This window comes from Molossus molossus, unplaced genomic scaffold (assembly GCF_014108415.1).
Source record: "Molossus molossus isolate mMolMol1 unplaced genomic scaffold, mMolMol1.p scaffold_m16_p_4, whole genome shotgun sequence".
NCBI classification, from domain to species: Eukaryota; Metazoa; Chordata; class Mammalia; order Chiroptera; family Molossidae; genus Molossus; species Molossus molossus.
This window is the reverse complement of record NW_023425377.1, coordinates 18,113,344-18,185,432: the sequence shown is the minus strand read 5'-3', so window position 1 is coordinate 18,185,432 and position 72,089 is coordinate 18,113,344.

Genomic DNA, 72,089 nt, shown 5'->3' with positions numbered 1-72,089 from the left:
CTGGAAAAGGCTACATACTGTATGATTCCAAGTCTCTGATGTTCTGGAAAAGACACAAAGATGGGAAAAGATTAGTGGTTGCTAGGAAGCGGGCAGGGAGGGATGAATAGATGACATACAGGATTTCTAGGGCAGTGAAAGTATTCTTTGTGATGCTGTTACAGTGGATACATTTGTCAGAACCCATGGAATGTACACCAACAGTGCATCCTAGGGTAAACTCTGGTCTTCAGGTGATTGTTTTGTAACAAACATACCGGTCTGGTGCAGTATGTTGGTGGTGGTTGCATACATAGTGGCAGAGAGTATATGGGAACTTCCTGTACTTGGTGTTCAATTTTCCTGTCAACCTAAAACTGCTGTCATAATTAGTCTATATAAAAATAACCCCCTCCTTCCCCAAACCACAGCTCATCTTATGTCTTACATATTCTTACCAGTTTTCTGATCATAAATATAATACTGGTTTGTAGTTTGGCCAAGATCATAGAAGTGTTTGGGTAAGATGCCTTATGGTGTGGCTGGATCATGAAAGATGGGAACTGGGCATGAGAGACCTCGGTCTTGTCATTCGGTGGACCCCGACCACTTCTGAGCCTTTAGACAAAGCACCATCCTCTCATCTGTGAACACAGTCGGATTAAATGGATGATCCCTCGTCCATTTCTCTTTGACTGGATGGCCTCGTCCAGTTCTCTTTGAGATATTTTTAACTGTGTAATTAAGACTTTTCCCTAATTATTTAACAACGTTAGAGTAAAATCCATTCAGTGTAATGAATTACAAGTCACATTTTTTTTTTTCAATCCTCACCCAAGGATATTTTTCTATTTATCTTCAGATAGAGTGGAAGGGAGGGAGAGAGAGAAACATCGACTGGTTCCTCCTGCATGACTCTGACCAGGGCCGGGGACGAACTGCAACCAAGGTATGTGCCCTTGACTGGAATCGAACCCAAGACTCTTTGGTCCATGGGCCAATGCTCTAGCCACTAAGCCAAACCAGCCAGGGCCACATTTTTGTTCTTTAAAAATAAAAATATTTTAAAATGCGTAGATTCACTACTATCCTACAGGCTTCCCCATAGGGCAGATTTCTAGAATCTTCTATCCAATTCTTTGGAAATTGTTGCAAAGGTCTCTCTTACATTTATGGTTAGAGTACAAATAATTTACATTGTGTGACACACTTTACTTGTAGAGATTATTTTGGAGAAAAAGTGTTCAGTGTGACCTAATAGAGGTAACAAGACATCCATTTTATTTTCAATTTTTATAATGTTATAATATATAATGTTACATGTTAAACATTAAGGAAAATGCTACATTGAATGGTTGTGTGTCTACCACCCAGATTTAGCAAATCCCAAGATTTTACAGTATTTGCTTTTTAATTGCTTAAGCAATGAAATATTGATGGTTATAGCCTCATGTGGAGAAACTTGTTTTGAAATTACAATTTTCACGTGTTAATATGTCACACACTCATAAAGAAAAAACCAGAAAATTAATGAGGTCAAATTATACATAACCCTACCACACAGAGAAAACTAGTATCACTTTTGTAAACTTGCTTTATCTTACAGATGCAATATGGGCTTGTATCTGGCAAATAGTTCTTTTCATTTCATTATGGAAAAGCTTAAAAACATATTAACACAGAAGGAGCAGGGTAATGGAATCTGTAACCCCCTAAGCCAGCTGCTAGTCCTCTTCCCTACATCGCCCAGCCCCCACAGATGCTGCTTTCCACCCACAACACCATGTCTTTCTTAAGTATTTCAGTATTCCTCTCTAATTATTTAATAATTATCTTTATCAAATTTCTAGTCACTTTTCAAGTTACTGGTTATAATTTTTTTCATCTTGTTTGTAAGTCAAGATCCAAATAAGTTCCGTCCTTTAGAATTGACTTGCATGTCTCCTCGGTCTCTCTTAGATCATAGTTCCTCATCACTCTCCATTATTTTCCTCAGACTCTATTGAGGACAGGGGGGTTGTTTGTCCTGTAGACAGTCCACCGTCTGGAAGCCGTGGTTCCGTCCCAGAGGTGCAGGTAGCAAATTCCTCAGTCACTCAGCTTCCTGGAAGCTAGCAGATGGAATCATGTTGCCTTTTTTGGCTACTTCAGAGATGGAGCTGTGTGCTTCCCACAGGAGGCACAAGGAATCTCTCTTTTTGTGTGTGTGGTCTTAGTAGCCATTGATCATTTTTACCTCGATCTACTACTTCATTAGGGTTCACAAAATATTGATATTCAAATTTTGTTAATTTGTTTTTATTTTTGGTGATAAACTCCTACAAATTGAAACTGTCTTTCATCAGTACTGGAGTATAAATCACCTGAAAAAGCAGGGCAAAAGCTTGATTTTCTTTTCTTTTTTTTTAATCCTCACCCAAGGATATTTTTTTCCATTTATCTTTAGAAAAAGTGGGAGGAATGGAGAGAGAAGGGGAGAGAGAAACATCGATGTGAGGGAGACACAGCGACTGGCTGCCTACTGCAAGACACCAACCAGGGTCAGGGACGAACTGCAACCGAGGTTTGTGCCCTTGGCTGGAATCGAACCAGCAACTCTTTGGTCTGTGGGCCAACGCTCTAACCACTGAGAAAACCGCCCAGGGCTTGATTTTCTTTTATTTACCATTTTCAAAATAATAATTTGGCTTTCCAGCATCTTCCAAAGGGGACCAATGGGTTTTTTCCTTCTTCTTAGTATCAGTATAAACTCCTAAATTTAAATACATCTGTAGTGTTTTAACCCTTTGCTCTCATTGATGATCTCGTTTTCCCATCCATAATTTTCAATGCTCTTATTATGTGTGCTGTGAAGTTCATTGGCTATTTGCATTTCTTTTCTTTAAGCTTCCTGTTGATATCCCTTGCCATTTTTTTAGACAAGTATTTGTGGTATTTTGTTTCTATCTTTAGAAGATCTTTATATATTAGAAATACTAGCTCTTTACTTTTATGAAATGAAAAGGTTACATCCCACAAAATTACATTAGCACAATGTAAGGAGATAAATAACAAACTAGTAAAACATATTTACAGTTTTTATCACAAAGATGAGTTCTTTTTAAAAGACTTTCATTGAATTTATTGGAGTGACATTGGTTAATAAAATCATATAGGTATCAAGTGTACAATTCTACAACACCTCATCTGTATATTGTATTGTGTGTGCACCACCCCAAATCAAGTCTCCTTCCATCACTGTTTATCCCCCCTTTACCCTCTTCTACCTCCACCCAACCTCTTTCCCTCTGGTGATCTGTCTATGAGTGTTTAAAAATTATATTTTGCTTAATTTCTTTACCTTCACCCAGCTCTCCCCAGCCCCACTCCCCTCTAGCGGGAAAGAGTTTGAGTCTTTGGAAGCTGAGGTGGTGGACACGGGCTCTCCTGGGTTCCAACCAACATTCTATGATGTTGCCCAAGTTACTGTAACACTCTAAGCCTCCACCTTCCCCATCTGCAAAATGGGAACCCTAATAACACCGCTCCGTTAGTGTCCTGGGAGCACTTCATGAGCGAACACAAGGTTAGCACAGAGCTGGCACACACAAGCTCAGTCAGTAGTAGCTTCTAATTGTCATGTTGATTACCAATAACCATGGCAACCAATCCCACTGCGCCTCATGTCTCCATGGCCAGCCTTTCCTGTTGTTCCACCACAGAGTCCTCAAGGAAACAGTGTCACTTTGTCTGGGCATCAATCCGTGAAAGGTGGCATACATACACGACTTATGTATGTCCGTGTACAGTCCTTATGTCTGTGCCTTAGCTCCAGGGTGCATGTTTGCTCTGTGCCTGACACACATTGAATCCGTGAGTCTCTGACTTGGACTAGTAAGCAAGACGTAAATGTATTGTCACACGTGTAACTATCTTTTACCCTCCTCTGTACCCAGCAGACAGTTGAGGTGTTGTTATGCGAATTTAATAGGTAAGAAAATTCATAGCACAATGAAGTAATAACATATGTACAATTATATTAATTCAAACATAGCACCATTGTAGTAAAATTACTCCTCACAAAGAACCCTGTGCGGCAGGTATTATTATGATTTCTGTATTGCAGATGGAGCACTAAGAGGTTAAATAACAGTGATTGTGATCATGGGCTGCTGAGCCAGGAATGAAGCCCAGCATTACCCTTGGATGCTTGGTGCCAAGGCTTTAAAATGATGCCCTTGTTGGCAGTCTCCTAGAATAACAGGTTTCTGCTGAGCACCCTCCCTTTGTGTTCACGGTGTGGTATAATATTGTAGATCGAAATTACATGTGTGACTAAGGAAATTAGGGGTCGATGTTCTTAGGGTGAGGTGATACTTTCTCAACGTTTTATTTTGTTGGTATCAGGAGATATGTGCAAAAGTGCCACTTAAAATAGCCATGGTAAGTTAATCACTGGTTCGCCTAAGCATGTGGTCCAAGTCTGGCCCCATGATAACAGGTAAGGAGGGTGTGGTGAACTCAGCTACAGACTGAGGCAGCACAGAACACCCGCGGCCCCCGTTCGAGGCCCTGCGGGGTAGTGCGGTGCCACTGTGCATGTTGTTGGTGTCTCCGTTGTGTCTTGGTCCCTGGGCATGCATGGGCATTTATGAGGAGTTGTGACTGAATTTCTGAATCATGCAAATAGTGATGTACTTAGGGAACTTATATACATACTTGCTATTAGACTAGGAGCTGCTTTTCTGGTGACAAAGACCGATTTTTTAAAGCTAAGGGTGGGCCTGTATCTCTAGATATCTAAAAATAGCAAATGCCGGAAGAGAGGGATAGTGGGCAGGTGCATAAAGAGATGGTGAGGGTGGGCACCTGTGCTTCCACCAAGACTAAATCTTAGAGGCACATCTTGTAAGCCGCTGATATCACGGCCTACAGATTGTCAGTGTCTTGAGGTTTAAGGAAAGCATTTCATTAACTAGGAAAGAAGAATGCAGATCCACAATTAACCCAGATGTGAGGAACTTCTCTGAAATCCTATTATAATGTTCAGTGACTTTTCTTCTATAGTCCCTTTGATTCCACTTCAATTTGAAAGGCTAACCCGTGAAGGAAATAGGTGCTAATGCATTGGCAAGAGATCTGGTGTCTAAAAGTCATTAGATGTGCCCTGGCCAGGTAGCTCAGTTGGTTGGAGCATCGTCCCAAGATGCCAAGGTTGTGAGTTCGATCCCGGTTAGGGTACATACAACAATCAACCAGTGAATGCATCAATAAGTGGAACATCAAGCTGACGTTTCTCTCTCTCTTGCTCTTTCTTCCTCTCTCTCTCTCTCAAATCAATTTAAAAAAATAAGTCACCAGATGTTTTCTATAATCTTTAAAATCCAGCGGCACAGATTATTATTTTTTGTTGTTACTATTCCCTGGCAGTTCAATTGTTTGGTGTCCAGACTAGGAATAAATAAGCAAGTTTTCCAATATTGTGCCAGAGGGTCATGATTCCAGTTACGGATGAGAGCTTAGATCCCCATTAGTATTTTATATTTCAAGGGCCCAGCATTGTTTTAGTAATGTCAACCGGGAGGAAATGTAATTCATATTTTACAAACCAAGACCCAACACAACCGCAGTGGTGGCTTGGCTACTGTCTCCTCTGCTCAGGAGGCAACTGTTCCACAGATCGGTGTGACCTCCTCTGTGGCTTCGGGAGAAATGTGTCCTCTCCTGTCTGTGCACTTTCTTTCTCCTGGGCTGAGACGGAGCGGGGCCAGCTTTCACAGTTACATTCTTGGAAGACTGAATTCTCCCTTGGAGTTTGGACTGTGGCCTTTCCAAGCGTCAGGACTAGCTTTAATCAGAAACAGAACCCGGGGAAGAATTCACTGTGGTTTTCAGCATGGTTGGGGAGGACCTATTAATAGCTCCAGGGTCAGTTCTGAGTTTGAATCCTGATGGGCACTTTCTGTTTTGTGATTTCAAGCAAATTACTTAATGTCTCCAAACTTCAACGTCCTCATATGCAAGTGGACGTAATATATCCACTTTTAAAGTATTGCTGGCTATGTGGATGCTGTGTGTTGGTATAGGAGGCACAACCTTGTATGCGTGGTATATGTAGTATACCTGTGATCACAGTTCTCCTTGAAGCGTAAGTCTTTATGGCAATGTTTCTCCAATTCCCAGTAGGACCTGACCCTGTTGGCGTACTTAGATTAACTCATAGTTCACCCTGACCCTCTTTCAAAAAAATCTTAATCGAGATCAATTTCAGCATTCCTCATTCCGTCTGACCCTCTCCGATCTCCCTGGTCTTACCCCCCTGCCCCGATGCCTGCCTCTCTTGGGAGTGAGTCTGGGTACAATTGAGGATCAGTGCCTGGGAGCTTCATACTCACAGGAATATTTCTTGATGCAGCCCAGCCATTAGAGAGGTGTGGTTCACACTCTGCCATCAGAGAGACACTAATGCCACCTCTTGAAAAATGACAGTCCCTGCTGCACTCAAGGCTGGCTGACGGGCAGAGATGCCGCCGCCTGTGTGATTGCACTCTGCCCACGCAGGCAGCGTGCGTTCAGGGGAATGGTGTCTCTTCCTGACGCGATTCCCTCTGCAATAGTTCTGGTATACACTTTATTAATTTTATCTTGCCATACAACTGCATTGATCCCATTACACTTTCCAAAGCTTTCCAAACAAAGCCACTTTGTGAAGTTGTCACCTCTGCATCCAAACCCTGTATGTCTTACTGTCCATGTGGCATCTTGTTACTGGAGAGTGTATTTGTGAGTTTGGTGGATACTTTTTGTTTCTTTGCTGAAGGAGGGAAAGAAATCAGGGTCAATTCAGAAGAGCTGTGTGTGGGGAGCAAATTAAGAAAATGAGCATGTCTCCTTAAAAAAACAAGAATTAAAATTTCCCTATATATGAAGCAGAAATTAGGCTATTTATATGGGCACATCCTGTATCACTAGTTGGGTGAATCCACCACTTTGTAGGGGTTGGTCACATCTTCCAAAGTCTGGGAGGAGGTTAGGGAATTGCAAAAGACAAAGAAGTGTTGGAATGAAAGGTTCATGTGAGTACAAATAAAGTCCTAAATATGCCCTACCATATCCCCAGTCCTCAACAAAGTGATGGCAAATATCATGTATTCAAGAAACATTTGTTAATAAATGCTGAGCAAGTCCTTCAGTGACACAGAATGGATTGTAAGTTTTCCCTGATGCATCATAACTTTTTAGTGGGTTGTACTCTAACTAAACCTGAAAGTAGGTGACATATTTTTAGGTTGCTACTACCAAACACAGACAGTTTCTTAAAAAAATAAAGATGCATTTGATAGACTGGAGACTTGACTTCCCAAAGCAGCACAATTTCTTTCACAACTCCATCTATCATTGTCCTGAGTTTCAGCATTGTTTGCTTTCTAAGTTGTGTTTCTTGGCTTTGGGATGTGGGAATCACATCCTTGGCCTTTTGTAATATGATGGCCAAGACTATCGTCAGAATCCTGAGCATCAGCAAGAGGGCAAGGAGTAACTGGAAGACTTCAGTTTCTCAGGCTACAAAATTCTGCCGTCTGCCTGCAGAATGTGGGGGCAGTTAGGGTAATGCTACTTGTCTGAGTCTGCGGATGGTCTGGAGAAAATTGCCCAGAGTCACCAAGGGCCACAAAAGCCATTCCGTATGATGCAAAACAAAATATTTAGACTCTGGCGAGGAGTGAGAAGCGGGTGGATAAAATGATGGAATGCCACGCTGAGTGTAAGCCCGCAGTAATAAAAATAACAATTTAAGAGCGGCAAACATTTGTTGAGTACGTGTGGCATGCATAGTAATGAATGATTTAACTATGATGCCTCGCTTCATTTGCATAGACATCCTAAGGGCATAGCTATTTCTATCATCTCACTTTTATAGAGAAATCGGGTACTTAGAGGGCTAGAGTGTCAGGGTTTTATAGTTGGTGGAACCAGGAAGAGAAGACTGTGATTATCCCCCAACAGCCTTCCCAACCACTGCCTCCTAATCAGTGTGAGACTGCTCCGAATAAGGGAACCTGTTTCACCGAGCAGGTCGCAAAGATGTGAAATAGCGAAGGGAAGATGGCACTGCAGGGGAAGGAGACTGAGTGCTTCAGCCTCAAGCAGAGGTAGCTGAAGGTTAGAGGAAGGGCTAGGCTCGCTGGCTGAAGAGGAATAAGTAGGGGACAGCATTGAAGACAGACAGGGGTAACAGAGCTGCATTACAGGGGACTCTGGGGCCGTGGTAATGACTTGGACCTTGATTCTGAGTGACAGGGGAGGTTTTGAGCAGGGGAGTGTCACTCTCTTACTCGGTGGTCTCGCTGAGAATGCCGGCCATGGCTTGAGCATGCCCGCTGGGCAGCCCTGTAGATGGGCAGTGATGTCTGGGACCGGGTAGCAGTCATGGAGGAGATGAGAGTGATCAGCTGCTGGATTTATCCTAAAGGCAGTGCCACCAGAATTTGTTGATGCCGTGGAGGATGTGGGGTGTTTATGAGAGAGAGGAGTCAAGGTTGACTGGAGGGGTTTGGGCTGCCCCCCGGGCGAACAGAATTCCGTCTACTGAGAAGGAGGAAGCCAGGAAGATGGACAGAGGTAGGCAAGACTGAGTGGCCAGTGTAGAAGGCAAGTTGGGTGTCTCAGAAGCCAAGTGTAGGCATGTTCAAGATGACGGATGCATTGTCCCGTCTCATGTTAGCATGGACCACTGTGTCTAGCTCCTTGTTTGTGTTTGCTAGAGATTCCCGTGAAATCGGCCACAGGTAATGAATCATCATGGGCAAATGACATTTCCTCTCTGATCTTCAGTGTCCTCATAAGTTAAATGAGCGCCTTTGGCTAGTCGTGTCCTAAAGAAGACCTTCCAGTCTTGATACGCTATGGCTTTTTCTGCTTTTGTATAATTCCTTGATTCTCAACAAGACTGCATTCGTTCAGATTTTATGCATTTTTATGCCAACCAGAACTGAATGTATCTTTTGTGCAGTCTCTTCACACCAAATGGTCTTGACTTTAAGATCATGGTTATATTTTAGTTCCGGTTTATCTTTATGAATGTCTCCTTTTCCCTGTGACTTTGTAGACGTGGCGGACGTCTTCCTCCTCTGGGACTTGGAGAAAGCTGTACTGGACCCCGTGTGGAGGTTAAGAAAACTCTCTCTTTGGTGGTGGCCTGAGGAGATCATCTCAGCCCCAATGTTGCCCTGAGTTCTGTGTTCGGGATTCGAGGAGATTAGAACTGCTAAGGTATGGCCGCGTGCTTTTCATATCTTATTTTTAAGGCAAATACACTTAAAGACATTTATCATTTTCACAATCTTTTCTGCTTCTCGTCTCCTTTTCTCTCCCTCTTTTCTTTCTCCTTCATTCCTTTTAAGCAGTGATTTGTTTGTTTTGTTACCAGCTGGTGTGATCGGGTGGGATAAGACCCAGTGGGAGAAATCAAAGGCTGCATTGTCTCAATAATAAAAAGCAAGAGGGCAGGAAGAAAAAGCAAGGGGAAGGGTTTGTGTAGGTACCTCTGATGAAAACAAAAGAGACATCGAGGTCTGTGGCTCTGTGATAAGATGGGGTGGAGAGCTAAGTGAAGGAATGGTGCGGGGGTGCAGTTAATCCCCATCCGCGGAGTCCGCAGGAAAAGGCGGAGCTTAGCATGGGGTCTCACGGCCTTTGGGGGAGCTGTCTTTGTATTGCTTTCGCACATGTGCTCATGCTGGGAGACTCGTCGTTGGAGTCCAAAGGTCCCATTTTGTTTCTCGTTACATGATAAGTGTGGGGGCGTGTGCCCACGCATACCCGTGCAAACATACATGCATATGCATGATTAATATATGCACACATAATTTGAGTGGGTATATCTAATTTCTCTCTCTCTCTCTAGAAAAGGGGGACAAATGGGAGGAGGACAGGGAGCGAATCCTACATCCTACAGAACACACCATTAATGTTGTGCTCTTTGTGAGTCCGGCATTGTACTATAAGCTTTGGAAAGATACCACAAGTGCAGCTGATAGCCCTCTGGATTCGGGATTTCTGTTTTTGGAAATCACGGGAGAGAGAAATAAAAAAGTTATTCTGGCGGGCTCACTCTGGAGCACGTCATGCTTTTCGTCCTTCTCAGACATGCATTTTACTTTTCTCCTAAACTTTGAGGGTCTCCACAACATGTGCAACCCAGGGGCAATGGGCAGCTCATCCCGGGCTCACCCCTGAAGCTGTCCCCAAGGCCCCCTTTTCCCTGGCTCTCCAGTGAGCTGACAGCAGCCCCGCCTGGGCTCACATCTTTCCCACGTTTCTAGAGGCCAGAGCAGAGCACCGCCTGGGCTCTCCTGTTGCTGCTTCTACCCTCAGCCCTTCCTTGTTTCACTGTCCCAGCTCTAATAAATACACACAAATATACTCTCAAAATCTCGCACACGCACACACACACACACATGCACATGCCATGCACAAGCACACACATGCACACAAATACTTTCTAAGGCAGTATAGCAAGGCAGGGGCAGACTCATTCCCAGATCTGTTAGAATGTGAGTCTCTCTGCTCTACCGTACGGCACAGGGAGATTGCACACGTTGCTGGTTAAAAGACAACGTGGTTTAACAGCCTGGGACCTCGCGGCATGTCCAAGAGAAGCTGAATAATGTCTCTGACAATTCCATTGATAACTCGTTTGCTATCATTTTAATTTCCTTCCAGAAAATCCCTTCATAACCCAAGGCTTCTGGGAACTTGGAGAACCAGGAAGCTGAGCTGTTGAGTTGGCTTCCTTGTCATGGCACATAGGTGCCCTGTGTCACTATTTTTACAAGGTAGAGTTCCCGGGCTGATGAAAATCAATTAGTTCTAGCCACAAGCCTGCTTTCATGTTATCTCTGAATTTATCTCTGCTAGAATAAGTGTGGTGTATACTTTCAGCAGATCATGCATAGACCTTCCTTTGAGAATAAAGCACACACACACACACATGCTTTTTATCTAATTTCTGCAAAATCCTCCAAAGCCCATGCAGAAATTATTGAGCTCTGGTATTTGCATTGCTGTAGTACCTCTACATGTAGCATGCGGAGAGATGAGTGAAAATGGGAGAGTATTTGTAATAGACCCCTCTCCCCTTTATTCAGGGGATTGTTTTTTTTAAAGAAGATACATTGTTTTTCCTCTTTGAACCATAGGGCATCTGTAAAGCAGTTTCGGTATACATATTATGTATGAATTCACTTCCCATTAACATGCTTGCAAAGGCTAAACAGGTAATGTAGCCATCAGAAAGAAGGGAATGTACAGGGCACCTTTTCGGAGTCCTTGCGCAGTCTAAACACTATACATAATAGATGTGGAGTGCCATGCTGTCCTCGGCCCACGCCCTGGATCTGTCGGAAGGAAAGCTAAATAGTCTTCTCTGCTTGTCCGAGAAACCTGGAGAGGCCTAGGGGTTTGGGCTGGGATTCTGATGACGGCGTTCTTTGCTTCAAGAGTGTTGATCTTTAATTCAGAAGGCCGGTGTGCTGTCAGGAATATCCACCTAGATGTCAACTACTCAAAACATAATCTGAGCAGAGACAGTTTTAAAGGACTGGGCCATAAGAATGGTCCTGTTTAGAGACCGTCAACCCTTTAGGGGAAAACAGAGCTCCCTCTTGTTGTTGACAGAGGACACAGGGCATGTTTATCGCAGGGTTGGACTCAGCTCTGGTGTGTGGAGTCGTGTGCGTGTCCCTGCTCCCAGCCCAAAGCCCGCTTTCCGGGAAGGAAGAAGGAAGGGGCAGCGTGGGCCCCTCCCTCTGAACGGTGCTCCCCGCCCCCGCGCGGCAGTGCCCTGCGCAGATCTTCAGATGTCCTCCCACGTGAAGACAGCATAACTTAGTGGCCGTGGGCGCAGACTTGAGGAAAGGCAAGCAAGCTTCTTCCGGGACAGTAGCAAAGCCACGTCATGGTTCTGAGCCAAAGCTGTTCGCAGGTGGCCCGTAAAACAGCAGCCTCCATGTCACCTGAGCGTGTTGGGCGTGCAGGTGCACAGGCCCCGTCCCAGACGTACGGAATCAGAATCCGTTTTTTTTTTTTTTTGTAAGTATTATATCTTTATTGATTTGAGAGAGAGAGGAAAGAAGAGAGAGAGAGAGCTAGAAACATCGATGAGAGAGAACATCGACTGGCCACTTCCTGCACGCCCCCCACTGGGGATCAGGCCCACACCCTGGGCATGTGCCCTGACCGGGAATCAAACCGGTGACCTCCTGGTGCATGGGTCGATGCTCAACCACTGAACCACACCAGCCAGGCCAGAATCTGTTTTTAAACAAGCTCTCCAGATAATTCACATGCCTTGCTAACATTTGAAAATCACTGTTAAACCTGTTCCCTGATCTCTGATAAGAAAAGGCATTTAAAAAAAATATATCATTTCTGCACAACAGGAAACTTTAAGAACATTAATGATTGCTACACTTACGTGTGCATAAGTTTTCTTCTAAAGGGCTTGTAAAGCACAAACCACAGAGGGAAAAATATAAATTGAACATCATGAAAATTAAAAGCATCAGTCATCAAAAAAAACAACACCAAAACACTGCTAAGAAAACAGACAGCCTGCAGACCAGGAGAAAATATTTATAACACATATCGCAAGAAGAGGCACTTCATAAAACAAGATATATAGGGTGTCCCAAAAAATGTACACGCACTTTGAATAATTATAAGGCCAGTGTTTATTAAAATACGTTTCATTTTCAAAATGTAACGGAATCTGCAGACATTGTCTAATTGTTTTGTCATCGCCTGTTTTCAAGCTGATCCCCGTTCGGTCCAGGCGCTGCTGATATGAGCAGTGGGACGGCAGACATCAAGCATTATTTCACCCGATATCTGTGCGCATTCTCGCTCACTGGCTACCTCCGATTCATCGACGGTTGTCAGTTTCGTATCGTAAACTTTCTCTTGTATGCATCCCCATGAAAAAGTCTAGTGGATAAATTTTCTTTGTTCAGAGCTTCGTCTGGCTTCACCCATTATTTCAAATCAGTTAAACCTGAAAACGAATGAGCATTGAGTTATCAGCTGTTAAAGTGTGCATACATTTTTGGAACACCCTGTAGAATGGGCGATAAACATAAGCCATGGTGTTTCACATAATTCGTTGTCAGGGAAATGCACATGAAAAGCACAGTGAGATACCACTTGCACCCCGATCGGAATGGCTAACATGAAAAGGACCCCGTGTACCAAAAGTTAAAAGGAAACTTGGCACCTGGAAATCTCATCTAGTACTGGCCAGACTGTAAAATGCTCCAACCACTTTGAAAAATGATGTGGCCGTTTCTTATGAAGTTATACTACTGTCTGTGCTACAGTCCAGCAATTCCAGTCCTAGCTATCTGTCCAAGAGGACTGAAAACTCTTATCCATGCATATTTATAGTAGCTTTATTTATAAATATCCAATGCTGAAAACAACTCAGATGCCCAACTCAGGAAAATGGATGAACTCTGATTTATTCATAAAATGGAACACTAGTCAGCCATAAAATAAAACATTTTGATAAACATTGTAACATGAATTCATCTCAAAAATAGTGTGATGAGTAAAAGAAACCAAACACCTCCAAAAAGTAAGATTTTCATGAAATTATAGAATAGCCGTAACTAACCTGCAATGACAGAAGTCAGACCAGTGCTTGCAGATCACTGGGGAAGGTACAAGAGTGGTTTCTGGGTGGTGGGACTGTCCCGTGCCATGATAGGCATTCATCAGAACTCATTAGATCACATATTCACCAAGCTTTTCACTCTATGTACCTTATGTAAAACGGAGAAAACCTTTTTTAGACACTTCCGTTTATTGAGTACTTTGTCAAAAGCACTATTCTGAATATATATTGTTACAATGTGTCAGCAAGATAACCAGAGAGCACAGCCAGACTGTAAAGGGGCGCTTTATTCTTGCCAGCAGGCTGCGGAGGGCGTAGTCTCCCCTTAGAGCAGCAGCCCCGATTCTTCTTACTCATCTGATTTTAAAAACAAAAGCCCCACCCTCTTTTTGCCCCCCATCCCAGAGGACCCGTACAATAGTGGGTGTGCCAGCGATTGCAGAAGTCAAAATTTGTATTATTCACCATGCTCATGAGTGCCTGCAAATGCCTCCCAACACGTGGGGCAACTATAATCTGAGGCAAAATTCCTTTACTTCTAGGGGTAATTAACCTATTATTGGAAAAATATCGAGGAAGGTCCATGGACGATAAAAATGGAGTTATTTAGTCGCCTTAGCCAAGAGGCCTACATAAGAATGGAATCTAGTGGCCTTAGCCTCGGGGCCCAGGTCAATACAAACTCATTGAAATCCTGAAACAACTCTGGGGTTGGTATTATTCCTAATTTACAGATATGGAAGCTGTTCCTGAGCAAAGTAAGGTAAATTGCTACAAACCATATTGCTTGGTCACAGAAGCTGAACTCAGGAGTCAGTCCATTTGTCTTCAAAACATGTCTTAACCATCACATTATACCTTTGACTTACGTGCCCTTGGTTCCATTTTTAATTCTGGATCCAGTGTGAGGCAGCCATCCCTGGAAGAGGCTTCCAGAATGGCCAGTGAGGGACAGGAGTTATTAAATGGATGAATTCTACATTTTCTGGTGACTCTGGGGAGGGGAGACGCAAAGTTAATAGCAGACAATACTACTGCCCTCCGGGATCATTGCTGTAACGCACTCCGATGCAGGTCTGTGTTCTCGGTGTGACGACCCATCTTGAGTATGAAGCCTAATACAAAGAGTCACATCAGAAACCATGACACATGCAGTTTAGAAAACACCGGAGCGTGGCTGACAGGGGTGCTGCCGTTTAACGAGGAGCACTGGGGTAAGACCACGTGGTTTGAGCTCAGGCTCCTCCTCATTCTGGATGTGTGACCAGCGGTAAGTCACAGACCTGCTGCTAGCCTCAGTTTCTCCATTTGTAGGATGGGACAATTCTCATGACTACTTGATATACTTAAAGTAAGTATTAAATAAAAGGGTGGTTGCCAAGTGCTCATATGTGCTGGTTCCTTATAACCCCCGTGTAAATATCAAGCTGTTATTTTCGTGGTAGAGATCATACGGACCGTGACACTCCTCAGCAAGAGAACAACGTGATCTCTGGTATGTGGCCTCTGGAAGCCACTGTGTATCTGTGTGTCCACTTCAGCCCAAAGCAGGGTGCTATAGTTTTCTAAAGCACACTGGATCCATTTTATTACAAGACTTTGGAAACTCTCAAAGAAGTTGACCCTGTGGCCAAAAAAAAAAAAGCATTTAATTAAATGTCAGAAACCGTGTTGAGGAAAAACTGTCATTAAATGTAGCTGTCACGTTTTCTCTGACCAGAGTTATTGAAGGGGAGCCTGAAACTATTTAGCACATTTAAAGGATAGGGACAAGGTTAATTGTCTTGGGAAGGAACCCTGAAGAGCTGACTTCCTGTCCACAGCCCTCCCATTTGTGGTACTGTCATGTTGATTTCATGAGACTTGGGCAAAAGTCTTTATTTTAGCTCTGCTTTTTCGTCTCAATTTCCACTGGAAAATTTAAAAGCCAGAGACATGACAAATATGTGCATGCTGACAGTACCCTTTTTAAAAAAAAAATTATTTAAAATTTTTAATTAATTTTTGTTACAGATGTTTCTCCTTTTCCCCCCACTGATTCCCCCTCCCTGCCCTGTCTCCAGCTTTGTTGTCCATGTCCATTGTTCATGCATACATGCATGTAAGTTCTGTGGTTTATCTCTACCCCACCATCAATCAGAAAGAATATATGTACCCCCATGTTTGTAGCAGCACTATTTACAATAACTAAGATCTGGAAACAGCCCAAGTGTCCATCAGTAGACACATGAATAAAAAAAGCTGTGGTACATATACACAATGGAGTACTACGCAGCTGTAAGAAAGAAAGATCTCTTATCCTTTGAGACGACATGGAGGGACCTGGAAAGTATCATCCTAGGTGAAACAAGCCAAACAGAGAAAGACAAGTATCATATGATTTCATTATTTGTGGAATATAATGAACATAACAGTCTGAGGAATGGGGTAGTCCCAGAGACATGGAAGTGGGGTACAGACTGACAATCCCCAGAAGACAGTACCCTTTTCTGTAAAGTCCAGATCAGTCTATTACCAACCCACTGTTTAAGTGGAGAATCTCTACATACCTCCAAAAGCTGTGATGAAAAGGAATAGCGCTTGAGAATAGTTTTTGTCATCGTTTCTGAATCACCGCTAAGTGTGGGAAGTGGGGGTGGCTCGGGATAAGAACCCTTCAGATAATGTCAGAGGGGTGTGCATGTGTGTGTGTAAATGTGTATTTCCCCCTCTGGGAGCTTTCTCGTCAATAAAGTCTTAGGCAGGTTTTATCCAAGTACTAGTGTTTATGGGGATCGCCGTTGTGCTTGTCTGTTTCCTCTGGATGTGCAGATGATGGTTTTCATGTTTTCTGGGTCTCCCAGTATGTCAGCAGAACTGTGGCTAACTTATCAAATCTTGTGACAGTCCTTCTCCTGTGATTTTCTTCAGCCTTCACTGAGTTTCCTCTGAAATTCATCATGCATTGAAATTTCATCTCGGATAATAAATATCTTGGTGTCAAACATGAGAGCATCTGTAGAACCACTTTCTTGCTGGGAAATTCAGAGGGTAGCTTTCCACAGCTGGCTTTGTTTGTTTCTTTATTCAGCTAATAGATGCTGAGCACCTGTCTTGAGCTAGGGGTTGGGACAAGTTGGCTACTTGATATCTGCCTGACACCTGTGGACTCTTGGGTTTCAGTGTCTTGGTGTGTAAAATGGAAGTTTGGATCAGGTGAGCCTGAGGATATCCTAGATTTTTCCAAATAGTGAGTTTCATTTAATTTTAAATAAACTACTAATCAATGGTGATCCAACAACACTCTATAGACATGTTTGACCATTATCCATAAGTATCAATTCAAACATGGAATATGAAGGTCCAAGCAGATGGAGCTAAAAAATTATAAAATTTCACCCAGCCAGTATGGCTCAGTAGATTGAGCATCATCCAATGAACTGAGAGGCCCTGATTTGATTCCTGGTCAGAACACATGCCGGGGTTGCAGACTCCATCCCTAGTAGGAAGTGTGCAGGAGGCAGCCAATTGATGTTTCTCTCTCTTTTTTTTAATCCTCACTTGAGAATATTTTTTCTATTTATCTTCAGATAGAGTGGGAGAGAAAGAGAGAGAGGAACATCAATGTGAAAGAGACACATTGACTGGTTGCCTCCTGCACGACCCCAACCAGGGCTGAGGATGAACCACAACCGAGGTACGTGCCCTTGACTAGAATAGAACCCGAGACTCATTGGTCCATGGGCTGACACTCTAAATGCTGAGCCAAATCAACTAGGGTGTTGATGTTTCTCTCTCACATGGATGTCTCTATCTCTCTCTCTAAAAAAATTAATAAAAACGTATTTAAATATATATATATAATAATGAATGAAATTAGAAAACGTCTATTTGCCTTCTTGTTCAATTTTAGCACTTTCCCTGTATCATGAGATGGTAGAACATCATTCATTTGGAAAGTCTTATTTGGAATATAGTCCAATTTTTCTTTCTATATAGGCCAGAGATTTTTTTTCTTTCTACCTCTAACAGCGGCTCTTATAAGTCTATCTCATTTCACACTTGGGGAAACCGAGGAAGAGAGAGGTCACATAACTTTCTCAAAACCACCCTGGTAGAATAAGAAGCTCCCTTTTTGAGACTAGGCCCTTAAAATGAAAGTAAAGGGTCCAACTCTGCTCACAGGATGTTTTATCCTCTGCTAAAGTATGCCTACCAAAGGTACCTGCCGCAGCGTTCCTCGATTCTGCTTCTGAATGTGGTAGCGCCTTCTCTGTCTTTGTATTTTGTTTCTGATTCAAACTTTAAGAGTAGTCTCCTTTTGACAGCGCTGAAGAAATCACTGGTGTCCCTCCCCTTGAGCACTGTGTTTTGCAGCCTGCCTGCTTACTTGGGCTGGATTTTACCCAAGTCCTTTGAAACGAAGAAAATGTGAGTTGCTGTGTTCAACTCTTACTTGCCAGGTTAAAACACACGCACATACCCTGTCGATGACTATGGCACAGTGGCCATTTTAATGTCTGAAATTTGACCTGTCTTGTTTTTATAACGAGGCAAATATCACAGAGGTTAGGAATCTGCACAGAGCAAATTTACATCTACAAATGATGTGCGCTTTTCTCTTCAACTTGCTGATTACCCTCCTTTGCTTTGCTGCAAAACCCACCCCCACTTTCTCACTTTTGTGTGTGTGTGGCTCTTTCTCAAATGTCCACACCAGCAGTTTCCTCGTATCCAGCCTGGACTGCTGAGTTGACCCATACCTATGCCATATATTTGGGGAAGTTTTGTGAGGATCAAACAGGGAATAAATGTGAAAACACTTTGAAAACTCTGACCCCCATTGCTTGAAGAATTATCCAAACAACTTACTGTACAGTACACCCCATACCTCTTATATTGTGCCTTCTTGTATCATCTCTGCCATTTTCCTACTCTCTCCCTACCCCCCGCCTTTCCACCAGCTGCAGGGACCTCCACTTTTTCAGAAATATGCCAGGTCCTTTTAAATCACCACTCCTTTGCATTTGCTGGTCCTTTTACCTGTAGTGCCCATTCCTACCCACTGCCCCCCCCCAAATGTATGGGAAACCCCTCATCTTTTAAGATCCAATTTATGGAGGCCTCTGAGAATCCCTGGACCCACATGCTGCTTTCTACCTTTAGATTCCATTGCATCTTTTTCTTTTTTAAATATTTTTTTCTTTATTCATTTTAGAGAGGAAGGGGGAGGGAGAAAGAGATAGAATCATTGATGAGAGAGAACATCAATTGGCCGCCTCCTGCACGCCCCCCACTGGGGATCAGGCCCACAACCTGGGCATGTGCCCTGATAGGAATCGAACTGGCGATCTCTTGGTGCATGGGTTGATGCTCAACCACTGAGCCACACTGGCTGGGCAACCATGGCATCTTTTTCAAACCTACATTATAACTCTTATTATGAAGAGAGGTCATCATAATCGTGTTTATAAGTCAGTCTCCTGTAATATAATGCAAGCTGTTCAAGCCAGACATTCTTGTTCTTATGAATGTATTTTCTCGTTCCCAGCTTGGCCTGGCAAACAGCAAGTACACAACACATACTGGAATGGGGGGAGGGGGCATAAATATATAATAGAATAGATTTAGTTTCAAAATAATGCATTTTTCTACTGGTTCGTTGGTTCTTTGCGGAATTTTTTATTTTATTTTTGTTATATATTTTTTTATTTTGTCTTCTATTTGCTTGTCCTGAATTTTCTAGGTGTGTAATACATTAGAGGTCTTTTGTCTTCATTTCCTCCTAGCTACAATGTTGCTTCTTACTGTCTTTGTTCTCATGCAGTACTGTGCTTTGCAGCTGTGTCAGTTCCCATCACTCTGACCAGGCAGAGGTGGACCACACCCAGCACGTGGTGCTCGTTCACGCCTTTGCTGTGCCTGTAGCAGACATGACTAATCGACCGCAGCTCAGGACCCTGGACACCTCCCAGTGCATTACTTCAGAAAATAACTGATAGTAGCAGGGACCTACTTGCCATTTCCGGACTGGAAGATTGTCCTTCTGGAGTTTCCAGAGCTTTCCGTTAGTCTTCCAGGGTGAAAAAGCATTGCTTTCAGAGTGAACACGTTTAGGTACCCCTTGATGTCTTTATCTCCAAAACATAACTCCTCCCATGAGAGATGATGGTTCTTTTATTAGCTACCAGATTTGACCCATTAGACATCGGAAGCAATGTAGGTTTACTCTGCTGTAAGTGTTACCACATATGATATGTGCTATCTGAAGAGCTACCTCTATAGTTTGGATTCTGCATATATCAATGTTAATGTCCCTGGTATTTTTCAGGTTTTAAAACACTTGTTCTCTTAAAAGTAGTACATTTTCAAAATATTTTAGACTCCTGAAGGCTGGATTTGGCAGTGTAGATCTCCTGATTTTGTTTTCTGACAGGTGTTGTCTTATTTACAGATAACATTTTAATGTCATTGTTGCTCTAACAAAAGATAAAGAAAAGTCTGATGAAAAAAATTGATTTATAATGACAATAAAACTGATCAAAGTTTCCTTCTCCAGAAACAGAAATATAACTCATTTGTTGTGGTCGCTAATTTTCTGACATCTTTCTTCAATCACTTTCCATTCTGTCAGTTTCTATAATGACACCACAGAATTTATTTGCAGAACAGATGACCACCTGTAGCCCTGGCTGCTTTGGCTTAGCAGTTACAGCATCAGCCTGAGGAACAAAGGGTTGCGGGTTCAATTCTGGTCAAGGGCACATACCTGGGTTGCAAGTTTGATCTCTGGTCAGGGTCAGGTGGGAGGCGATGTCTGTCTCTCCCTCCCTCCCTTCCTTTCTTCCACCCACTCTATCTAAAAAATCAATGGAAAATATTCAGGGATGAGGATTAACCAAAAAGAAAAGAAAGGATTAATTGAAAATCTGCCTGTGGTGCTGTGAATGATGGTTCTTCCTCCTTTCTATTGCTTCTCATTAACAGAGCTGATGCTATGGATACCTGCGTTGCAGTTGCAGGCTCAATCCACAGTAGGGGGTCTGCGGGAGGCAGGGCAGCCAATCAATGTGTCTCTCTCACATCGACGTTTCTCTCCCTTCCTCTTTCTCTAAAATATCAATAAAAAATATTAAAATAATATAATAATAAAACATCCACAGAGCCCTCAGGCAGGCAGCCGTCCTATTTATCAGTAGAAACTAGTGGCAAGACGGACCTGAATATAAAAGAATGTTATTATATATTATGTATGTTTAACTTATCTGAATTCAACTGGATATGATCGACAAGGACACTGGAAAAGTGATTTAAGTACCTGTCATTTTACTCAGTGGGAACGTGTTCTAGACACACAGTAAGATTTGTCAATTTATGGCCCAGCTCCTTCATGCTTTTCCTAGTGTGACCATCTCACTTCTCACTGTATTGGGTAGAACACGACTATTTAAAGATGTTTAGTATATAATAGATTCAAAATATGCAAAGCAATTATTTCATATGGTTTTCAAGTTGATTTCTGCCCTAGAGGAAGATCTCTGTGATATATCTATAGTGAAATACCGAACACTTTTCTACTGGTGTTTCAAAGGTCATTTTTACCAGGCATGAATTTCACCTCGGATATGGGTGGTTCTATATCCTAATCCGTATGTAACATGATTCTATTATGAAACAGCGTAGGAAATTTCACCTCCAATAAGGTAGTGAGCTCATTCCCCACATTCATTTTTATGATCAACGTTCCTGAGATAATCGGATTTTAAGTGTACAGTTTGAATTTTGACAAACGTACACACTGCCACAATCAAATGCCACATTTCTTTCCGTCACTGGTAAGTTCAGGCAGTCCTGATGTGTTTTCCTCCCCTGTCTGAGGCAAACAGTGTCTTGCCTCTTTTACTACTTCCCATAAATAGTCTTACACGGAACATTCTGCCTCTGGCTTCTTCGTTCAGCATGATGGTTTTGAGGTCCATCCATATTCTTGTGTATGTTAATAAGCTAACCACTATTATTTCTCACCAGTATCATTGTAGTAATAGTTCATGCTTTTTCATTCTCCTTTTGGTTGGGCATCTGAGCTATTTCTGGTTTGGGAATATTTTTTTTTATTATTATTATTATTATTATTATTATTATTTCTCACCCGAGGATATTTTTGTACTTATCATCAGACAGATTGGAAGGGAGGGGGAGAGAGAGAAACATCAACGAGATGGAGCCACATCGACTGGTTGCCTCCAGCACGACTCTACCAGGGCCTGGGACCGTACCACAACCGAGGCACGTGCCCTTGACCAGAATCCAACCCAGGACTCATTGGTCCACAGGCCGATGCTCCAACCACTGAGCCAAACCAGCCAGGGCTGGTTTGGAAGTATTAAGAATTATTCTATTATGGACTTTTGTGAACAAATCTTTGTATGGACATTGGTTTTGATTTATTTGGGGTAAATATCAAGGAGTGGAATTGCTGTGTCGAGATACAGGTGTATATCTGCTTTTACAAGTAATAACCAAATGGTTCAACAAATGGTTCCTACTCTACACTCCCTCAAGCAGTGCACGAGAGATCCCGTTGTTCTTTCCACCTGCTAACAATGCTGAATTGTTAGATGGAACCGCTCTAGTTGATGTGACATGGTGTCTCTGGATTTAATGCACATTTCATTTCTGGCTAATAATGTTAAGACTTTAGCTTGTGTCTATTGATCTTTTTTTATATCTTTTATAAGAGTCGGTTCAAGTCTTTTGTCCCATTTTTTACTGGGTTATTTTTTACATTTTTGAGTTGCAGGAGCTCTTTAAATATTCTGGATGTAAGTTCTGTGTCTTTTACATAAATTACAAATAGGTTCATCTAGTCTGTTACTTGACTTTTCTTTTCTTTTTTTTTAATCCTCACCTGAGGACATTTTTCCATTTTTCGTTCAGATAGAGTGGGAGGGAGAGAGAGGAAGAGAGAGAGAGAGAGAGAGAGAGAGAAACATCGATGTGAAAGGGACACATGGAGTGGCTGCCACCCGCACAACCTAACCAGGGCCGGGGACAAACTGTAACTGTGGTATGCGCCCTTAGTGGGAACCAAACCCAGGTCCCTCTGGACCACAGGCCAATGCTCTAACCACTGAGCCAAACTGGCCAGGGCTGTTTCTTGAGTTTTCATTTGCTTAATGCTGTCTTCTGAAGGACAGGAGTTTTCCATTTTGATGAAATCCAGTGTATTCAGATTTGTATCTTATGATCTGTGCTTTTTGTGTCCTATGACATCTTTGCCGGGCTGGCTCAAAATCACAAAGATATTCTGCTAAGTTTTGTTTCAGAAAATGTTTACATTTTGGATGGTGGATTAAGTTTTGCACTTAGGGCTCTTTTAGTTCCAACATAAAAGCCTCCAGGTTCATCCAGGCTTGGCCCGTTTCACCAGGTCTTAGCAAAGGGCACTTGGCTCTGGCCAGCTCGTTGCTCTGCTGACCCCACCTCCAACCCCAGCCACTGAGCACAAGTATGAAACATCCTCTGGGCTTGGAGTCTTCTATTTCTTTGAATCTACAGCTATATGTATAGTCTTTAAAGGAAGGCACCTATGGGAACTGGCTAGTTCTTATAGTTGGTAGCAGGAGTGACATTTGTTTATGTTCTTCTACATCCTAACCTGACATAAACGTTCACTCCTCATTCTTAAGTAAAAAATGACAATCAGACTTATGAAGAAAGCCAGTAGCTAGGGACAGAGAAGAATAATCACGAAAGAGAGACATATTTTACAAATAAATTATGTGTAACCATTGCAAAAGTAGATAATATGAAGGACAGAGGAGGGTATTTAAAACTCTCTTGGCAGTATTCTTGATATTAGTAAAAAGATAATCCATCCATAAAACAAGTACAGCACAGTACAGAAAGAAAACAGTAGAGAATATGAAATAGCTATGGTAAATTATATATTATTTAATTAATGAAAAGGTTGAACTATAAATTATAAATTCTGTAGGACTAATTTTAGTAAAGAGAATATTTAATAGCAATAAAAAAAGTCAAAGACAGTAGATCAAAGCAGGGGTCCTTCATCCCATTAAAAGGGCCCCTAAAAACACCAGGTAAATTTAGGGAGTGGGGATATTTAATTATTCAAGACATTTTGAAATGCTTTTTCTCACCAATATCAAAACTTCTTTGGAAGGTATGTAAAGGAAATATACTCTTTTGATATAAAATACATAGCTCAGTGAACACATCAGAGAAAAGCACTCAGTTATATTAAAATTTGGAAGAGTTGAATTATGAGCCAAGTAACATAAATAGGAAGTAAATAAATACTCTGAATCTATCAGCTTTAATTTTCCAAATTCTAAGACTGAAAGAATCTCAAAAGCTTCTGGAAGGAGGAACAGAAAATGTCCTACAAAAAACAACATTTTAAAACTGGTAGCAAACATTTCATTAGCAAAGACAGTGGCTCAGCTTCCTATATTTTCTGAGGAAAAACTATTTTGAGCTTAGAATTTTGCTCTAAGCCAAACTATAAGTGAGTACAAAATAAAGGGATTTTAAAGCAGCAAGATAACCGGACCTCTCATAACCCTTTCTGAATATATTCCTGCAAATTGAAATTGAAATTCAAGAAGTAATTTTTCTTTCTTTCTTTTTTTTTTTTAATCCTCACCAGAGGATATTTTTTCTATTTATCTTCAGATAGAGTAGGAGGGAGGGAGAGAGAGAAGCATTGATGTGAGAGGGATACATCAACTGGTTGCCTCCCGCATGACCCTGACCAGGGCCGGAGACCAACCCCAACCGGGGCACGTGCCCTTGACAGGAATTGAACCTGAGACTCATTGGTCCACAGGCCAATGCTCCAACCGCTGAGCCAAACCAGCCAGGGCTCAAGAAGTAATTTTTAAAGATACTAAAAAATGGGGGAACCAATTAAGAACCTCTCCAAAATATCAATGATAGTGTATCAGGGCCGAACAAATGGGCCTGTTGCTAGCCCAGCAGAGAAAGACCCAAATCCCGAGACATCAGACTTCTGCAGAAAACAGGAATTTATTGTTAAGTTCCTGTCTGACAAGGACGGAGGTGGAGAAGCTCAAATCTGTTTTCTCGAACAAAGTCTTGAGACAAGTTTTTGGAGGTGAGGGTAAGAACAGCTCATACACATTCATACATTTTCATTGAGGAGAGTCTCACTGGGTGATTTGGGAAATAGCCAGTTAAGGAGAGGTATGGGAATAGAAAGATCAGACTAGGAAGAGATTGTAATCTGGGCAGAGTTTGGTCAGTCCCGTAAATGTATCCATGTTCGGTCTGGGCACCGGGCCTTCCTCATCATGGACATCTGGCTCTGTAAAGGGCTCTGGGTAGCAGCAGCTCTGTTCCGTGAGCCCCCTGACTCGGTCCCTCTGTGCTCTCCGTCTGGCTGTTCACTGCAGCTGCTCAAGCCTCTGGGACCAGTTTGGTCCGGCTGGTTGTGGTGGCTCTCAGAGCACGCTGTGGAAGCCTTTTATCTCTTGAAAGACACTTAGAACAAAACAACAGAGGGGAATAAATGATTAGAGTCTGCTCCAGTGTTAGGGCCCGGTGGCAACACCACCAGTGCAGCAGGTCTAGAAAGTGTTTGATTAAGATTAGAGAAGTCCAGGGACCTCATCAAGAAGAGAAACAGAGCTGGTTACTACCAACAGAGAGTTTTGCCAGTGAGCCCCGGGATGTGACACGAAGAAAGCATGTGTGTCTTCTCTGAAGGAGAGAAAAAGCAGACAATGAGAAACCACAGCCTCAACAAGGACAGCAGTCTATGTAAGGAAACTATGGCCCAAATGAGCATAACAACGAAAGGGAATCTAGCCCAACCAGTGTGGCTCAGTGGATTGAGTATTGTCCCGTGCACCAAGAGGTCACTGGTTCGATCCCTGGTCAGTGCACATGCCCGGGTTGTGGGTTTGATCCCCAGTGGGGGGCCATGCAGGAGGCAGCCTATCGATGTTCTCTTATGGATGTTTCTATCTCTCTCTCCCTCTCCTTTCCTCTCTCTCTAAAACTCAATTAAAAATAAACAAACATTAAAAACAAAAAGACTCCATTTGACATTTGTGGTTTAGGGGTTATGACATTGAATCCAAAGAGAAATAAATGACATCTTAGCACACTACCTGGCTTACCAATGAACATGTTATGTAGTTGTAATACACTCTCTGTTCCACCTTTAGAATCAACCTATAAAGCAAATAGATAAGTTAACCAAAGGTCTAAACCCTGACAGTGAGTAGGGCAGACACATAATGGTACATACAGAGTTAAGAGGAGGAGCTGCAGGAAAAGTAGAGGCATGGATGTCTTTAAGAAAATGGGAAGATGAATCCCCTCCCCCCGCCCCCATCCCCTGAGGTTAATGAAACAAGACAGAAGTTGAGATATATTACTTATAGTCACAAATATAACCACAGAAGAATAAAATGAAGTTGGAAAAAGAGAGGAGTAAGCAAAATCCTTGTATTTCAGAGAGAGAAGTTTATAAATATATCATGAAAGGTAAATTATGAGAGCAATATAAGCCTAAAAAGGAGAATTAGTGAGATTACCTCTAGAGAATTAAACACAGAAGCAGTTGAATATGGTTGCTTGCTTCGGGTAAGCCCAGGTGGGGAGAGGGAGAAAGTGAACAATATTATTTATATTTTGCTTGGTAGTTATGTTCTTTGGAGGAAAACATTTGCAAGAAGGAATCCACCCTGACTACTGATCCTTAAAGACTCACTTTGTCAAAGTATATTCAAAAAGTATGAACATGGCTATCATTGAAATATATAAGGAGTATATGTCAAAGGTTTTATTCACCTCATACATGAGTGAGAATAATAGGAAGATAGCAAAGGTGAATCATAGAGCATTTATTTATTTATTTATTTATTTATTTATTTATTTATTCATTTATTTATTTATATCCTCACTGGAGGATACTTTCTTTTGAGAATACTTTTTTCCCTTTTTATCTTCAGATTGAGTGAGAGAGAGAGAGACAGAGAAACATCAATTTGAGAGAGACACATTGATCGGCTGCCTCCCTTATAACCGCAACCGAAGTATGAGCCTTGACCAGAATCGAACCTGCAACTCTTTGGTCCAAGGGCCAGTGCTCTACTGCTGAGCCAAACTAGCCAGAGCATGAATCAGAGCATTTAAAGTAACAAAGCGGGTAGAGCATCAGCCTGCAGACCGATGAGTCTCAGGTTTGGTTCAGGTCAAGGGCACATACCTTGGTTGCGGTTCATCCCTGGCCCTGGTCAGGGTCATGCGGGAGGCCACCAGTTGACGTGCCCCTCTCATGCTGATGTTTCTCTCTCTCCCCCACTCTCCCCCTCCCTCCCACTATAACTGAAAATAAATAGAAAAATATCCTTGGGTGAGGATTATAAAACACAAAAAAAGTAACAAAGTATCTGTAGACCACCTCAAAAGGTGTTTGGAAATAAATTTGAATTAGAGACAAAACCAATTAGCCCTATGGAGAACTCAAACTGTAACTGAGATTATCTTTCTATAGGCTTTAAGTCTTTGTTAGAAAGTACCTTCTCAAAATGAACTCTAATGAAACAAAATAGCAAAGTCAAATACTGGTGAATTCTCCTAGAGGGGTAAGTAATCATTGAGGGAGCTTGTTGAAAAATGTCGAAGTCTAATTTTGTGCACATTATATCAAGATTTGGATTACTTTTGTTTCTAAAAAAAAAAAAAGTTCAATTATCACATGAAAGATTCCCTTATCCTCTCAACATGATGTTCCCTCACCTTGCCTGTTTCCTTAGCATGCCTCTATGACAGCAATAGCAGCAGTTTAAAATTATTTAGCTGTTAATGGTTCTATTTAAATTGTTCATTGCTTGCTTTACTTCGCCACTAGAAAGCAGAACTTTCTGTGTACAGACCTGTGACATAGTAAATTCTCATGATGTTTGTTGAATGAATGATTTAACTTTCAAAAGTTACTGGTCGTTTTTATAATAGAGAAACAGGAAATTAGAGATGAGGACACGAGGAGGAGAAAGATCAGTAAGTGGATAGCTAGAAAGGAAAAACTTAAATCTCCTACAAAATCTGTTGATGTGGCAATTTGCAAGTTGTTCAATAAATAGCTGGGTGAAATATCTACTGTCTATTAATGCAGCGGCATTCGGATGTTAACGGCAATAGAATTCACATAGAGTACCGCCAGGTTAAATGACTTATGGAAGCTTCATCTCTCTGATTGATCTTTTGTAACTCTTTCTTCTTAATGCCAAACGTACTTCAGAATGAAATAAAAGGGAAGGTTCCGGGGAGAAAATGCCCTCCCATTTATTTCATACCTGGGGCTAGGAAACGGTACCATTTGAATTTTCTTAAAACCCATAATCATAAACATCCCCCGCACCCCCGCTGCTAGAATGGCCCTCTCTCATGCCAACACAATGCCTGGAAACTGGTCTGCCTTTTGGCTTGGCTTCTTTAGAAGAATGCTTAGCGTTCTCTCCAGCTTTATTTTTTATTTTATTTTATTTTACTTTATTTTCTTTATTGATTTTAGAGAGAGAGGAGGGGAGAGGGAGAGAGAGAGAGAGATAGAAACATCAATGAGAGAGAACATCGATTGGCCACCCCCTGCATGCCCCCCACTGGGGATCGAGCCCACAACCTGGGCATGTGTCCTGACTGGGAATCGAACCAGCAACTTCTCGGTGCATGGGTCAATGCTCAACCACTGAGTCACACTGGCCAGACTTCTCTCCAGCTTTAAAAGTCTGAAAAGTTCTGCCCAATCAGGAGAAGTTCAGTAGTCCTGACAGCTGTTTGACATCTATATTTTTATCTATCTTACTAGCGTACGTATCCCCCGCCCCCCAAATCAAAGGTCTTTATTTGAAGCAGCTTCAAATGGGCTCCCGTTGGAACATGATCTTTCAAGTTAAACTCAGCGTACACACTGATGAACACACTGAGTCATATTTTGGATGTTACTGTGCAGATGCTTTCAGATGGTCTTGGAATGCCAGAGCCCATGGTGGCCCCTTGTCCGGGCTGTCCTTTTGCAGTCTTGGGCAGCCCTACTGATGGACTGTTCAACCATTAAATCCTTCAAGCACAGGCCTTTGGACTCCTCCTCACCTTGAGTTTGGCCACTAAGTGGTTCTGCACTGGAGGTCAAGTGCTACAGTTTCTATAGCGACTAGCAAAGGGCCCAGCAATGAGGCATGGCGGGGCAGGGACCTGGAGGCATGGAAGGACCCCCGCCCTGCCTGGAAGAGGCCAGCATGACTCAGCTCCAGCTGGTTGTTCTGGGACACTGAGGTGAGCCTGCAGTGTTCACGCCCATCTTGTACGGGAGGCTGGAAACGCGGATTTTGACATGCAGTCTCCTGACCTTCAGAAAGGTCTGTGGACTGGATGAGAGGCACTGCCAGGCTCCAGCCACGTGGGAGCTAGTTTACCACCCAAACCTGGGCTTTGGAAACATGGGCCCTGGTTATAGCTTCCTAATTGGTCTCCCTGCAACCACCCCTGTTCTCGAGTCTGTTCACACTGCAGCTAGAGTGATCTCTTTAAAACGCAGCCTAATCATGTCTGTTCTCTGTTCACAGCCGTTCAGTAACTTCCTGCCGGAGTTAGAGGCCAAAGGCTTTGTTCTGGCTCCGAGGCTCTTCCTGGTGTGCAGGGTTCCACCCCGGCCCCCACACTCCACCTCCTTTCTGTCCCTTCTTTCTGTGACTCCTGTGTTCCTCTGAACCACAACCCTAGCATCTGCAGCCTCTGTCAATGCCAACCCACCATTTGGGATGCTTCCCAGCCTCCCACCTCCCTCCCGTGCTTGCTCCTCATTTAGGGAACCTTTGTACACCTTCAAGGTCCGGCTGTGCGGTAAGCGGAGCTCACTAACCCCCTCCGTTGGCCTGGGTCTGTCCCCTTCATATGCAGCCCATGTGGCCTGGGCCTCCTGCATCATCATGTACCTCAGACCGTCTGTCATGCCCACGATTTCCTACTGGACTGTAGTGTTCCCTAGTGGACAGCATGGCGCTGGTCCGGTGGATGGTTTACCTTCAGCATCTGTGCAGTGTCACGTCCGTAGCACAGAGATGAATGGATCTGCGTTGACTTGGCATTGACTTCGCTTTGCCCGTGGTCAGCGTGGGAACCGTGAGGGTGCAGGACTGCAGAGGAGGGGAACTGCCTCCCCATGGTGCTCTCGAACATGTTTTCTCTGGCTCAGTCTGTTCACATCCCAGAATTGGAGTGGAGGCAGTTTCATGCTGTGATTTTGCTTTTTTGAATAAATGAACTTGATTTGCTTTATGAAAAAAAAAATAGGTTCCTAGTTGTTCTCCATCTTTCCTGAGTAGCTCTCCCTGGTCTTTTAGGTTCTGTGTGTGTGACACAGTGAAGGAGAACTAAAAGGACTCTCCGAAACACAAAGACCCTAGCCTCGTGTGGCCTCGTGGTGGAAACCTCTGGACCTCAAAGGAATAGAAAAATATGATGCCTTCAGTAGGCAAACATTTTTTGAAAAGAAAAACATAAAACATTTCATTACTCTGCACTTAAACTAAGAACAGACAAGAGCACAATCGACTGAGTCACACATGATATAAAGCCAGAGACACCGAGGGCAGCAGTGGGCATAGATGGTCAGAGAGAAAGAAGGTGAAGCAGAGAGAGAGAGAGGTGAGAGAGAGAGATGCAAGGATTCCCACTTGCTTCTCTTTTTATTTCTCTCCTCCTATGGGTGACCTAGAAGATGAAGAATGAAGTCCTGACAACTTCAAATATTGTTTACTGAGAGCATCGTGGGACAGAGAGGCAAGCTAAAGAGGAGAAAGCCCAAAGTTCCTTGGCTTCTGTCATGACTGTGCATGAGCCATTTAAGTGACAGTACAGTCGCACTGGCCACGTGTGGCTCTCAAAGCCTTGACGTGTACACAGCAAGTCTGACTGGATACATGTTCTAAGTGTAAAATGCATATAAGATTTTCAAGACTTTGTAAAATATATACCTTTGGAAATATCTCTGGTAATTTAACAGCTTTATTGAGATATAATTCAATTGTACAGTTTACCTATTTCTAATATGTTAAATATTGATTACCTGTCAAAATGGTAATATTTTTGCTATGTCAAACATTATGTGATTAAAACAGATTTTACTTTTTAATTTTATAGTTTAATGTGGCTGCCTGAAAATTTAAGATAAAGTACATGTCTCCTATTTCTTCTTGACAGCTTTGACTTACAAGTCACATGGCTCACAAGTATATAACTTGTTGCAGAAAATGCAATGGAAACACCCTTGGACGAGTTGATACATATCTTTTATATATATATAGATCTATCTAGATAGATGTATATATATATATATATTTTTTTTTTCCTTTATGGATTTGAGAGAGAGAGGAAGGGAGAGGGAGAGAGAGAGTAACATCGATGAGACAGAACATCGATTGGCCGCCTCCTGCACGCCCTTCACTGGGAATTGGGCCAACAACCTCGGAATCGAACCAGCGACCTCTTGGTGCATGGGTCGACACTCAACCACTGAGCCACACTGGCAGGACAATACATATCCTTTTCCTAGTTAGAAATTCTGTGGCTCTGCTCTTCACCAAAACATGCCAGGGGACAACTCTCTCTCTCTCTGAGATACAAAATGATCTTGATGACTTGGATGAGCAAAAGCGGGAAGGAAACTTGTACAGTCTCCATTTTCCAGAGATGATGAATCTCACTTGGTGGAAGCACAAATCAACTACATTCATGCTAGTTAATTTTTCCTAGGTGACCATAGCTGAGTGACTGTATTGTTTTGTTCAAATGTTTCAAACGATGCCCTGGTAGCCCTGCTGGATTGTTGGAACTGACATAGGTCTTTCTTGCCACAAAGTCGTACGTAAATAACTTCTAAAAGGAAATGGACACAGTGACGAAGTCAAAAATAAATATTTTTTTTTCTGGCGAAAGCAGGAACTTCAGTTCCCTCATCACCCGGACTGTGTATGGGGATTGAGCAATCAAGCCTTTCACGTGGACCTAGGTTTTACATAGCTCTTCGAAAACTGCACTTACATTTTCTTTCACTATTCCTGTGAAGAAAAGTCATTAGAAATCCAGTCTTCAAGAGAAGATGGCCCTGGCTGGTTTGGCTCAGCGGTTAGAGCGTCGGCGCGGTCCTGAGAGGCCCAGGTTCGGTTCCCGCTAAGGGCGCGTACCTCGGTTGCAGTTTGTCCCCGGCCCTGGTCGGTTGTGCGGGTGGCAGCCACTCGATGTGTTCTTTTCACGTCGATGTTTCTCTCTCTCTCTCTGTTCCTCTCTCTCCCTCCCACTCTACCTGAACAAAAAAAAAATGGGAAAATGTCCTCGGGTGAGGATAAAAAAAAAAAAAAAGAGAGAATATGTAGCCCCCTTGGCACGCTTTGATGATCTGAACTCTCCTGAAATTCTGATCTTTGTGGGTCTGAGTTTATTTCCTTATGCTTCATGGGATCTTTGCATGGAATAGACTGAAGGCAGACTAGTGGGCTACCTTGACCTTGTCTTGGCTGATCATTTCAGAGGCATCTGCACATCTCTGTGTCCAGGCCATACACAGGGCCAAGTAAACGTATTTCTTTTTTTTTTTTTTATCCTCACCCGAGGACATTTTTCCATTTTTGTTCAGATAGAGTGGGGAGGGAGAGAGAAACATCGATGTGAAAGGGACACATCAAGTGGTTGCCACCCGAAAGACCCAACCAGGGCCGGGGACAAACTGCAACCGAGGTACGTGCCCTTAGCGGGAACCGAACCCGGGTCTCTCAGGACCACAGGCCGACACTCTAACCACTGAGCCAAACAGGCCAGGGCTAAGTAAACGTATTTCCGAGCTACGTCCCATGCATCTGCATTTTCTTAGCTCTTTGGAGAGATTCCAGTGTACAGCCAAGTGGGAGGAATGCTGCTCTATGATTACCTCGCCCTGTTTTCTCAAGCACTCGGGAAGCAGCAAAGCGCTCTTTGCACATGGAATGTTACGCTACCCTCCAAAGTGAGGCTGGTCTGGATCCCACCCATGGCCCGCCCCTGGGTCCCTAACCTGATCCGTTCCTGCTGGGCTCCTTAAGGCGCCCACTGAAAGCCACCGACCTAACCTGAGGTCCTCACTTGGTAGGCTAGGACCTGTGCAATGACTTCCCCGGGGAAACCTTTCCTTCTCCCTTCATTCCCCTTCGTCTACCTCCCACTCGGGTTTCTTTCCTCCGAGGATGGCCGCTAGTTTGAGTGTGGAAACATGATTCCGGCTCCTGTCTTGAATGGGCGGAGTGACTTCACCTCTCCTCGCCCTCTTCACCTCAGACCCCCGAAGTCCCTGGAGGCAGTGAGAGACACAGGCCTCCCCAGCACCAAGGATCGGGGGGCTGGATAAATGATGTCTGGCAAATATACATGTTGTTCTCTTTCAAATGCAGATGCCACTGCACTGCATGGAAAATGAATTTGACTCGAAGTGATCAGGTACGCACACCAGCTGTTTGTCACTGTGCATTGTATCAGTCAATGACGGCGGTGTTAGCGGCCCTCGCTGGGCACTGACTGTGTGCCAGACGCTGCCGTCCAGCTTGCGGTGCGGATTTGATTCCCGCGTTGGAGGAACTCCAGGAGGCCAGGGCGAGTCGTCTCCGTGTGAGACAGAGATGCAAGTGGGGTAGTCATGGCTCGTTTTATATCACCGAGGCTGTTCTGAGTCTAAAACGTTGCCCTTAACCACGGCACATGGCTGCCTCTCAACAGATAACCAGTAGAAATATTTTTTTCAGCCCCGGCCAGTTTGGCTCAGTGGTTGGAGCATCAGCCTGCAGACCGGAGAGTCCTGGGTTTGGTTCCCGCAAGGGGCACGTACCAAAAAAAAGAAAGATTTCTTTCAACAATCCCATTTTCTTGGGAAATTAATTATGAAGCAGTTCAAGCATGGAGTATAGAGAATAATATAATGAATACCCATAAAACACCACTCCGCTCTGCCCAATGATAACTTTGGTCATCATTGCTAAGATCTTGTTATTGTTGTTGACTCTGTTACAGGTGTCCCCCATGTCCCTCCCTCCACCCTGCCCCCACCCCTGCTAGGCCTTCACTCCCTTATTGCCTGCGCCCCTGGGCTAGGCATATACGCATGCATATTCTTTGGTTGATGTCCTCCTGTCCTTCCCTCTGAGATCTGTCAGTCTGTTCCACGTATCCATGCCTCCTCGGGTCCTGTTTTGTTCGTCAGTTTACTTGGTTGTTCAGAGTCCACAAATAAGTGAGATTGTGTGATATTTGTCTTTCTCTGATTGGCTTATGTTGCTTAGCATAATACTCTCCAGGTCCATCCATGCTGTCCCCAAGGGTAACAGATGACCAATAGAAATACTGTTTTTTTCCCAACAATCTCATTTTCTTTTTAAAGGAATCTTCATTTCTAAGAGGGTTGAACATCACTGCTCTGCAACATGCTACTCCTTCTGCTGTTCCCTGCTCTCTTAGCTCTGGACATAGCTCAGCCTCCTAGTAGTGAAAGGGTCACACATCCAGTGTCTACAGAGACACAGGGGAGGGGGGGACTTTAATGAGTGAAACGGCTCAGTCTGCATCTTAAGCGTATATGAAAACTCTGTGTCATCTCCTTCTGAAACGTGGCGATCTCCAGTACCAGCCTGTTCTCCCCCAGCCCTTTTGTTAGAAATGTAGCTACCAAAGTGCTTCTCTATTTAAAAACAGCCAAAGAAATATACTAAGAGCAAGGTAGTAAATGGCTGTAGACATTAGACTTGAGCATCAGCAATATCGTACGGAGAGGTGGCGTCTGGGGTAGCCTGGATTATACGTGTTCCCTTGAAATGGGGCAGCCAGTCATTCAGTTCTAAAGATTGTGGGTGGTCCCATGTTCTAGACCTTTCATGTTTTGCAGGAGAATGTAGAGAACTGGATTTTTATGGGAAATATTTCAATTTCCCCAAGTTGACTTAAATGATATAAAACCACTGCAGAGGCCAGACAAATTATGTTGTCAGTCTAGTTCTGGCCTGGGGCCTCCAGGTCACAACCTTTGGAAGAAACAAACAGAAACCACATTGCAGAAAGCAGGACAAGCCTGGTGGTGTGGTGAGCCAGGCCCCGAACCAGAAGCACGCAGGATTTGCTCACACGTAATTTCTGTAACTCCCAGGATCTCAGCTTGTCGCTGCTCCGTGTCAGCGACAACAGGCAGCCGAAGGAGCCAGGTGGCCCTGGTCCCTCTTTGCAGGCTGACTTGCGCTCTCCATGACCAGGGGAGTTGCAGTAGCTGTGGGCTTCCTGCCAAGGCTCAGTTGCTCATTAACTTGCACTGGATGAACACTTGAGTATGCAGGAGACTGGCAGCCTGGCTGCAGAGACAGCACACCTCCGAGATAAGAGGAGACAGAAGGTGGCGGGTAATATTTTTGCTTCATGTGGGGAGAAAGCCTTCCAAGGAGCTATCAAAAATTCAATTGCCCTGCCAAAATTCTGCCTGCTGGGCCATACATGAATTGATCTTTTCTACATGCACCAGGATATTTTCTCTTTCCGGCTCTTGCCTCTGACTTTTAGCATTCCAAGTAAAATGGCAGAGTCCGGAGGAGGAGATCTTAAAGATATTCATAAGGCAACTCTTTTGTGTTGCAAATACGTGAATTGGGGCCAAGCCAGGAGAGAAAAGTTGCAAAGGGTACTCTGTCAAGTTAGCCAGCCTAGCACCAAGGCTTCCTGGTTGATTCATTGTCCGTTTTCCAGCGATTCCCACATCTGGCTGTGCAGCAGAATCTCATGAACAGCAGTAAAACCCAGCTGTGCAGCTCACCCCAGACCTACTGAATTAGACTCCAAGGGTGAGGACTAGGAACATGTAATATTCCCAGCCCCCTGGATCACTCCAAGGTAATCTTTCCGTGGACAGGTAGCTGGGGATCACTGGCTTCTACTTGTGCCTCCACTCCCAGGGGTCACCACTGAATTCTGCTATAGACAATCTTAGGAAAGTTCCTGATATTCGCCTGTCTCTGTAGTATGATGCTAAGGCAGCATGGTTTGCTTTTGCCTTCTGGGACAAACGCGAGAAAGCTAAAATTGTTGTTATGCATTGTATAGAGATGGTTTGCTGTCATGGATCCCTGATGCTTGACGAATTTTAGTTAAAGCATGCTCAAAGATTCATTGCGTCTGAGAGTCTAAATGTTTCTGTGAGCAGCATTCCCAGATGCTTAACTTGAGCCACTGAGTTACTGAGTATCTTCTCTGGCCACAAAAGAACAGCTGTCATCAACACAGGGTAGGGGAGGAAAACATTCCCCTTCCTCCCTTCCAGGTTCTCGGGCCTAATCATGAAACTGAAATACGGATTAATAGAAAAACAAATTTAATCTCACATATATGGGAGCTCGTAAAAATATTAGATTCAAAAGTCATGACCAAAGTAGGCAGATTTTATACCCTTTATACCTTTTAGACAAAGAAGCATTAACTTTGTGAAAAATGAACAGTACAAAGGAGTATAGGGGTGGTAAAGTAGGAAAGAAATAACAAGGTTTGTTTATATAGACTTCTTAGCCCCAAATTCCATGTCTCTAGTGATAAAGGATGACTCCCCCATATTGGGAGGGTACCTTTCAAGGGGGAGCTTTATTTCCTGGTTTCAGGGGTGCAGAGGAGGTCAGAGTGTCCTTCTTGTACTGGCTGTTTCTTCGCTAACTTTAATGCAAATTAATCGTAATAGCATATTTTGAGGTACCACGTTCTGCTCCCCAACAACAGTAGTAAATAGTCAATATGATTTGCTGAGTCCTGAGTACTGGCAATGGACTAAATGCTTTTACATGCATTATCTCTGTTAGTCCCCACATGTGTTATGGGGTATGAGTATTATTTGCACTGTTTTACAAATGAGAAGACTAATAATAAGTTGGCCATTCAACTTCCTTCAAAAAGACCTTCATTCTCACCTACTCAGAAACTCCATCCACCACTATTCCTGCACCTCCACTTCGCCACAGACTCTAAACATACTGCAGCTTAGTGTTTAGTCGGGAAAATACTTTTCCACTCATATACACCCAGAAAGGCAAACTGATGTGTATAGTACATCCATGAGAGACTTTGCTTATTCTGGGGGTCTTCTCTCCCCTGTGGGAGCAGAACATGCCCCGCAGCTTTGTTCCATTAACATACTCCTGCCTCTGATCATTCGTGGATTTTGAATATGGGACTTTTTAGTAGAATATATTAAAAGCAACTATAATTAGCATAAGAGTTAAGTGCTTTGACTGGGTCCCTTGGTTGTATAACTTCCTGTTTGATGGAAATGCAGTCCAAATCAGTTTTTTGAGTATTTGAATTTGGGGATTTTACTGTAATGTAAAATCAAAGCAGTAAGCCTGGCTGGTGAGGCTCAGTGGTTGAGTGTTGACTCATGCACTAAAAGGTCACTGGTTTGATTCCCGGTCAGGGTTCATGCCCATGTTGTGGGCCCGATCCCCAGTGCGGGGCACGCAGGAGGCAGCCAATCGATGTTCTCTCTCATCGATGTTTCTATCTCTCTCTCCCTCTCCCTTCCTGTTTCTCCAATATCAATAAAGAAAAAAAAAATTAAGTATCAACCTTTGAATTTATATTCAAATTTTGAAATAAAGTGAATCACCAAAATTCACAATCTTCAAGAAGTGAATAATCTCAAAGTTGGTGATTCAAATGAACAGGACCCTGGGATATTGTTTTTGTATCATGGTGTCAGTTTAACCAAACAAATCTTGTCATTACTTGTGAAGGTTAGCATTCAGTTGAGTTTGAATTAACATACATGTTCCAGGTAAGTAATTTGTTTTGGACACTTTACCGTATATAGAACCTCTCAGTTGACTTAGGTTCCTATTGATGGAAAGAACTACATATACACTGAGTACTAGTTTCAGATACTAAAGCAAGTGCTCTTTACTGGGTCACACTCTGGTCTCCCATGTCCACATCTGTAGAATGAGGGTGCTGAATTTTATTGGATAGTCTCCGACAACATCCCTTTCTCTATCCTTTCATGGATCCTCACCAATACTAGACACTGTTTGGCATCCCCCATGTGGGGAAGACTTTCATCTGTGGATTCAATTGGCTAGAGAAAGAAGTTTCTCTTGTTTTTCTATATGACGAATCAGGATACAGCAGAAGTTACACCTGCTTCTAGTCCTGAAGGAGCAAGAGGAGGGAGCCAGAGGAATATGAACCTAACCCCACTCTCCTCCTGCACCCCAGCCTCCTGCTAATGCCCCTATTAACCAAACCTATCCAGAAGTGTTGAGGACCAGGGAACCTACTGAAGAAGTCCATAGAGACCAGCTCCCAGGGCACCGGGCCCAATAAATAAAGCAAGGGTCCATCTGCCAGGGTGAGTGGACGAAATTCATTACTCTATGTGCTCAATTGTGTATGAATTTATGGAGCAGACACCGAAAGTCAGGAATCTGGAGGGGATTGCACAAACCTGGGCTTGGAACTGTTTCAAAACCGCACGGCATACTCGGATGATGGAGAGGACTGGAACTGAGATCTCCCAGCTCCGACTGCGAATCCCAGTCTGTGCTGCGACAGCTGTCATTGAACTCCCTGTCATCTTTATCCCGCGTGTGGCTGTGAGTGATGCACTTCGCCTTTTTAACCATTCTTCAAAGCGGAGTGCTTCCCATTACGGTTTCAAGGAGCAGCATGCTGTGTTAGAAAGGGAGAGGGATTCGTAGGTTCCATCCAGCTCCACACTTTTTATTAATAAAGGTCACGTGACAAGCACCGCAAGCCTCTTTCTCACCGTTACAGGGCTGGCGATGGCTGTCCTGCCTATGTCACAACATTATTCGGAAGATCAAATAACATCGTCAAGGTGCCTTATAGACTATCATGCACTACAAAGATGTGTGGGGGTTAATCACCAGAATACAATCATAAGGAAAGGCTATGATTTTAAAGAACAAAAATATGTAAATTTCACGTTTTCATTTTTTTTCTTTTTGGATGCTCTGAATATCTATTCACTACTTGAATTAGTCAAGCTTTATGTTTTAAAGAGATAATCAATTTTTAATAATCATTTCTTTGATATTGGATTTCAGGCAAATAAAAAAAATAGCCATAAAATATTAGAATCCCAAACCTATGTATACTTCTGTTAGTTACAGATGAAATGAAGACTGAACAAATAAAATTTGTAAAATTTATAAAATACATAGAGAGGATCTTAAGGAAAGTAGAAGTCACTAATAATCTCTAAACTCCAGAAAGAATCTCTCTGTGGGTTTAACTATGTACAGAAATGTTTCTCTTATAAAATGGGAATCTGTTGTTCTAACACTCTCATTTAGTATACTGTAAACATATTTTCCATGTCATTAAATATTAAAATAATTCTAATGGTTATATGAGAATAACTTAATTTCACTAATTAGTTTTTAATAATTTTTCTGTATTGATTTTAGAGAGAGGAAAGGAGAAAGAGAGAGACATCGATGAGAGAGAACATCGACTGACCACCTCCTGCTTGCCCCCCACTGGGGATCAGGCTCACAACCTGGGCATGTGCCCTGAACTGGAATCTAACCAGCCACCTCTTGGTGCATGGGTCAATGCCCAACCACTGAGCCACACCGAGGAGGCTAACTAATTAGTTTTATATTGCTAAATATGTAGAGTTTGAAAAGTATTTTTTAAAAATATGTTTTCATTGATTTTAGAGAAAGAGAGACAGAGAAACATCGAAGAGTGAGAAACGGCCATCCACTACCTCCTGCACAACCCCTACTGTGGATTGAACCCAAGCTGGGTGTGCTCTGACCAGAAACTGAATCGGTGACCTCTGGGTGCGTGGGACGATGCTCAACCAACTGAGCCACACTGGCCAGGACTGTAAAGTATTTTTGATTATCAGGAAAAGATGACATTTTCCCTTTATTAAGTGTCATGGGAGGCTGGAGTTTGGTAGACAGTAGGAAATTGTATTTTTTGACAAAGAAAAGACTTCTTCATCAAATTGATCTTCAGTAAATATTTTAATCATTCACTGTATTCAATCGGCGTACACATATTTTTAAATCTTTGAGTCAAATTTTTTACCAATCCTTCATAATAAAATACAATAATTACAAAATGAACAAAACTACTAAAAAAAGGAAATGCAACCCTGGCTGGTTTGGCTCAGCGATTAGAGGGTTGGCTCGTGGACCAGAAAATCCTGGGTTCGGTTCCCGCAAAGGGCATGTACCTCTGTTGCAGTTTGTCCCCGGCCCTGGTTGGGGTCGTGTGGGTGGCAACCAGTAGATGTGTCTCACATCGATGTTTCTCTCTCTCTCTTCCTCCTGCTTAAAAGAAAAAAAGGAAAAAAAAAAAAGGAAATACATAATTGTCTTAAAGAAGCTAAATGTTTAAAAGATTATAATATGAAACTTGAAGGAAATAAATTGATTTTTTTAAACAAGGTCACATCAGTGTTCAGATAAAGATCTGTCCCAGCATCAATCTTATATATACTAATTTGAAATTCTTAAATAATCTACATCAATTTTTATTAGAAAAGCTTGACCTCTGATATTTTGTTTTATCAATTCTTTTAATAAACAATAAAATAAAATGCCACAGAATTATACTTGAAAATATTCTTTATAGTCTCAGATATGTTTCTGTAATAATCATATAAATCATCATCCATAACACATTAAATCCAATTATTGTTGCCTTCAGTTCATAAAAGAGGCTATCTCTTAATTATATGTCCTTTCTTTAACTGCGTTTCCTAAGATGACACATTTTCCTTTAAGACCCTGGGGGAGAGTTAAACGATCATTCTTGGTGTCATCGTTCTGCGTTAAGGAGCAGGTGTGCCCGAGCCTTAGTTTACTCACATTGAACTTGATTGCAGACTGTTATCTCTTTGTCTCCTCTCCATTTGTACGCATCTTCATAGGACCAGGATTATCCTACCATCTGAAGCCATCTCACTGGCCCGTTCCTGAATCTTTCGTTCCAGTTGTCTCCTATTCTTCCCTCTTTCTGCTCTGAGATCAGAGCTCAGCAAACTGTTTCTCTAAAGAGCCAGAGTGTGAATATTGTAGGCTTTGTGGACCATAAACTTCCTCTTCACGTGAGAGAACAGCTACAGAAAATATGTGATTGAGTCGGCGTGGCTGTGTTCCAATAAAACTCGGTTTGCAAAGACAGAAAGCCCGTTGGATCAACCCAGGGGCCTTGCCTTAGATGCTGGCATAATGCATGTCTTTGACGTGTGTATTTTTAATTATGAATCCATATATCTTTCTTTCTAGATTAATATTTTTGAAACTGAGGGAGTCTGGGATCAAACATATCAAATATAGAAGTTTGTATCTCATCTGGAAGACACCCTCTTGAATATTTTACCGTGGGGAGCACTGTAAAGCTCATAAGAAGGAGAGAGAATGATCAAAACTTTATTTTTGCTTCTAATTCTGTAACGAATATCCACCTGTGTGTCACTGAGGGTTGTGCTCTTTGCTGAGATCGTGATGGGTTTCTCAGATTCCACTCCACTCACACCTCGGTCACAACCCCCGCACATGTTTGCACGGTGCTTGCTGTTCCAGGCACAGCACTAGGGGCTGTGGGTGCACACTCACAACCAACTTGAGGTGTGGCTGCGGCTTTGCCTTATGGATGAGGGGACTGAGTCACTCAGTCGCCCAAGGGCACAAATCTGATTAATTGAAGCAATGATGCTAAGACTGGATATCTTTGGCCCCAAAACCCATGCTTTTCGATATCAACTTCTTAGCCACAGATTATTCTTTCTCATTCTGTGGTACAGGCTTCTGTCTTGACCCCGGAGAGGTGGAGAAGCCACGGTATGTTTGCGGTATAGACATAAACCCTTTCCTCTTTTCTTTGTCCTGAATGGCGCTTAATTTGGAATCACAGCTGTGTGTTTCAAGCCCTGGGGGAAAGGATTTTCATGCAGTTTGTTTTAATGTTTCTGAATGTAGCAAGTATCTAATTCATAAACTATAAAGTCAGAAGTATGAAGATGCAACTTTTCTAAAATCATTATTTCAGCCTCTCAATCTGGTACTGCTGGCTAAATTCAGTCAAGTTTAACCATTTGTTGTAAATTTCAGGGTACATTTAGGGTTTTCTCTTCTTTTGTTCCTTCCTGGATTTAATTTCAGGTACCCAGTGCCTAACCTAGATTCTCTAGAAATCGAATTGGGTGACAAAGCATACACGTTAGTGGTTAGCTTAGTGGGATCCTAGGGTGCCAAGGGTGAGGGGAAGAAGAAAAGTGAACCAAGGAAGGTGGTAGGCAAATAAAAGCTGGTAGATTACAGACCTGGACCCAGTTTGGCAAATGCACATAGACAGCTCCTTCCCATGATCAAAGGTGTGTCTGCCCTTCTGGGTGTTGTCTAACAGACTCTCGAGGCAATAGCTGGCGAAGCTACATCCCACGTCCAATGAGCAGTGTTTCACTTGAGTCTGGAAGGAAGAGACAGAGCCTCTGATGCAATGGCATCAGGCTTGGGAGTCAGAGATGCTGTCACTGCCTTTGATGTGGATGTGATGGAGGCTGTGCCCAGCCCTCGTGGCAGGCGATGTGGGAAGTTACTAGATGAACCACGACGGTCATGGCCAGAGCTCTCCATGGAACCAATGGCCAGGGACCAGGGAGGCAGGTAGAGCTGAGTACATCTGATGAGGAGCATAAACTAACAACAAACAGGGCTTGCAGTGTCCCTTAGGGTTTGCAGGGAGGTGGCCAAACTGTCTTTGGATTTGACTCTTTTTATTCTGGTTTCTGCTGAGATGGACAACCATCCTCCCAAGTCCCACTGAGGTTGGTGAAGAAGTGCACATTACACATTCCCATCCCTCTTCTGTTTTGAGAGCTATCTGGACCTCCAGCTTATTCTCTCAAAGGATGCCCTTCTCTACTAATGGTACGGGATGGGGTGATGTCTTCACTCCTTCCTCAAGTGGCCCTGGGTCTGTGATTCATGTGCACATGGAGATTTTGGGTCAGGGCAGATCTAAAACACTCTGCATACCTAATTCCACTTGCCTTCTGCTTCAAAACCCTTAAAACAAAATCTGATTCTGTGCGCTTCACACACACCAAGTCTGGGAGGAGGAGGCAAGTTGGTTCATCATTACATCAACATCTGATTGTCTTCGTTTCTCTAAACCAAACTTCCCTCCTCTCCTCACGAGATTCCCTTTTCTAGGTTTGGATAGTGGTGGTCCGAGTGGGGATGTCACCAAGCTTCTCTCTCCATGTTTTCTGTTGTAAGGTGGGTTTCAGAGACTTTTAATCTCAGCCCATCATTTACACATGTGCCTCACTTTCTCCCATTTGGAAAATGCCCGATCCCACATCCCTGAATGGAAATCCTGAGGAGGTACTAGGGCATTCGGAGTGCAGGGGGACAGTACATGGTTAAGATGTGCGTGTCATCTCTCCGCTGGTGCAGGCAAACTGGGGAGCCAGGCGGAAGGAGGGGAATCCGCTCCTCCTGAGAACCAAGTCTTGAGGAGCCAGGTCAGGGCTGATGGCTCCACAGGACCCCGCTGGAATTCATGAAGGGATGTGTGAGCTTGGCCGTGTCCTTGGCTGGCTCTGTCTCAATGACCATAACGGGCACTGTCATTAGCCCCAGCGATGCCCTCCCTGGGGAGATGTGTTCGGTCCTCCTCGATGCTCACCGTGCTTTCTCCACCCAGCACAGCGCTGGACGGTGCTGACATCATGGCTTTTATCTTTTTTCCCCCATTTTTTATCTCAGGTACTACATTCCGTGGGCTCCTTATGCTGAAATAGACCCCTTTAGCATCGCTCTATAAGCTCTCAGAAGTAAGCATGAGCTGATTTCAGAGTTGGGAATCTACCCATGCAGTTATCAAAAGAAATCATTTACATTTCCTGCACGTATGAACGTTGCCTGCCTTGGAGAGCGGCAAGGAAGGAAAGCTAATAGAATTTGATAAAATGGCTAAAATGAGTCTATTTACAGTCCCGCTGCTTTTAGAGCTGAGATTTAAATATAGCAACGTTGTCACCCAGAAATGTAAATGTAAGTGTATTTGAGCAGAGAATAGGGCTGAGAGTTGTTTTTGGACTCGAAGTTCAATTTCCCTGTTGGAATAAATATTGAAGCTCAGGTTGACTGCATTGAAAATTCTGTCAATTGTTGGACCGGCTTTTTATTTTCCTTTCGTTGGCTTTTTAATCCACAGGATGTGAATGTCTGGGATTTCCCCCCTTTTCTCTCTTCTCTGCCATTTCAGCAGTGTTCCCCACCCCCGCCTGGCAGCCCCCTTCATGGAATGGCACCAGCACCTACTGTGGGCATCACTGTTTCACAGAGAGGGAGCTGGAACCGCATCTGATGATTCCCACCCTGCCCCTGCCGACGCTGGAAATACCAAAAGACAGGGAGACAGGGAGATGCCTCCCTCTGATATGCATTTGGTATTTGGTTCTGGTATCGGATAGGAATGGGTCTGGAATTGTATTTCCAAGTCAATATTGAACTCAAATGTCATTTGTAGAGGGTACATTTTAAGTAAGCATTACCTTTCTGGTCTTTTCAATATCAAATCAAAACGCATTGGCTTATGCAAGTACACCCTGTGTACAGATAGTGTGCTAGGCTTTTCCAGGGACACAGAGCGGACAGTACGGGTCCCAGCTCTCCGAGGTATCACAGACGACTTAGAGAGGCCAGACAGGTATGACTCTTTATAAATTCGTAAATAACTCAAAGATTGGAATGACTGATACATTACCTCCCTCAGTTTTGTTCTCTGGAAAACTGACGTGATAATGTTTTCTATCAGGGTTGTGTTTAGTAAAATATGTGAGGACGTTTGATCATGTAGTAATTGCTCAATATATTCTATATGCTTATGTTATATATATGTATGTGTGTACATGTATAAACACACACAAATATAATGTATTTTTATAATTACAACATGTCAGTTTTATAATTTGTATAATTGTGATGGGTGTGCACATTTGTGTGTGTGTATATATGTGTGTATATATGTGTTATATATATATATACACACACACTTTTTTTTTTTTAATTTAAGAAACCTCACCAGACAGTATGCCCTTAGGAGTTGAGCTGTAATGGCCACAGGACTGGTGGAGTTCAGGAGACTTTCAAGCTGCCTCTCCAGGTTTCATGGGGTGACAGGAACTCAGTTGGGCCATTAAGAATGGTTCGCAGTAAGGAGGAGCAGACAGAACACTTGCCAATGGACTCTCTAAGTGGTAGAAATTGTTCCCTCTGCCCTTTAATCTGGTCTCCCGACTCCGTGGGAAATATAAACTCCTTGGAAAGACGAGGACTGAGATGGCATCTCGTTCTGAGGACCCATCAGTCCATCAGCAGAGAACTTGTTCCGTCTGTACCCTTTAAGGAAGGGAGATCAATCCTATTGAACACTTTTGTCATATATACTTTAAGGCATTATTTTTGTGTTGCCAAATATGCAAGTTGCCGGAGCCCAGATGCTCCTCTCTCTGCAACATTGCCTGGAATCTGTTGATTCTTCTGGTTGAGTTCTCGAGCCTACCGGTGAATACACTGTTGAGAGTACCCTGAACCCGGCTGGTATTGACAGTTGCCTTCAGCTTGTGTGTACAGGTTTCAGACACCTTTCAAATATTGGTCCCTAAGGATAAATGCTTCAAATTGTTGGAAAGTTGCAGATGGGCTATTTCAGGGAAAGTGCCATTATTATCACTGGTTTATGTACTGTTTTGTTTTGTTTTTTTTGTTTGTTTGTTTTTTGTCACAAGTATCTCTTGACTGTGAAATTTTGGGAATAGACTTTTTTTTTTTTTAAAGAAGCATAAAAGAAAGAAGAAAAGTCTTAGCTGTGTCTGAAAAATTTTATACCAGCATACCTTGTGAAGATTTCCTAGAAGATTTATGGAAATAGTCAAATATATTTTTGAGGGAGATACTTACAGTATGATAAGACAGTATTATTGTTCCTCTTTGACTTAGCTTTGTGTGAAAAATAAATATTCCTCTAGTAATCTGCTCTTGGCAATTTTCTTAATGTCTGAGATTCTAACTTTCTCTTCCTGTGTCTGTTTTCTGTATTGCCTTTTTTCCTTTCTTTCTTTCTTTTTTTCTTTTTTGTTAATCCTCACTCATTGATATTTTTCTATTGATCTTTAGAGAGAATGGAAGGGAGGGAGGGAGAGAGAAAGAGAGAAACATCGATGTGAGAGAGACACATAGATTTGTTGCCTCCCACACGGCCCCGCCCAGGGTCAGGGATCAAACCTGCAACCCAGGTCCATACCTTTGACCAGCATTGAACCTACAACCTTTCGGTCCACTGACCGACTCTAACTGCTGAGCCGAACCGGCCAGGGCTAATGGACGTTTTCTTATCACATGCACCTTGTTTCCATTACTAGGTCAGTGAAGTATTTCACTTTGTGTCATTAAAAATAATAGTAAGCATTGCTTTATAGGGACATGGATGGGAGCATTTAGGAGAGACTGCAGTGCCCGTGGCTTCCAGGGTGTGGTGGTGAAGCTGAGTTCACCCAGAGCCCAGCCTACCGCAGAGCTGGTCAGCTCCACCCGAGAAGGCCTCAGACCACCATGGCCGCGGACATGGGGCAGCAAGCCTAGGTGAGGTTTGGGAGGCATTTTTAGACAACCCCGGACTTTTCTCTGCACTTAGTGCTGCCATACCTTCCTCAAATCCTTTCCGCTGAGAACTGAACGTAGACCTGCAAAATAGTGCTCTTCATTATCATGGAGTCCGCCTCCCTGACGTGTGAACTGTTCAAAACTGCCCCACGAAGCCAAGGACACCCCACGTGAGGCAGCGGTTTTTAAGCTTTTCTTTAGTTCTCTCTCTCTCTCTTTTCATTTTTTTTTTTCACTTCCTTCTCCACTCTTTTCTGATTTCTGGCCCCCTCCCCCATTCTCAGGCCCTACTCTTTCTCCAACTCAGAACACTCTTCACCTCAACCGTTCGGTCACCTGCTGCCTTGCTTTCTCTCTGTTCTCTGTCCAGTCCACTTTCGAGGATCCTGCCTGCCCTCTCTTCCCAATGGGCCATCTACACCTGCTCCCTGTGAATCCCCCTGTGGTGTTTAGTCTCCATGTAGTGCCCTGTAATTTCACTTCCCATTACTTAGAGTGATTTTTAATTCTGTGTTTATGTGTTTGATGGCTTGTTTAATGTTATTAGTCTACACTGGATTCCCAGCTCTATGATGGCAGAGCTGTCTGTTTTCTCCCTCTGTTCCCCAGCAGCCACTGTAGGACTTTCTGTGTGGTAGCTGTGCGTACATTTTTGTTGAATTCATGGATGGATTGATTGATGTATGAATAGATAGATTCATGCATGGATGGATGGATCCATGGATGGATGCATGATGCATGGATGGCTGGACCCATGGATAGATGTGTGATGCATGGATGGATGGATCCATGGATGGATGCGTGATGCATGGATGGATGGATCCATGGGTGGATGCGTGATGCATGGATGGATGGATCCATGGATGGATGCGTGATGCATGGATGGATGGATCCATGGGTGGATGCGTGATGCATGGATGGATGGATCCATGGGTGGATGCGTGATGCATGATGGATGGATCCATGGGGATGGATGATGATGATCCATGGGTGGATGCGTGATGCATGGATGGATGGATCCATGGGTGGATGCGTGATGCATGGATGGATGGATCCATGGATGGATGCGTGATGCATGGATGGATGGATCCATGGATGGATGCGTGATGCATGGATGGATGGATCCATGGATGGATGCGTGATGCATGGATGGATGGATCCATGGATGGATGCGTGATGCATGGATGGATGGATCCATGGATGGATGCGTGATGCATGGATGGATGGATACATGGATGGATGCATGAATGCATGGATGGGTAGATCACAGAGAGTTCATTTTGGTTGATTTTAAGAGGCAGTAGGATGATGTCACGGACTGTGGGCTTGGTTACTGGCTCCATCGCTTAGCTGTGTGACCTTGGTAAAATGGCTCTGGCTCTGTCCCAGAGAAATGGGAAAAACATACATAATAGGATGGTTTTCAGGAACAAATGGGATCATCCATGTAAAGCATTTAACAAAGATCTAGTGCAATGTAAATTATCACATGGTACCTAAGATCCAATATAACCATCCATTTCTCCTGACTCTGTTATTAGAACAAGTAAAGACTCCTCTTAAGAATTAGACTAAGGCAGCACAGTTTTATTATTTCAGTTTGCAATATAATTTTGAGGGCATTCAATTGAGCAAATTAGAATATTTATTAACTCCCTGGGTGGAATGTTCAACTTAAGTTCCTTCTCCTGTGAAGTCTCAGCACCCCGAAGGAACACATAGCTCCAGTCAAAGCCTGCCCTTGTCCCTCACCAAATCTGTGTCCGTGACCAGTGAGATGACGCCATACCTCCCACCAGGCCCACAGCACATCCATTTTACTTTTTATTTACTTATTTCCAATTATTTTTTTTTATTGATTTTAGAACGAGAGGAACGAAGAGAGAGAAACACCGAGGAGAGAACATTGATTGGCCGCCTCCTTTTTAAAGTTAAAGAAAACCAATACATCTTGTGTGCAATTAAGACACAAATGCGTTTGTTTTTATGTGTTCAACTTAACAATCCTTGTAGGGAGCTTCGTCTCCCCATTTGACAGATAAGAAAACCAGGCCTGGACTCATTAAGTGAAGGGCCGATGCCCCATAACAGAGATTTACTGAACACCTGCTCTGTGCCAGGTGCTCTGGGAGCCGAGGAGGAACGGGAGACGCACCCTCCAGGAGACGCACCCTCCAGGAGTCAGGCTCAGCAGGAAGTTCACCTGCCGTCAGCAGTCACAGGGCTGTGAGCAGGAGCCCTTCCCCCACTGCCTGCATGTCCTGGCGGTGATGAGTTGGTCATGGAGGGAGTGGGGCTAGGACTTCTGTCCTTGTAAAGAGGAATCCAAACGGCCGGCAGGGGACACACCCCACCTCGAGGCTCAGTAAAGAACCTCCCGGAGCAGACAGCAGCCCCTAAAAAGCTGAGCCTTTCCACTTCTCGCTGTCAGAACATGGGAACGAATTGCCCCCAGGCTCCTCGGTGATCCGCAGCCCAGCTGCTGCTTGGACCACTTGACAAATGAGCCTCCTCGAAGGAGGGTTGTTTACGGGCAGCGGTGTGATCCCTGGAGGAGCCACCAGCCGACTACGGCTCGGCTGGCCCCCTCGGGCCCCTGGCGCTGTGGGGTCCTGGGTGTTGCGAGCAGTCTTCTGGTCTCATCTCTCACACAGCCATGCGCTTCCTGCACTTCTGGTCTTCCTTGGGAAGAAAGGGAAGAAAGACAGTAATTTTCATCCTTTAAGCCGCTGCAGATCACTGAGACTCACTGGATGTAATTTCTTCATGTGTACAGTGGAAATACTATCCATCTTAAATCTACCTCAAAGCGTTGTTAGGAAGTAGTCAAAAAGGGGGAATCTGCTTATTATTATTTTTCTTGATTTCCATTGTGGTTGGAGGGGGAAAAACTATATACAAACCAAATAACTATATAAAATGCCAGGTGATGAAAGTGCTGTGAAGAAAAATAAAGCAGGGGGGTGGGGAGATTGGGAGGTGCACTTTTAGATAAAGGGAAACAGAAGGTTGCCTTAGAGATAGCAGCGTATCAGCATGTGAGCTCTGGAGGGAAATGGTCAAAGTGGATTAAATAGCACGAGGGCCTGTGCAAAGGCCCTGAGGAGGGCGTGTGTTAGGCTTGTTGGAAGAAGGAAGCCAGTGTGGCTGGAGTTGAGTGGACAAAGGGGAGTTGGTACATTAGTCATCAAGGGAGGCGGGGAGGCTGCTGGTATTTCAGAACTTAGGAACCTTCTGGGCTCTGCCAGCATTGTGGGTTTTGTTGTAAGTGACATGGACAGCATGGCGGTCTGTGGGCAGTTGCCTGGCGTGCTCCGGTGGACGCCGGGAAAGAGTCACTCTGCCTGCTGAGCGGGGAGTGTGCTGTCAGAAGGCAGAATGAGACTGGAGGGCAGCTGGCAGGTCTGCGCAGTGACGGGTGAGCTGTTGCTGAGATGTTCGCTGCGTGGTCGGATGGGGATCCGGAATTCCCAGGCATCTCAGGGAGCTGGAGAGGGGCACAGGTACTGGCTGGGAGGCTCCCCGCAGGTGGGTGATCGGGAGCTTCTCATGCAGGCCCAGGAGAGTGGGCACGGGGGCGGGGGAGTCACAGAAGAGGAGCCACCAGGCTGGACTTTAACAGTGAACCGTTTGTACACGATGCATTGTAGACACCAAGGATCCAACAAGACCCAAGCGGCAGCGCCCTCTCTGCCGTGATGTCCGGTAAGGGTTTCCTTCGGGCTCAGTAACAAGTAAGGAAAATCCCCGAAATATGGTATAATTGCTGAAAGAACATGAAGTTTCAAGCCAGAAGAGAGAGGAATTTCTCTCACAGAAAGGTTTTATGCCGTTCTCGGGGAAGGGCTTGGCCATCGCTTTTGTCACAGGTGGAACTTCCAGAATTAGGTCTATCAGTGTCTTCTCTGAAAATCAGGTGGTGCCAGGAAGCCTCTCTGTCGTCCTCCCGGCTCCTCTGTAGCTACGGTGCAGTGCCAGGCAAAACAAGTGAGGAGGAGGGACCCCTGGACACCAGTCACATCAGGCCGGTCGTTCGTTCAGACAGGCAGGGACCATCACCTGGTGGCCCTCCTGCCCTGGCACAGGTCCCGGCTGTAATCGCGTCCCGTCTCCCCATCGATCCCCCCGAGGATGTTGCCGGAGAAGAGAGTGCTGCTTCCCCAGAGTTCTCCCCATCAGCCATCTCTCTGCAGTGCTTGGAATTAGTTCTTGGAAGAAAGGGGACATTTATAACACGTCGCCAGACACCATCAGTTAGGTGCAGTCCGAGGTCATTTCCCAGCTGGGGAGTAGCCTTCCGCTCCCTCTGTGAATGAGTGGCCTGTCTCAGGATCTGTCTGATCCTGTTGGCAGGATTTTTTTCTCAATTTAAAGGTTATGTCTTTGTGGCTTGGTCATTAGAGCAGAAATGTGTACTTCTCCAAGGGGGGAAATAGGAATGCCAGGGCATGCGAAACAGAGGTGCTCGTGTCTGCTTTTTTTTCACTTGATACCTCTAGGTTTAACTTAAAAACAGACAGAGCGTAGCATCTGTGCCATGCGAAGGGGGTCCTCGAAGAACTACAGGCATTTCCATCTCGATGGCTCGTGGGTGGGTTGACGCAAGCCAGTGGCCCTTGCCAGATGTATGAAGTGGGTCCATCTACCGTGTTCTCTGCTAACCTGCGGGTCCCTCGATTTTGATCACTAGACCTGAATAGTACGTTATTAATTAGATTAGGATAAGTTCTAATTGAAGGCCTAGGATATACTAACCACCGCGTGGTACCCTGGATGGGATCCTGGAGCAGAGGGAGGACAATAGCAGACAAGTCGAGGAAATCCAAATAAGTCCTGTAGTTCATGGGAACATTTCAATGGCAAAATATTGTAGTAACGTTAATGTCTTCGCTTTGTTGAATGTAACATGGTTGTACGATGTTCATCTTAGGGAAACTGTGACGGATATACAGAAGCACACGGTATTACCTATGCAGCTCTACTGGGAATATATAAAGTTATTTCAGACTAAAAGTTAAATAATAAATAAGAATAATACAGCAGATGGTCTGTGGAGGTTTCCCGAGCCTTTCAAATCCTGCCCTAGAGGCGATGCCCAGATCACACACCTGTCATTCAGAAGCATCTGCGGGAGGAGGAAGGATGCTGGGGGCACCTGCTCAAGCCAGAAGCAGGCATCCACCCTGTGAGGTCTTCCTGCACTGCCCGAGGACGCCGAGGCTTAGAGGGGAAATATCTTTTCCAGAATCAGCATTTAGTGATGGTGGACTCAGAATTGCAGCCCCCGGTTCTTGATGTACACACCTGCTCTCATCCAGGGAACCAGGACTCATTTCTTTCAGCTGCGGCCGTGCCTTTGTGAACTGTGATCTGGGAACGTGCCTATACTTCTCTGGTTCCTGGCTTCCTCATTTCTAAAATAAGATTGGGTTCAATGACACTGAGGGCTTCTCCCAGCTCCGAAATCCCCTGATTTGCTGACTTACTGATAAAGTATTTTTATTTCAAATGTTACCATTCACCTTTGCTATCCAGTGGAATCCTTTCAAGACTTTTGGAAATAACCTTTGGATCTGAAGAGGCTTATCTGACATTGAGTTCTCATCCACGTTCACTTCTTTCGCTGAATAACCTTGCCAACTTCTTATTTCTGGCGAAACATCTACCAATCCCACAAAGTATGAGTATTTATAAGAGAAATTTGATTATAAACAATTTATGATATATTTTTCAGGAGATTTTAGCATGTATTTATATAAAAAAATCTATTTTTTAATCTCAGTGCATATTACTGGTAGCACAGGAGTGAAGAGAGATTGACAATGATAAATAAGCTATTCTAAAAGTTGTTACACATCATTGGTTTTTAAGAGTAAAATGACTATTGTCTTACCAAATTTTCTATGAAATAAACCAAAAATAATTCATGGGTCAGCATGAATTTGATTCTGTTTAAGTTCAAATATCACTTTAATAACTCATTAGCTATTTTTTAAATAGCTGGCATAGGAAAATATATTATTAAGCAAAATAGAATAGAGGAATGTATATTGTTAAGCAAAATAGAATAGACTCATAATAAAACTGAAATTTCTGAATCCTGGAAGAAATAAATGTAGCTAACATTAATAGATTTTTAAAATTATGATATTGCTTGATAATTATAACTAACTTTATTATATAAAACCAAAGTAAAAGGACAATAAAATAACTGGGTACTTGCCAGAAAGATCATTTCCTGGTATATTGTCTAAAATTATTATTATTATTATTATATTTTATCCTCACCAGAGGACATTTTTTGTTGTTGTTCAGAGAGAGTGGGAGGGAGAGAGAGAGAGAGAGAAACATCGACGTGAAAGGGACACATCGAGTGGCTGCCACCCGCACGATCAACCAGGGCCGGGGACAAACTGCAACCGAGGCACACGCCCTTAGCAGGAACCAAACCCAGGTCTCTCTGGACCACAGGCCGACGCTCTAACCATTGAGCCAAACCAGCCAGCACCTAAAATTATTTTTAAGTAGTTTTTACCAACCTCTTTTCCAGGGTCTGGATGATAGCTATAGAGCATCTCCATATTGGTACGAGAGGACACAAATACTTAAATCAATGCCATCTTGATTCTTGACAAAAATAAGTGAAAGACGCAAATGAGCAGATATTCAACTGAAAGGAATAAAACTGAAAGAAAATATAATTGTCATTTTGCTAAATGCTGTTATGTCTAAGAAAAAAGAGGGTGAATAAACTCAGTAAATACATAGGCATTTGCATTTGTTTGAACACACAGATTCAACTGATGTCTTTATACATTACTGCTTTCATGCATAGAAACCATTTCCTCCATCCCAATGCCCCTTTAACAAACTTTGATTCCGGAAAAATCTTAGTGAAATCCTAAAATTCCCCAAACCATATTAAATACCTGAATCTCATTTTTTTCCTGTGAAATAATGAAGTAATAACTTATTTTATAGTTAACTTGACCTTTAATCGTTATCCTTTTGATAGTAAATTAGGAAGAAAAAAACAACGCTGTCCAGTTTTTTAATGATATGGAGAATTCATGTCTTTTGACAGTCCCTGCAGTTTTTAGTTATGTGGCTTTTACAAAGTCGGGGAACCTTGCTGAATCCCAGTTTTCTTATGCATACACTTAGCCTGATTACTCTTGTTGAATTTACATCAAGGGCATAATGAATTTGAAAGCACTTTATAAAGTATACACAGTTATATTCTGGGCAGTTAAGCAGTTTAGTTATTCAGTGTTTATTGAGCACTTACTATATACCGGGTGGTGCATTCATGGCGCAACTGTGATCAAGGCAAAAAAAAAAAAGAAGAAGAAGATACCTGCACTCAGAGGTTGAAATCCTAACTAGGTAAGACAGCCAGTGGGGACTCAAATACGATACTTGCAGGGAGAGATGGAAACTGAAATAAATCACCGAGGGTGATGGTTGGCAGAGGAGGGAGGCCACGTTCGATGACTACTTGCAGACAGCCTCTGAGAAAGCAGCCTCTGAGATAAGGGCCAGCGGGAGGAGATCTAAGGGTAGGGCCTTCCAGTGGAGGAACAGGCGAAGTTCGAGCAACAGAGGTCAGAGCCGCTGGAACTGTGGGGCAGAGAAACAGGACAGAGCAGGAGACACAGACGGGGGCCGGATCACGCATGCTGCTCTGGGGTCCTGGATAAGCTCTGGGATTGTTATTCCATGAAAGTTTCTAAGATCAAGGCACCGAGGTGCTAGTCCTGGGAGGTGGTGGCTTTCTTGGTTTGTTCAAGAAGTATTCTTATTAACACTTTCTTTCACCACAGCCCAAAGTTAAAGAATCTGAAGGTGGAAGCAGAATGTTCCAAGATAACGTTAGGCCTCTTCCCAGGCTCCTTCATAACTCATAGTCCATTGACGGTCTCCATCACTCCTTCTCCCTCCTCAATAGCTCACTCATCTGTACCATTGTCTGTCTTCCTCCTGCCAGCATTTTGGTTCAGGACGTCATCGTTTATCTCCTGAGTGACACAGCTAACTCCATTGTTGCCCCATGAAATCTGTCTTCCAAATGGCTTCTGAACGTGCTTGGTTCTCGAAGCAAATCTGATTACACCGTTGCCCTCCCTGTCACCCATGCCCACCCACCGCCAGCTGCGTAGAACCTTTCTGTGACCTCCCGTCACTAAGGAAAGTCCAAGTGTCTTTGCAGGCGACGTGAGACACTGCACTTTTTTTCATCTTCAGAATCGCCACCACTGATTCCAGACATTTCATATGGGAGCTTTTCATGTGCTTCCCGAAGTCCCACCCTGTCCCACACTCCTGCGCGTGCTCTTCCTTACGTAGAGTGCACTGTCCTCTCCAAACCCCATCACATCAGGGATTGAATGTGACAAAAAAACAAAAGACTCTGGTTATTTGGTTAACTTTTTGAGTTTCCCACGAACACCATAAGCCTCTCAAGGTCAGGGATCGTGCCCTGCTTGTCTTTACAGCTGTGGCACTTGGCACAGGGGCATCGCAACAGGACCTTTAGAAGTGCTGGGTGCTGGCGAGTCTGCTGTGGCTCTGGCCGGGCTGGAGAACTGGACGTGATAGGCATGAAAGCACCTGTTCTGTGCACTGCTCTTCTCTTCGCTCTAAAAGGGAAAACATGACCTCTCATAGTGTTTTACGTAGATAAATGATCGACTGATAAAATGTATTAAAAATGACAGGCACAGTGCTTCATGCCAACATAGTGGTCATCAAATAAATGGTGGAAGTGACTTTTGTTTCTAGCCACAAGAATACTGTAATTATTAGAAGGAGGAGCAAACAATTGAGGATGTGGATTGTGCCCTTAAAACTTTGACTCTAGTCTGGCCGGTGTGGCTCAGTGGTTGAGCATGGACCCATGCACCAAGAGGTCACAGGTTCGATTCCTGGTCAGGGCACATGCCCAGGGTGGGCCTGATCCCCAGTGTGGGGCAGGCAGGAGGTGGCCAATCGACATTCTCTCTCATTGATGTTTCTCTCTCTCTCCCTCTCACTTTCTCTCTGACTAAAAAGTCATTGAAGGAAAAAAAAATTTTTTAAACTTTGACTCTAAGTTTCAGAGCAAGATCTTACAAAAGTTAACTAGCAGCCACCTAATTTGGGATCAAGACATTTCAACTGATTATAGCAATTTATAGAAGTAAAGCAACAACAACGAGAACAGCAGCACCCAGGCGCGGGGAGGGAACCACAGTGCTGATGGTCGTGGGTGACATTATTGAACTCATATTCTGTATCGGGCTAAGCTTGTCACATGGACGATCTCAGTGAATACAAACAGGGCCTGTGGGTCGGGTCCTTCTTGCATCTCTCTTTCATAGATGAAGACCCAGAAGCTCAGAGAGGTTCAGGAATTTGCCCGATACCACAGTGTAGAGCGTGAGGGGAGCCAGCCTTTGAACTCAGGCATTCTGGCTGAACGTTTCTAGCTTATAACTTCTTTGATTCCTATAGGAGGTGGTTACGACTTAACAATGGCCATGAGAAGAGGTGAAAGTAAAGCTTATTAAAGAACCCCCCCCCATAAAAAGGATGGAGAGGAAAGCTTTCCATGTGGCTAGGGGCATGATGAAGGCGGGTGGCTGGAGTGGGCGCAGCAGAGGATTCGAACGGTTCTGGGTGGCAGTGTTAGAGATCGTGCTGAGGAAGCAATAATGAAACCATGAGTATTAAACATTACCGCCCTGGCCCCTGGTATATCCCACCTAGATCCCCCGAAGAATCAGACTTTTCTATAAACCCAGAGAGCTGGATCTTCCAATGATATCATTTTCAAAATATTGAAGTCTTGAAAAAAAAAAAAATCGCTACAGTTGTTCCCTGCTGCCTCCCTCAACCAGTCACAGGCTTTGCCCTGTGACTGGACGTGCCTTTTAGATCCACCCATATTTTTCTCTGTTGGTCTTGTCAAGTGAGCATGAGATTTGTGATAATTCAGGCATGAGACACAAACTGAGAGATGCAATCCAAAGTCTGGAATTTTGGAATTTCTAGAGTATTTTTCATTTCAGAGGAATCGCAATATAGGTTGTGGTACCTAAGGTGGGGGGATGGGAAGAGCAGGGTCACAGGAGTGTTTTGAAGGAGCCACCAAGGGGACAGTGTAATACCCATGTGAGTAGTTGGGGGAGGGGGTGAAAAAAGTCATGGTTTCTCATCTGAAGTTCCAGGACGTTGATAGTGTTTGAGGTTGTAAGAACAGAATAGTTTTCGAAGAGAGTGAATGTAGACAGAGGATAAGTTGTGGCTGAAACTAGACTCTCCGGAGATGTCTGTTGTCCAGGGTTTGGAGTAAGATTTGGAAAGATCAAGAACTGAGCAAGTTCTGGGAGAGATAAATGAGTGTAGGAGGAGTCGGAGTGAGTTACGAGAGGATGTACGAACTGAAGCCACACTATAAAAGCAGTTGAATAGAGACTAATATCTTTCGGTAACACCAACATAATCAGGAGCCTAGAATAGATTTCCTGGGTGAGTAGGAGAAAGATGCTATAAAAATAACCAAGAATACTTAAGGTGAATTGTAATTAGGTTTAATTACTAAGTATTAGGCGTGCAATCCTGAATTTTCCTAATATATAGGCACTCTTTTAAGGATTTACTATGTCTATCAGTCGGTTCTGAATGTAGAGAAAAACAGTAGTAAAGTAAGTAGTATAAAATCAACTGAAGAAACAGGAAAAAACTACAAATGCCTATGGCTGTTATTTTTTGAGGACATGCCATTCAGAAATATATATATATCTATCTCCTGTGTGTGTTAATGTTTACCAAATCATCAACAATCCTAGGTTTTTACCTCCGATAGTTTCATTTCTGCTCTTCACCCAGCGCCAGATCTCTTTAATCATTTCCTTGTCCTCCTGCAAAGATTTTCCAAAGATGTAATAATTAACCCAGGAAAATATATCATTTGAAGAGACTGTGCTCAGTGCAATGTAAAATGCCGCAAAGAGTTTCTGGTTTTAATTTATCTTTGGAAAAAATTAAGAGGGAGTCAAGTAACTCCTTGTGCGTGGAAGAAAAATGGGAACATGCTCCAAATAAATTCACTCGGAAGTCATGGGCTCAGAAAGATACGCTGTTATTTAGACTTCCTGCGAAGATCAATTAATATAATTTTGATGGTACTAATCAATAATGAGGAAAGTAACTTGGGATATATTTTAAGGATATAAAGTTACTGTGCTTCCATTGTGAGAGTAAAGTATATTTTAAGGATACAGAATTACTATGCTTTCAATTGGAAGAGGAAAGATTAGTGCTCATCTCAAATGGACACATTCTTACCTATTTTTCAGTGGATCTTGTGTGTTATTTTTGAAGTAAAAAAAGTTTATTTGACTGGAATAGTATAAGTAGAATTACTATCCCATGCCAAATTAACCACTTTCACAAAGTTTGTTGCAAACTTCTTTTATCTCTCTTGGTTTTAGCTTCGTGTGGTGGAATATGGAACCCACTGGAATTCAATTGGTCACCTTTCTTGTGGTGACAACATGGCTGAATGTACTGAATTCACAGATTTAGAATGTCCTTGTACATTCTCCTAGTGTATTAACTCCAGCCAGGCAAAACGTTCTAGTCCTTATTATTATTATTATTTAATTATTATTAAAGAGTTATTATTTTTTTATCCTCACCCAAGGACATTTTTCCATTTTTTGTACAGATAGAGTGGGAAGGAGGGAGAGGAAGAGAGAGAGAGAGAGAAACATTGAAGTGAAAGGGACACATCAAGTGGCTGCCACCCACACGACCAACCAGGGCCGGGGACAAACTGCAACCGAGGTACATGCCCTTAGCGGGAACCGAACCCGGGTCTCTCTGAACCAAAGGCCAACGCTCTAACTGCTGAGCCAAACCGGCCAGGGCAATTTCTTTTTTTTTTTTTTTACTGATTTTAGAGAGACAGGAAGAGAGAGGGAGAGAGATAGAAACATCAATGAGAGAGAACATCTATTGGCCGCCTCCTGCATGCCCCCCGCTGGGGATCGTGCCCACAACCTGGGCATGTGCCCTGACCGTGAATTGAACCTGCAACCTGTTGGTACATGGGTGGATGCTCAGCCACAGAGCTACACCAGCTGGGCTCTAGAGCTTATTTTAATATGCTGTAGTCCATGCTGTAAACAGAGTGCACAGAGTTATTTAAAATAGGCTTTGTTTAAGTAGCAATATACTATAGATATCAAGAATGGAAAGACAAATAGATTAGGAACCTCTCCAAAGAAAACCTTGTGCCATTTTTTAAATATGCCAGGAGATAAAGAATTTTGAAAAGACCAAAGAAAATATATTTTTTTCTATTCCATATCAAGCTGTTTCATTTTTGGAATCCTAATTTCACTCTAACTGTAGTTACCTGTGATTCTTTTTCCTAAGGAATGAGGTGTACTATTCCGTTTACTTTGGAGGAGGTACAGCATTTATTCTGTTTATTCTGTAAGACTCTGTCTGCCTTACCTGCAACATAAAGTAATGATTATTCTGACTGATTTCACAGACCTTCAGAGTCTGAGGGTTTTCTTTATTCTGTGTGGTAGGCTGCAAATGATTCTAGCACTATCCTTTGCGATTTTATGTGAAAAAAAATGTTTGTTAATTGTGTGGTGTTCTTTGTCAGTCTTAACATGTCAGCCTCCAAAAAATACTCTTTCTCCTTTACACCCACTTTCTTTTTTATGTCCCTTTATCTTGACATAATGACAAGGTGACAAATTGTCCAGGATGAGGCATAAGAATAAAGATCCTGGGACTTCTGATTTTCTCTGTGAACAACGATACACACGTCTACAAACCGATGCTTGAATGCCCACTCTAAAACAAACACAAATAAATGTGTTCTAGATAATCTTTTGGAGTTGTGGAGATATTTAAAGTGGAGCATACCTTGGTAGTCCAAAGAGTGGTCTACCTTGCTGAGCCAGAGAAATTGCAAATCTAAGCTTCAGAAAATATGGAAAGAGAAAGAGAGTTGCTACTTGGTCATTAAGTTCTCCTGAAGACATGATATACCAGTTATTTAGGGAATTTATTTAATCAACTTTATTTTTATTTATTTATTTTTAAAAAATCCTCACCCGAGGATATTTTTCCATTTATCTTCAAATAGAGAGGGAGGGAGGGAAAGAGAGGTGGGGGGAGAGAGAGAAACATCGATGCAAGAGGACACATCGACTGGCTGCCTCCTTTATGACCCTGACCAGGTCCAGGGACCAAACCAAAACTGAGGTACATGCCCTTGACTGGAATCGAACCTGCGACTCTTTGGTCCCCAGGCTGACGCTCTAACTGCTGAGCCAAACCGGACAGGGCTTAATCAACTTTATTAAGTACAGTTTATATACAGAGCACTGCTTCATTTTCAGGAATAATTCAGTTTTGGCAGATGTCTACATGCATGAAATTTCCACTCCCACCAGGACAGAATATTTCCACCCCCCGCAAAAGCACCCTTTACAGTCCACCTCCCTCCCCTACACTCTTCCAATCCCCAGCCTTTGGTGATCTGCTTTTGTCTCGTAAACCGGCTTGGCAGAGCGGTCTTTTAAACGTGCAGTATTGTCTAATGCAGGACATTGACCAAGTTGATGAAACAGAAAAGAGCAATGACTTTAAGGGTGGGGAGGGCTTACTGTGAAGTATATCCCTTTGTCTAAATAGTAACTACAGAGAATGCTGTTTGGAGAATGCTTCAAGGGTATCAATGTGGATAGAGAAGAACTATAATGAAATATATATATATATTTTTAAATGCAAATACAGAATTATTTATTTATTTAAATTTATTTTAATTTTTTTATTTTATTTTGTTTATTTATTTATTTTTCAAATCTTTATTGTTGGATGTAAAATGTATTACAGATGTTCCACATTTTTCTCCCATTGACCCCCTCCTCCCCACTCCCGCCCCCCTCCCACCTTTTCCCACACTATTGTCTGTGTCCATTGGTTATGCACATAAGTTCTTTGGTTTATTTCTTCCCACCCCCCCAACCCCTTTCCCTTTGAGGTTTGTCAGTCTAGCAATGAATTTGTGCTTCTTAATCCCTTCACTGTCCTTAATCCCTTCACCTTTTTCACCCATTCCCCCAATCCCCCTCCCAACTGGCGAGCAACAAAATGTTCTCTGTATCTATGAGAATGTTTCTGTTCTACCTGTTCATTTTGTTTGTAGATTCCATTGCCGATAGATATGTATTCATTGCCATTTTGTTTGTTCATACATTTTATCTTTTTCTTCAAAAAGACCCTTCATCATTTCATATAATAACAGTTTGGTAGTGATGAACTCCTTTAACTTTTTCTTGTCTGGGAAAGTTTTTATATGTCCATCGATTCTAAATGACAGCTTTGCAGGATAGAGTAATTTTGGTTGTAGGTTCTTGGTTTTCATCACTCTGAATATTTCTTGCCACTCCCTTCTGGCCTGCAAAGTTTCTTTTGAGAAATCAGCTGACAGCCTAATGGGGAACTCCCTTGTAGGTAACTAGTTGCCTTCTCTTGCTGCTTTTAAGATTATCTCTTTGTCTTGAACTTTTTGCATTTTGATGATGATGTGTCTTGGTGTGGGCCTCTTGGGGTTCATCTTGTTTGGGACTCTCTGTGCTTCCTGGACTTGTATGTCTGTTTCGTTCACCAAGTTAGGAAAGTTTTCTGCCATTATTGTTTCAAACAGGTTTTCGATTTCTTGTTCTCGCTCTTCTCCTTCTGGCACCCCCAAGATGCGAATGTTGGCACGCTTGAAGTTGTCCCAGAGGCTCCTTACACTATCCTCATTTTTTTGGATTCTTTTTTATTTTTTCTGTTCTGATTGAGCATTTTTTGCTTCCTTATATTCCAAATCGATGGTTTGCTCCTTGGATTTACGTACTCTATTATTGAAGCTGTGTAAATTATTCTTTATTTCAGTTAATGCCTCCTTCAATTCTAACTGTGTATCCATGATTTCTAACTGGTCCTTTTTTATGCTCTTGAGGCCCTCCATAAGTTCACTGAGGTTCTCACTAAGTTCATTGAGCATCCTTATAAGTAGTATTTTGAACTCAGTATCTGTTAGGTTGCTTATCTCCATTTCGCTTAGTTCTTTTATTGGGGTTTTGTTCTGTTCTTTCCTTTGGGACCTGTTTCTTTGTCTCCTCATTTTGGCTGCCTCCCTGTGTTGGTTTCAGTGTAGTACTTAACGAGAGGTATGGGGCTCGCTGAGACCAGATGCTGCTCATTTGAAAGAATTTAGGAAAAATCTGAAGCAGGATCCAAGACTGGCCAATCCTATGGTTAAGCAAGTGGCCACAGCTTTGGTGGGCTTGAAAGATGGGGGGGGGGGGGGGCGGGGCCTCAGGGAGTCACCAGGGCGGGGCTACCAGTGTGAGCCAGGTTGCTGGAGTCCCAGGTATGGCGACTGTCTGCCGCCCCCGGGAAGCGCTCACCAAAGGAACAAAGGCCTCTGACAGCACGTTTGTCCCCGAGAAAGCCTCCTCTCTAGCCCTCGCTCCAGTGCCAAACAGCTCAGTTCTTCCCTGTATGTCTCTGGTGCCCCTCGAGCTGCCTCCCCTCCGAGCTTAGAGGGAGAGAGTCCGATAAGTCCGTGTGCGGGCCCTTTAAGGAGCTGCCTGGGGCTCCAGCCGCGTCAGCTTCCCTGAACCTCAGTTCCCTCTGGTTTTTCCAGCCAGAAGTGATGGGGACTCTCTTCCTGGCACTGGAACCCTGAGTGGGGCACCTGGTGTGGGACGGGGACCCCTCAGTCCTCAGGAAGGACCTTCCCAGCCGAGGTGTCCTCCTGATTTTTATCCGCCACACGTGGGTGTGGGACCAGCCCGTCCGCCTCCGCCCTCCTCCCAGTCTGGATGTGGCTGCTGCTTTAATTCCGTAGTTGTAGGACTTCCATTCAGCTGGATTTCAGGCGGTTTTGAATGATGGTTGTTCTGTAGTTTAGTTGTAACTTTGATGTGGTTGTGGGAGGACGAGATACCGCGTTTACCTACCCGCCATCTTGACCGGAAGTTATAATGAAATATTATAGTGTGAGTTAAACACTGGCAAGTCAAAAGCTTAGTGTCTTGAGTATACTTTTAAAACAATAAACAAATACGAAAGTGGTCACAGCAAACCCCTTTTACAAGTTAGAGAGGTGTATCTCTCTAACTTGTACATGCATCTAACTGAGGTACATGCATCTCAGGTTAATTTTCTTTTACTTGCTCTATGCATACTACAAATGCTATATGTGAATTTATTATTGTAATTTTGTCGATATAGGTAAGTAATAAATGTTACCCATCAGAGCCGTGGTTTTCCTCTTGTGCAGAATGCTAGGGACAGCTAATATGTGCAAAATGCGTATCAAATGTCATTATTATGGCATTCAATTTGGTGGTATAACAGAAATCAGAGCTCACATTTAATTGTTGAATATATTAACATTTGTTAATATATATTGTTTGAGTTTGGGATAGTGTATGAAATTGTACACTGCTAATATTTCCTCAAGGGTCCAATGATCAGTCACTGTTTTTAAAAATGAACACTATAATCAAGGCCAAAGCTCAGTCTTAGGCTAATAAATGACAATTTCAAAAAAATAGTCTGTTGACGTTATCATCATTTCCTGTTGATGCTATTTTTGACACATATATATAAACACATGTATTATAGATATTTTGTTTGGTTTATTAGCAGTTAACACCTAAAATTTTATGTGTAATTTTACACTTTAAATATGCATGTATATACAAATAGATTTTTTTAAACAAGAATGATTTTATACCATATGTGGAGACTTACTGGTTTTTTTAATAGCAGATTTAGGAATGTATATAGTATTTGTATCTATTCATTCTTCTGTTGTTGGGTATTTGGATAATTCTTTCCTCTTCTTTTTGCTATTAAAAGCAATGCTTCAATAAATCTTATTGTACATACATAGTTGCATAATTATTGGATTTGGGACCTAAAAATACCACTTCTAACTAACAAAATATCTTAAAGTCAAATGATGTACATATGATAAGGCTTTTAAAGAATATTTCTGAAATAGCTCTCCATAAAGATGGTGCAATTTATTCTCTCTCTCCTACCCTAGTGGATGAAAACATTTAGAAAGTGAATTTTGAAAAAGTACCATTTATGCTCTGGCCAGTTTGGCTAGTGTTTAGAGCATCGGCCTACGGACCAATGAGTCGTGGGTTCGATTCTGGTCAAGGGCACATACCTTGGTTGCAGTTTGTTCCCAGCCCTGGTTGGGTCATGCAGGAGGCAACCAGTTGGTGTGTATCTCTCACATAGATGTTTCTCTCTCTTATTCCCCGCCCCCACTCTATCTAATGATAAATAGAAAAATATATTCGGGTGAGGATTAAAAAGAAAAAATGAAAAGTACCATTTACGATAGTATCAGAAAACATCTAACTAGGAATGCAACTAAGGAAAGAGATATATGATCTCAGCACTAAAAAGTACAAAACGTTGGTGTGTGTGTGTTGGGGGGGGGGGGGAGATTAACAAAGACCTAAATAAGAAGAAGGCCATACCATGTTCACGATTGGAAACCTTGATGTTGTAAATATATTAATTCTTCTGAATTTGACCCATAGTTTTGTCAAATAAAAACAAACCCACATTTAGGTAAAGAAAGACTTTATTTAAAGGACTTATTAAAGTAAGGAGAGGAAAAAATTGCAGTAGGGCAAGAGGTATAATTACAGCCCAGGTGTGTGTGGGTGTGTGGGGGTGGGGGATGTTCCACCTCATCCACAACATCTGCAAGTATCTCAAAGGTCAATCAGAAAAACCTTATAGAGTGAGGAGTGAAGAAGACAAGCAAGGATCAGGTGTGACGGAGTGTGGCAGACAGCTAAGGTAACCAAAGTAGCATAGTCAGACAGTTGTTCAGGGAATGTGTTTCTCTCTGGTCAGTTGATTCTTGGGAGAAGTCCTTTGTTCTAAATGCTTGCTTAAGTTTAGGGGCAAGTCAAAGTTCAGGAGCCTGGGAGGAGGGGAGAAGCTTGAGTAACTATTTAGTTAAGTTATTAGGCACGTTGTCCAGATTAGTCAGTGAGTACGAAGAGATCAGCTCTTCAGTTCTGAGGCTAAGAATGGGAATTTGGAGGAGCTGTGTCTGGATTTGGCATAGGTAGACAAGGCAGGGCATCTGTGAATCTTCTCTGAGGCAGTAGGAAGGGTAGTCCTTTGCAGTAAGCTCTTTCCTGGAACACCGAATGATGGGGAGATTGCTTTGCTGTTTTCCAGGAGCGCAGAGCTCAGGTCAAGCTCAATGTTGTCAGTTCATTCCCAACTAAAATTTCAGCAGATTTGTGTGTGTGTGTGTAAATTGACAAGCTGATTCTAAAATTTATATGGGAATGCAAAAAGCCGAAAATAGTGAAGGCAATCATGAACAGTAACAAACTGGAAGATTTAACATTACAGGCTATCAAGACCCATCATAAAGTGAAAGTAATGAAGACAGTAGAATATCGGCACAGAGTAGAACAAATAGATAAAGAGAACAAACTAGAGAATCTAGAAACAAACCCATCATATATGATGATTTGATTAATGACTGTGATAGACATTACATGAATGGTTCAGATTCTTCATCCCTTCCTGTATCTGTACCTTTTTTTAATGTAACTTTGCAGTTTCTTCCACCATGAGTCCTTTTTCCTTACACCTTGAGTTTGAGTTTGGCCATGTGACTTGCCTTGGCCAATGAGATGTTAGCAAAGGTAATATATGCAGAGGCTAGAAAAATCTCTTGCACATTTCTGCGTCGGCTTTTTTCCCTGGGTCATCACATCCAGGCCGACCTATGGACGGGAGAGAGAGAGATAGGCCGTGTTACTTTTCTCCTGTTGTGCCAGCTGAGGCCATCCTCCTGAAGGTGAAACTTTGTTGTCTGGAAAGTGCCAAATTAAAAAAAAAAAAAAAGAGGCAAATATTTAAAGAATAAAAGAGGCAGTTAACACCAGGAAAAATGAAAAATTGAAATGGAATGAGATTGCAATAATACTTGACATGACTTAGCAATAAACAGTATTTACAGAGTCATAAGAATGACTTTTAAACCACATGTGAATTTAATTAAAATTGTGACGAAGCTGTATCAAGAGGAAGAAGGAGGAGAAGTAGATAGGAGTAGGGGCTGGTAATGTAAGAGTTAAATCCTCATCTCCTGTAGTAGCAAATCAGTGGGTAACAGCTAAATAGAAGTCAATACTTGTGGTATAATGTTGTTAATTGGAAACATGAAGGCAAATTCTAGCAGAAACAAATGAAACCGTTGAAAATGCTGTCTCTGGCACCTGGGAAGCTGGGGATGCTGGGACAACTATTTTTCATTTTAAGTCATCTTACTAGTTGTTTGATTTTAAATGATATACAAATAGTACATTGATATAATATATTTTCTTTAAGTTTGGATATGAAGCTATTTCAGTCATCCCTCCCCTTAAGCCCCTGATATTACAAAGTACCCTCACATTTGTATTGATTTCCCTTTCCCTCCCCTGTCTAAAATGTATGAGATTTCCCCAAACACCTAAAATGTGAAATGTCTCACTAATGAGGCTTGAATTAATTCAGTACACGTAAAAAGAATACCATATCACCCCCCAATTCCTTGAGTCCCTCCACCCCTGCTAGTTTACTGCAGTCAAGGGTTCATTTGTTAGTCTGTAAGCAAGAGACAAGGACCCCAGGTGAGGGATACAGCTGTCGTCAGACCACCAGCTCATAGTAGAGCCGGCTTTTCAAACACCCGTAGTGACCCGGAGCTGCCTTTGGTTGCTCTAAGGCTCAGATTGGGTTCTAAATCTTTTTTTTTTTTTTTCCAGAAGGACTAATTATAAAAATAAATTCACTAAGTAAACTGGGTTTGAGATGAATATTTCAATATTCTTATATCTTATTATAAGCCTTCAGACACCTGTTCAAGAAACGATTCCCCATGGATTACTCACCTTTTAATATTTTGTTTAAAAACTTGTTCTCTCTGAATTTCCTCCGTTGTGAAATCATTGAAATCCAAGTCTTTTGCTTCCATAGTGATGGTTGTCATGCAGTAAAGTGACTTGCTTTTTTTATACTGTTTCCATTTCCGCTTCTTTCACACCATCTTCAGCTGTGTATTCCCATTTTTCAAAAAACAAACAAAAAACATAATAATAATGTATGCATTGATTTTCTTTTTTGCCCTTGATCAAAAATGAAGGCCTGCAGTTGTCTAATGTGAGCAAATTAACTTAAGTTCAAGATAATGCTGCATCTGAGTGTCCCCGAGGAAAATGTGTCAGAAACGGTAATTCATTTCTGCCAAATCCACAAAGGCCTTCTCTGGCCAGACCTCCACATATGTCACCTCTTTTGTGACTCTTTTAAGGACTCCGTGGACTGTGATTTTTACAAACCGAAATAAAATGGACCTCGTTTCCACGTGCTTTCTTTCTTGTGTTCATCACTGCTGTGTTGCAGAACTCACTCAGGGCTTGGGGTGTTCCGAGCTGCACCAGCATCTGTGATTAGACAGGGAATCATGAGCTGTGATAGAGGCATCTGCTTCTACATTCCTCTGATTGGCCACTCTGATGACTACTAGGGATGGAGGGTTCCCCTGGCAATACAAGATCCATTTCCAAATGTGTAAGATGTACTCTACCTTTTTCATTCATTTACAAATAATGATTGACCGCTTCCTACGCCAGGGCTCCATCTAGGCCGGGAGAGGATCAGAATCAAGGGAGGTGTGCTGGTGCAAAGTGAAGGGAAGGTATAGACAAGAGGTAACCGAGGTTCTGGGGTATGGGGTCATGGCTGGTGGAGGGTGAACATGGGCTGGTCGTGATCTGGCTGGACTGATACATCCATGATGCTCTTGTTGCCATGTCGCCTGTTTTCCATTCAAGACACTGCTGACTCACTCTTGATCCCTATAGTTCAAGTACAGCTTACTGCTTTGGGGCATGTGAGCTCATCCTGCTGCTCAAATGCAACATTAAGCTATGGAAGTAACTGCAGTGCTTGCTGGCTAAGACTCTGGTTTTATGTTACGTTTGGCAAATTGGTTACTTTGTTGCCCTGAGCCGTGCTCTGACTGGCTGCATCATGCCCTCGCTGCCTGCAGACGCAGCTACTGACTCTTCTTGGGAGCTCTGCCGCTTCCTTGGACTCTGGCCTGGGATTGTCACCCAGCTATGCTCTTCTCTCCTGACTCTCTGAAGACCAACATGCACGGGTTGCATGGCTCCTCCTTCACACAAAAGTAACATCTCTCTTCACTCCTTGTCTCCCCTCTGGCCCTCATCCCAGCTGGGAATTTTTATCCAACATGGTATAAATTGGAATTTATACATGGAATGGGGAGTCAGCCAGATATCTCTGACCTATACTCATGTAAAATGTTCCCAAATCAAAGGCCTTTGTTGATGAGTAATTTCTGTTCTCTCCTAGGAGAATGGGCTAGACTTTTGAATCTCAAAAGCGAACACTTACTTCTCTTTTATTCTTCATGATTTTTTTTCTTCTTTCATTCTATGTAATGAGCATAGAATGGCATGGGCAGTACCTTAGTGAGGGAAAAGGACAGTGGTAAAAGGAAATACGGCTTCATAAGGGTTGGTATTGCAAAATATGTAATCATATCTGGTTAGTCCTGCACCAAAACCCAATACAGACAGAACAACAGAGAAACCAAGTTAAATGAACCCAAGAGAGGAGAGGGTGCTCACAGGGGGTGTTTGAAGATGGCTTCATGGGCGATGGACTTCGACTTGGATAATGAAGAACGTGTGTGACTTCAGTAGAAAGGTTTTTAGTCGAGAAGTGACCAGAAAAAGGTTTTCTAATAAAGAGAGTAGCAAAGAAAGGGAAAGGAGACATTGGAGAGGATCTAAAACTTGGGTGAGAACACCTTCCTTTTAGTTGGAATGTTGAGAGCATTCTGTCTAAAGCATATTCTCTGGAGCAAGGCTGTGGGGGGTTTGAATTCGGAATCCGCCCTTACTAGGGTGTGAACGTAGAGAAACCACTTCACCTGTGCCACAGTTGCCGCATGCATAAATGGTAGCACCAATCGCATGGTGGTGTAGGACGATTCGGTGTGTTGTATGACAATTAGGTGCATTGTGAAGGGAAGGGATGGATATGGGGTGCAATTAGGTGCATTGTAGGATGATTGGGTGCGTTGTAGGATGATTAGGTGTATTGTATAAAGTTCGTTGAGCAGTCCTGGGGGCTTAGAACACAAAACATGTATGAAATAGTATAGCATTTGAATTTTGTTAGGAAAAAGACAGGAAAGCCAAGTTATAGAGAAGTCATGAAGGGACTTCAGTGAGATGGACTATCTAGAGATTGTTTAGTGAAAAAATCCATCTTGGCAATGCTGCTTAATTTAAAGAAATTCTCAAATAAAAGCAAACATTACAATGACCAAATAGCTCATTAGAACGGAAATTCCCAGCCCCACCCCCACCCCAAGTGGGGTGATTCAGTAGGTATAGGGAGTAGTGAGAATTCTGTATTTTTAACAGTGATGATCCTCAGAGGTGGGATTGGGGTGAGGAAAGGAGGTGCCCGGGGTGCTCAGTTTAAAGAGTTCCTCTCACCTCCTCATGGGTGTAGTAGTGCCGTGGTGTCCCTGAAATGGTGCATCCTTAAATTTTCATCCCTCGTTCCCCTACCAACCTCACGCTGCCCTGCCCTGCCCCCTAAGATTCTGACGCTAGTGGAGGCAGAGATCATTCATTCCTTCATTAGACATATTTTCCGGGCACCTGCTATGTGCCTGGCATCATTCCAGATGCTTGGCATACAACAGTAGGCAAAGCTCCTAGCCCTGGTGAAGCTTCTATTTAGCAGGAGAGACAAAAAATAATGAACAGAATAACCACGTTGTATATCACATTAGGAATCGGTATGTTCCATGGAGCAGGATAAAGGGGGTAGGTCACACGGGGAGATGGGTGGTCTGCTTTGGAGGAGGACTGGGCCAGTTTTGAGGTGGTGTCTCCAGGATGCTGCCCAGGTCTACCGGAAGTGGTCTCTTGCAGGAAGTGTGTTCTAGGAGTCACTGGCACCATCCGCATGGACGCAGCCAGGAAGGGGACTGGCATTTCCATCTACTTGCCTTCTTTAAAACAACACAGCAGAAGTTTTAGCTCTTTCAGCGCCAACCATTAAGGTGGTTATGGAGTGAACTTGCCAGCGACACAGATGTTGCATTTTTTGGAAGCTCAAACACCTTCGGTCGTTGGAAATGATTCTGTGAGGAAAATCTAAAGGTAAATTGACTGTAAAATATCACTGAAATGAAAAAGCAGGCGATAATGCTAAAAAATTTAGAGAAGAATGATGATTTCTATGATCTCCTTAGTATCTGTCATGCACAAATGTCACAGAATTTAAGAACTGGAAGGGGACCTCGGCGATCGTCTAGCGAAGCAGATATAAAATGAGACTTTGGAGATGATGAGTGCAAAGACCATTTAATTAAGAAAATCTCCTTGGTAAAAAGAGTGATAAAGGGAAAGAGCCTCTATTACTAAAAACAGGGGACCATGGCCAAGGGCTTATCCATCAGAACACATAGCAATTAGATGTCTGAGAACCAAAGCAGAGAAGTCTAAGGGCATGAAAGGACCAGAATAAATCAGGAAAATAAATGAGGCAAAAAAAAAAAAAAAAGACATAAAGCATTGAAGTTTTAAAATTTGCTAGATTCTGTTTTATGCCATTGCTAATGTACAAACAAGACATCTGATGGAGGGCAGGGTACCTCCTCATGACAGCAATTTCTTTGAATACTACATTAAGTAAATGAGCTAAATTAAAGGCCACTGATTCTATGGTCTGGAGCGTTGGGGAAAAGCATGAGAAGAGTTTTCTCTTTGGTTCCTTGGTTATCCGTTGGACAGCAACTAGGTTTCCTTTTAAAGAGATGGACGAAAATAGAACCATCTCTGCAATCTGGTAGGTCTAGGTATAGTTAGTTTCCAATCACTATCTTTGCTACATTCTGTTACCTGAAACAGAAGTGGGCTTAGGCAGTTTATGTGGTCTGACTAAATGATCTTATCCAAATGGTCACGTAAATCTGGGGAGTTCTGTCTACCAATGTGAATCTGCCCTATTAGTACTAGCAACCTCTGACTCTGTACTCAGACTCGGCCAGAGAGAATGCCATCAAGGAGATCGTCTGGAAGTGTGCTTAGCACATAATGGATGCTTGGTAAATATCTGATAAATAATGAAAGAACTAGTGATCCATCTATTATGTGTTTCAGAAAGATCAAAACAAAATCTGCCTGGAAATAACTTCTTTAAAGGAAATAGGATTACGGGGGCTTGAATAAAGGGAAGTTTCATGTGTTACATTATATAACTTATTGATACCTGTTATTGGTGGGATGCTCTCCATGTCCCCACCTGTTGCTGGTGGAAGTGGACTTCTTGCAATATCATGAGAAAAGGAATTTTCTGAGACTCACACGGGAGAATGAGTGATATTTATTTGCGTGGAATTAAACCCCTGAGTTTCCACAGCTCCATCTCCCTCTATCCCACCAAAGAAAAAGTCCAAAAATGATCCAAATCAATAATATCTCCTATTATACCTATTTTATGCCTGGCATTATTCCATGTACTTGGCCTACATCAGTGAAGACAATAGACAAAGTTATCTATGTGTTTCTTAACAAAAGAAAGAAAAATAAAAAGACGTAATTGCTAGGTAAATTGTATTTGATATTAGAAGGTGATATGTATTATGGGCAAAAAAAAGTAGCCCAGGATGAAGGTGGCAGTTCACTCTCACTCCGTATTATTGTTTTAAAGAGGAGCCAGGCTAGTGCTAAGAATGTGTCTCCTGTACCAACTCAAATTCATCAGGAGCGGTTACCTGTTATTAACCATCTTTAAAGTTAAAACCTAATAAGAGAGTTAGCATCTGAAAAAAAATGTTTCTTTAATACCACTTTGAACACGTGTAATTTTTATATTTTTCAAGGGAATATCATACACAAAATAAAGAATTTTCACAATATTCCTGTGAATTAGATGGCACGTCAAAAGGTGAATTCATTGCTGTTCTCAATTCTTTTTTTTTTACCATAGTAAAATACACATAATGTAAAATTCACCATCTTAATGATTTTTTGATTCTTTTTTAATAGAGAGAAGAAGGGAGAGGAGGAGAGAGAGAAACATCGATGTGAGAGTAAAACATCGATCACTGCTTCCTGCCCACCCCCTACTGGGAATCGAACCTGCAACCCAGGCATATGCCCTGAGCAGGAGTTGAACTTTTACCCTTTCGGTGCATGGGACAATGTGTAACCAACTGAGCCACACTGGGCAGGGCCATCTCAACCATTTTTAAGTGTATAGTTTGGTGGTGGTAAATACATTTGCAATTATGTGCGCCCATCACCATCATCCATTTCCAGGACTTTTCATCTGGAAACTGAAACTCCATACTCAATAAATAATAGTGCCCCATCGTCACCTCCTCCAAATCCTGGCAGCCATCATTTCACTTTCTGTCTATATTATTTTGACTAAGTACCTCAGATACATGAAATTATACCACAGTACTTGTTCTGAGACTGCCTTATTTCATTTAGCATAATGTCCTTGGGTTCATCTATAATGTAAGATATGTTAGAATCTCCTTCCTTTTTAAGGCTGAATGATTTTCC